Source organism: Pagrus major, chromosome 9 (assembly GCF_040436345.1).
Source record: "Pagrus major chromosome 9, Pma_NU_1.0".
Lineage (NCBI taxonomy): Eukaryota > Metazoa > Chordata > Actinopteri > Spariformes > Sparidae > Pagrus > Pagrus major.
In genome coordinates, this window is record NC_133223.1 from 7,342,833 (window position 1) to 7,414,921 (window position 72,089).

The 72,089-nt window shown below is 41.5% G+C and overlaps 2 protein-coding genes across 2 annotated transcripts; both read left to right on the plus strand.

Annotated features, from left to right (window-relative positions):
- The first annotated feature begins 4,690 nt into the window (after positions 1-4,690).
- LOC141002595 (C-type lectin domain family 4 member E-like) lies at positions 4,691-12,652 on the plus strand. Its single transcript, XM_073473952.1, has 6 exons — positions 4,691-4,760; positions 4,852-4,953; positions 5,419-5,586; positions 7,217-7,359; positions 12,248-12,351; positions 12,496-12,652. Exons 1-6 carry the CDS (start codon positions 4,691-4,693, stop codon positions 12,650-12,652), a joined length of 744 nt encoding a protein of 247 aa, XP_073330053.1.
- A 10,956-nt stretch (positions 12,653-23,608) lies between these two features.
- vtcn1 (V-set domain containing T cell activation inhibitor 1) lies at positions 23,609-30,844 on the plus strand. The gene is made up of 5 exons (XM_073473953.1): positions 23,609-23,640; positions 24,370-24,434; positions 28,200-28,559; positions 29,775-30,026; positions 30,732-30,844. Exons 1-5 carry the CDS (start codon positions 23,609-23,611, stop codon positions 30,842-30,844), a joined length of 822 nt encoding a protein of 273 aa, XP_073330054.1.
- The last annotated feature ends 41,245 nt before the right edge of the window (positions 30,845-72,089 follow it).

Below are 72,089 nucleotides of genomic sequence, written 5' to 3' on the forward strand. Positions count from 1 at the left end.
TAATCTTGTCATTTGTTTAATTTGCCATCTCATTTATTTACTCTGAACTATTTAGCCAAATAAATATATTTAACCGTATATTGTCTGTGGAGGTTTGCTTTAATGTGGAGAACCAATGGTAACTGTGTGTAGAAGTCACTACTTTAGTTATGAGATTGAAGAGATTTGAAATTGATTAGAATTGATTGATATTGATTGAAGTTAACCTTGTCTAGTCGAATTTGATTAATTTCCTCCGGATTAGTCAGAGATAAAAGAACAGAGGTGGTGCCCCTATTCACGAGTGCTTTATTAATCTCAAGTGATTAATAAATTAAATTATAAGTAGTGTTTCTCCTACATAATAATAATAATATTAATAATAATAAAGTTGTTTGATCTCATATCTGAAGGGTCTGCATGTCTTGTTAAAATTCTTGTTGCACAAACTAAATGCAGCAGCCAGTTTCAACGACACAGCCAAGTACTTTCAGCATAAGAACCCTAATGTATTTGTAATTGACATTTCAAGGTGATGATACTGTACACTTGATATCTGATGTGAAGGTTACCATGTCGTTCTCTATCAAATGGAAATCACCTGTATGTTCCTGAAAGAACTCACGTTACACTTATAAGGTACACAAAATAATAATGGGTTAACTCTGGTGACAAGACTACACAATTTGGTATTACCTAATTATGCTAATACTATAATTACCAAGTACTTTACAGTAATTCCTGGTAACTCTGCAACTACAACTTTTCATTATATCACTGATTTTAGTTTTTTCTAAGCAATTTTCCCGCATGACAACATATTTAGCAGGCTGTAAATTAAGGGGTTTCCAAATCTACTACTTTAAACTGGGAAAATGAACACAGAAAACTTGGATTTACAACATGTATTTGTCTACACTTGTAGAGTCATAGGCCATGACTACCAGAGCAGCCTTATTAGTGCCACAATTGTTGTACATATGTTATACAGAGTAAATATTAGCTACACAAAGTTTGACCTTCCAAATTTTATTTTTTGTTCAATCTAGACAACTTGTTGAATAAAGACATTTATGCTCACGTTCACTGCTTTTCAGACTCACCAATTTTCCAAACTATTATGACCCCTCTCTCAAATTACATCATAGTTACTATAACATTTCAAAGTCCATTTCAACAAACAGTGTATTTATGCCAGAGGCAGAGCTGATACTGCGAATTCTGAGCTGTAGTTTTCCTGGGAAACTCCCCGACCTCTTCAGCTGTTGTTGTGCCATTGTGCCACAATTAATATCACTAAAGGGGATGTCCGACATACAATCGTTTCCTCTTCATTTCAATTTCAAGGTTCAATTACATACTTAATCGAATAACCCACGTTTGAATTATAAAGTGTTTACGTGTGTTAAAAATGGTGGTTGCTAACAAGTGTCTAAATGAGACTACAGAGGTTGTTGGGGACATAAAATTTCATCACAGTGAACATGGAGACTAATCTACTCACTAGTCCGTCTTTACAGGCCGACTTTAGTTACAAACTACTCTAACTCTAACTTTAATACTCATAGATTAATCAATTTATAGTAACGTGAGTAACTTGGTGAACCCAGAGAGAAATCTAGGCGCTGTATCATAGGCACATGGACTTGTTTCAGTTTCTTGTAGACGTTTCACCTCTCATCCAAGAGGCTTCTTCAGTTCTAACTGAAGTTTCAGAGTCGTAAGGGGCCACTAGTGGGCAGTTGGTCAAACCAGCCTTCATTTGGGTTTCTAAGGCTAGCTGAGCCCAGGTGTGAATGGTTGTTAAGCTGTCTGGGGAGTAAACTCAGTACAGCATTGTAGGTGGGTGATAAGTAATGTCTTAGGCCACCTCCTCTGTTTAAAGACGGTTGTTTTAGTTTGACATAGATAGATTCTTTTACTCCTCTTTCAAACCATCTGTCTTCTCTGGCCAAGGTGTTTACATTGTTGTCCTCAGAGGAATGATTTTTCTCCTTCAGATGTAGGTGGACAGCAGAGTCTTGACCTGAGGAGTTGGCCCTCCTGTGTTGTGCCATTTGTTTATGGAGAGGTTGTTTTGTCTCCCCAATGTACAAATCTGTGCATTCCTGGCTGCATTGATCAGCATATACTACATTACTCTGTTTATGCCTGGGTGTTTGTCCTCAGGATTTACAGGTTTCTGCCTCAGTGTGCTGGTAGGTTTAAAGGGAACCGGGATATGATGTTTATTAAAGATCCTCCTGAGTTTCTCAGATGTTCCTGCGATATAGGGAATGATGATGTTGTTACGTTTTCTCATCTTCTCCTCTTTGTCTGCTCTGGATCCAGCTTGTGCTCCAGTGTTCGACTCTCATCGCGCACTGGAGCACAAGCTGGGGGTCATCAGAACCCTAAACTATCCGGCTTAGACCGTGCCCACTAAGTCAGAGGGGAAGGAGAAGGAACAGAAGCACATCAGGGGAACACTTAAAACCTGTGGCTACCTAAACCGAACCTTTGTCAAAACCAAATTCTGTTTCTTACTCAACTACTGTGCATTACCAAAAGGTGTTTAGGGGGAAACCATAATGCTGTTTGTTTTTTCTTATGCTTGTGTCTGCAAAATGTGTTTTTTTAAATGAACAAAGGAGACGAAGTCCACTAAAAGGCTCTTTGGTAGGTGAAAGGTTGTGACAACTTTGGTTCAGGCCTGACAAATAAAAAAGGAAGTGGTGAAATGCCACAGTGTCTGAATAGGACTGATATGAGTGTTACAGTTTTTCTCAGGTTGAGTTTTAATGCTTTTTTCACACGAGTTTTTAGGAACAGATATCTTTAATAGTGCACTGAGTTAGTCTTGGTGATTAAAAGTGATGACACAGCTTCACTTATGAACTGTACACGTTTTCAATAGTCTCAAGTCGGAAGTACCTTATTGTACAATAATAACAATACAATAACATTATGGTTTGTCATACATTTCAGTTATTATTATCATTTCAACACATTTACACTACAAATGGAAAGTCGACTCAAATCACAGTATACAATTCATAATTTCCTCATATTCTTTCCTTTACATGTTTCCCCAAATTTGAGTTCTTTTACTATACAGTTTTTAAGAAAATTAATGGGAGGGTCAGCTCAAATTACATTATTATAGTATTGTCAGGGTCATCTTGAACAGGATTCCAGGCATGTTTTGCCACATAAAGTCATAAAAAAGTACGGCTTCAAAGACATTTTAGCCTGGGCTAAGGAAAAACTGTCTGCCACATGCTTTCCTACATCTGGTGCTCTTGTCTTGTGAATGACTATATCTATTCTGAACAAACAGGCCTTTTTTCATTTTTCTTTTCTAATGACTTTATTAATTTTGTTGCACAAAATAGAAAATTTCACTCATCTTGACAGACTATGAAACCACTAAATTTTTGTGTTCTAATACCCGTTGATGAGAAGAAAATTCAGTGACCAAAAGATATGTTGACCCTCCCAGATAAACCTGCTTATACACCGATCAGCCACAACATTGAAACCACTGACAGGTGATGTGAATAACATTGATCATCTCATCACAATGCGATGTTCTGCTGGGAAACCTTGGGTGCTGGCATTCATGTGAATGCCACTTGACACGCACTACCCATCCAAACACTGTTGTGGACCAAGTACATCCCATCCATGATATTTTTCTCCCACAGGATCTGAGTGCAAGTCCACGGCTTCCTCTTGTAAATACCTGATCAACTCTGTTTGAGCACAGACTCTATTGGGGATTGACTGGGTCTGGTCTCTTTTTTTGCTAAGGAGGTCTGCCAGTTTCCTTTTCTTGTCTCTGTCTGTTGAGGCACTGGGTCTTGGCTGCACAGCTCCATTGTCCTGCTCATCTAAAGTCTCTCCCTCTTCATCGAGCTCAAAGCCAAACAGGAGAAGTAACACTGGGTTTCAGGACGAGATATGGATCGACCAGGTTGTAGCAAACAGGTGCAAAGCGCATCGTTCTGGGTGGCACGTTCTCCGATCAGAAAGTTAAACTGCCACTGCGTCACCATGAGGGAAAACTTTCAAACACACGGCGTGAAGAAAATAGGTTACACACAATTGTAATAATTACTATTTTTTCAAAAAATATAACTTTTACCAGCAAACATTGGAACACCCTAAAAGGCCTTAAAAAAACAAACAAATGAACAGCGGCGATAAGCTTGACTCTGCAGTGGGGGTGACGTGATTGTGTCACCGCGGTAACCGTGGCAGGCCTGCTACAAATACTTGTGGTAGAATAAATGTGAGAATACGATAAATATTATAATATGATGTAATCAATAAATATAAAGTTACATCATTGAGGTAAAGGGGTCTCTGATGGGTTCCGGTGGTTCCCCACACATTCATTCACTCCTGTTTTGAGGTAGTTTGAAGTCAGCGATCCAACATGAAATAATCCATTCATTCTTCCTGAAATAAAATCTCTATAATGCAACTATTTCAAAGTTTTAGAAAAGTGTCAATTGAAAAGGACCTCAAACTTATTTGTGCATGTTCATGTGACATTACACAAATGTGGAACTTAGAGATATTGAGTGGGTGGTGGATGTTTACCGTGCAAACTATTTTCATCACTTCTAAAAATGTGTGATTTCCTGAAACCCTGAGAGAAGTTGAAACCACCATCATCATTCACATGAGCCGACCGTTTAGGAGAGAGTTGGTCACCTTTTGAGCGATGGAGGACATCTATGCAAATATTGACTACAACAAGCCTGTCGACCCAACACCTTCAACGAATCAGACAGGTAAGAATGCTCACTCACACAGATGGGTTGTGCATATTGTTGTTGTATATCATCATCGGTTATGATTATGGTATGTCTTCTCTGTGTTCAGGTCCCAGGAGCTCAGAGAGGAGGTTTCATGGAGCCGTGGTTCTCTGTCTGGGGCTGCTCAGTGTTGTCCTGCTGGTTGGACTCATCAGCCTCGGTGTCACCTGTGAGTCTGTTTTTCATAAGTCAATTTCAGGGTGAACTTGTGATTTCAGGAGCATTATTCTGCTCTGAAACATGCACGTGTTCTACCAAAATGTCCATGTGCCATCATTTCATGTGATCTCTTCTTTTTCCCTTTATGAATATGATTTTCCAGCCGTGGTAAAAAGGGATGTATTCAAGCAGCTAGTGCAGCAAAATGACATAGATGAACATCTGTGGATGATCAAGAGCTGAACCATGATTGAATTCAGGTGCAGGTTGTTCAGTGTTTTGATATTTGCTGGGGAAAGATCAGAGGATATTATTATAAAGACTGTACAACACTGTTTGGATTTCAGGTTCATTTCAGCCTTTAGGTTGATATTTCATAGACTGCATAAGCAGAACGAACATCTTCCTCAATCTTAGGATTAGGATCATTTTGACTCAAATATAGAAAATTTAGTGAATCTTGATTTTATTTCAGACCGGGATTCAGCCACAGAACACTCCACTATCAAAGCCAACCTGACGGAGCGTCTCCAGGCCAGTAATGACAAGCTGTCCTCTGTGTCTGAAGAGAGAGACATGCTGAATGACAACCTCACTTCAGTGTCCAAAGAGCTGGACAGACTTCAGCGTTTGTCCAAACAGAGTGAGTGCTCGCCTGCCTGTGTCAGTTCTGCACAGCTGTCTCTTAACATGAAGGACATGATCTGCCACAGCCTCATTTATAGAACACCAGTATCCAGAGGACATGCTGATGGGACACTTATAGCCTACTCTCAGTTCTGTAAATTATATTTTTGGCCAGTTTGCCTTGTACCAATAACTTTATTTATTCTTTTAAATCATTCAAACAGGAATATATTTATGTTAAGGCACCTTTGTCACTTAGATATCTTAATAGTTTCCATATTATATGTTTTTTTAATGCTATGTCTTCAGTGTGGCCATTGACTCTGTGACAGGATCGTTCTTCTGTTCCACACTTGAAAGACTTTCACTTCCTTATAAGATTGTGATCCACCTGATGAAAGTGCAGCCTTTTTTAGGGTGGAATCCAATTTACAATATGTTTGCTCTCTGAAGATCTTTCCTTATTGCCTTACTTTTTGAGTTTATTGAGTTGGAAATAATGCTCAGGAAAGTATCTCGAGGGAACACAAAAGTATTGCTTCTATGGAAGATCTGAGAGGCACGTGAACAAAACAGTTAAGGAACTTCAAAAGATTAACAAGAGAGAAAACGATTCAGATCAGACTTTGAAAATGGATCGCCAGATTTTTTTGTTCTCACTTGCCTCTCAGGGCTTCTGTATAGAACATTGTCATACAGTATCTTAATAGTTAGTGCTGTCAAGAAATTAAAACAATAATCTAATCAATTACAGGCTTTGTGATTAATTAATCAAAATTAATCAAATATGCCAATATTTTCCGTAAGCATTTAAAAATATTTCATTGCAAATGTATTTTGGTAGATGACGAGTGAATCAATGAATAAGTGGACATTCTAAACTTTAAAAGGAGCTGATATTTTAACCTTCAGTCCTCTGATGGTACGAAAATTCATAACTGCACAAAACATTGCTCCTGTAAACAGTTCCATCTGGGCGTTTTTATGTAGCCCCACTCCAGTGTGTTTTGGTATTAATATCCATGCTAAAATCCATGCTATTGCTATCCATGCTAATGATGTTAACCGTTTGAAAGTTAGAAACACTGGCTGGAGTGGGACTTCTCCATTCAGTCTGCTCAGCAGCGTTTGGTTATCACCTCCATCATGTTTACAAAGCTGCTGTTAATCTGCAATAGTTTTTTAACAGGTCATTTTTTAATGTAATTTATTAATTGAAATGAACGTGTTATTTTTACAGCCTTATTAATGATCAAACACAACAGTGGCTTGGCCCTTCAAGAGAAAAACGTTTGGGCACCCTGCTTAAAGCCCCTTCAAAGGTGGTAGTTAAGGTTTTTACAGTTCAAACAGGGTTCAAAGAGGTTGGATCAACTCTTCAACACATCTTAATGATTTAAAAATATACACATCTTAAGTAGAGATCAATAGCCTCAATTCAAAACATTGTCATTTAAAAATATTCTGTTTTTGATAAGTTAATTTGTTCCATTCTGGTTTAAGTCCTCACTGTATAATAAATATCAATTGATATCAGTTAACAACATCTTCATCCAAAGAACATGCATTTAATCCACAACCTCTCAAACTGAACAACATGAATCTTGTCTGATCTTTAATGTCACTTTGTTTGATGCTTTTTCCAGAGAGAACTTGTCCTGCAGGATGGAACACGTTCAGTTGTAGCTGCTATTTCTTCTCCACTAAGACTGATTCTTGGGAAAAAGGCAAACAAGACTGCAGAGACAGAGGAGCAGAGCTGGTGATCATTGACACTTATGAAGAACAGGTAGTGTGGAGTTATATATAGATTGTAAAGTGACCTACAGGTGTGTAAAAAAAATTGACTCCTACATGCCTTCTTACCTTCCTAAATACTTTATGTGCACCTCAGTTTTTGCCAAGACTGTCATGATTCAGTGTCTTGTTCTTGTGTTTCCTGTTTTATTTTGATATTATGCCCTCATGTGTCACTTCTTGCTTTTCAGTTCCTCCTGTGTGTTTTTTCCCTCCCAGTGTTTTTCCGTTCATTCCCTCACCTGTCCTTTTCCATCCTCACTCCACCTGTTCCTGATCCTCTCGTTAGTGTGTCTGTGTATATATAGTCTTTGTTCTCCCTTATGTCAGTTCGGTCCATGTTGTTCCATGGTACTCCGTCTTGGTCCATGATCCTCCGTGTCCGTCTGCCTTCCCCAGTGTTGCCACCCTGCATTCTTCTCCAGTGTCTCCTCCAGTGTCTCCCCATTGGTATGTTTGGATTTCGATTCCTTGATTTTTCATTTGATTTGTACTTGGCTTTTGTTGGACTTTTAGTTTTATGTTGCTACTTTGTTTTTTGTCCTTGTTACTCATTTCTGTTTTTTCTAGTTCTCTCTGTTTTTGTATTTCAGCTTTATTTTATTATAGCTCGCTTTTTGTTCCCCTACTCCTGCCTCCCGTGTGGTCTCTGTTTGGGTCCTCATTTCGTTTCCCCTCAAAACGTAACAAAGTGTAACAAAGACCCTAAAAAAATTTATGGAACAAATTACTGAAAGACAGACAGATAACAAGGACATTAATCAGAAACAAAGCCCAGCGAACCTGGCGGGAGTTTAGCTGCTTGTCCGAACACAGTTAGGCGAGATTCTTATGGTCAGTCCACACGAGGAAAGGATGGGCAGCTCCCTCCAGCCAATGTCTCCATTCCTGGAGGGCGAGGACGATGGCCAGTAGCTCACGGTTGTCAACGTCATAGTTCTGTTCAGCTGGAGAGAGGCGGTGATCGCTGTGACAGGACGGCTCCTGCTCCGGTGTCAGAGGCGTCAACCTCCACCACGAACTGTAGACTGGGGTCAGGATGAGAGAGAACCGGAGCAGAGGAGAACAGCTTCTTTAGATGGACAAAAGCTTCTTCAGCTTCAGAGGACCAGAGAAAGGGGAGCTTGGTGGAGGTGAGCTGAGTCAGGGGGGCTGCCACACGGCTGCAGTTGCAGTTGAAACACAGATAGAAGTCGGCAAAACCTAGAAAATGCTGAAGTTGCTTACGGTTCTCAGGAGTCGGCCAATCAGTCACTGCCTGAACTTTGCTGGGGTTCGTCTTCACCGGCCCTCACTCAATGACGAAACCCAGTAAATCCACGGATGGAGAGTGGAAGTGACAAACTGGTTCAGCATGTTGCAGAGAACATCGTTGACCAAGGCCTGGAACACTGCAGGGCATTGGTGAGACCTAAAGGCATGACTTGGTACTCGAAATGGCAGAGAGGAGTGTTAAACGCGGTCTTCCACTCATCTCCTTCTCGAAAGTGTACCAGGTGATAAGCATTGCGCAGGTTGAGCGGCCTGGTGGAGAGGTCCACACGCTGAGTCACTGAGAGGGAGAGGGTATTTGTTTTTAATTGTTATGTCATTCAGACCTCTGTAGTCGATGCATGGCCTTAAAGATCCATCTTTTTTAGCAACAAAGAAAAATCCTGCCCCTACTGGTGAGGAAGAGGGGTGAATAAGTCCAATTGTAAGTGAGTTGGTGATATAGGTCTCCATGGCGTCTCGTTCAGGGCAGGTAAAGTTGTAGAGACAGTTTGTAGGAAGAGAGGCACCAGGAAGTAGGTCAATCAAACAGTCATGTGGTCTGTGGGGAGGTAGTGAGAGTGCACAGGCTTTGCTAAATACGTTGCTAAGGTCGTGATAGTCGGAGGGAACAGAGGAAAAGTCAATGTGCTCAGGGGTGGCAGGACTGGAGCAGTAGCAGGAGGGGGCAGCAGAGTGAAGGCAATGGGAATGACAAAATATACTCCACTTCTGAACGCTGACCAATCAATATGGGGGTTGTGAATCTTAAGCCACAGGAGACCTAATACGACTGGGGAGTGAGATGAAGGGATAAAAAAATTAATAGTCTCTCTATGATTACTGGAAAGAAGGACAGTGAGGAGAGCAGTACAATGAGTGATTTGAGCAAGTAATCTACCGTCAAGTACAAAAACGTCCTTGGAAGAAGGGAGAGTCTCAGAGGGAATGTTAGCTTGGGAGACAATGTCAGACTCAATGAAGTTATCATCAGCACCTGAGTCAATCAGTACCTGAAGTAGGAGAGTCTGTTGAGGCCACGAGAGAGTTCCTTGGAGCTGGAGGCGAGAGGGGGAAGAGGAGGTCGCAGTCGATCGGCTCATCAGCGCCCCCCTGTTGCATGATGAGCCTGGTCTTTTGGCAGCTGTGTGCAGAGGGAGATGGCATGTCCAGGTTGTCCACAGTAGAGACAGTCTTCCTCTGAATCTCTGCTGGCATTCTGCTAGGGTGAGACACATCCTGCCAAGTTGTATAGGCTCTTCAGAGGGTATAGATGGAGATGAGCATGTGGCATATATATGGGGATTCTAGGCTGAGGGTTGGTAGGCGCTAGTCTAGTGGCCATTTCCCTACATCTTCTCTTAACCTATTGTCTAAATGTATAGACATTGAAATGAGGTCCTGCAGGGAGGTGGTCTCATCAAATATAAGCCAATTCATCCTGAATATTATCAGCTAGATGCCGCTGAAAAATCACTTGTAAGGCAGCATCATCCCACCCAATTTCTGCAGCTAATATCCTGAAATTGATGGCACAGTCTGCAACTGAGCAAGCCCCTTGTCTGAGAGAAAGTAGATGTTTAGAAACCTCCTTACCCTGTACCGGGTGATCAGATATTTTTAGCATTTCTGCAGAAAATAAGGGATATGACTGGCAAAACAGGGAATGTAATTTAGACACTGCTACTGCCCACTGAGATGCCCTATCTGTTAACAAACTCTTTACAAAAGCAATCTTAGCCCAGTTGTTGGTCAAAGACTAAGGAGCATTGATGTAAAATTTGCCCAAAATTTCCTAATTCTCTGGAAAACCTTGCTGGTATGGGAATGAATGGCTCATGTGAGGTAGTGGAAGTAGTTACAGGTGTAGGTGGAGGAAAAGCAGGGGGTGGTGAGTTGAGGGATTCCAGCGAGATGGTTGAGAGCTGGGTCACCACTTGGTCCATGCGGCCTCTGAGCTGCAAAACGCTGGATGTCAAGCCTCGTAGCACGTCCATTAGAGAGTGTTTGCTCACGTTGTCCAACCATGGCTCCTTGAGAGGAGAAGACATGGCGCGAGTGTTCGGTCTCCGCTGGGTCCATGGGGCCAGATTGTTCTTTTAAGGTGGGGTTTTTCTTTGACCCAGAATGCAGAGGCTGGAGGCAGTAAAACAGTTCAAAGGTATTTATTTACAACAAAAGGCTGGAACGTTGAGAGAGAGGAGGGCAGGCAGGCAAGTCGAGTGGTCTGGAAGCAAGGAGGTGAAACACAGAGGTGAGCAGGTGGAGCTGCAGGCTGAGCGGTGAATCATTGAGGGTACTGCACACCAGGGAGGAAAAAACACGAGCATGAGACAAAATCCCACAGCAAAAACACTGAAGCATGAGCACACAAAAACGTAGCAACACTAGAAATACTTGGATAGCAAAAACTTGAGAGTTGAGCACGGGTATAGTCACCATATGGGATGGAACAATCTGGCACAGGAGTAGTCAAGGAAGAGTATTAGGGCCAGGGGTGAGAATTTTTTTTAATTATTTTGATTATGCACTTCAAGAAAAAAGTCGAAATGTCGAGAATAAAGTTGAAATACAATTTTGTAAATAAAGTCGAAATGTCGAGAATAAAGTTGACACTTCGAGATTAAAGTCGACCTTTAGAGACTACATCAAACAGCGCATATGACGGCCTCAACAAAATGCCTTGTGTAGATGAACCGGTGAAACTGCACTTCAGAATCGGCTTCAGTAAAAGAGAAATTATTTCTCTTGTAGCTCATAAACACAGTGTAGTTGTCAGTATTAGGACTTTGAAGAGATTGTGCCGAAAACTTTGTCTGTTCAGAAGGAAAACCCACACAAGCATGGAAGAGGTGGCCGCATTAGTGCAAGCTGAAATTGAAAGGATGTAGTAATGGCAGAGACCGGATGCTTGGGCAGCTCGCATACCTGTCAGTCGCTCCTAGGTCACTCCCCTAACTTGATTTGAGGGACCAGAAGATTCGACTTTATTCTCGACATTTCAACTTTATTCTCGACATTTCGACTTTTTTCTTGAGGTGCATAATGAAAAAAAAAACGTCCTCCTCTCATTTTTTTCCCTCATCCCTGGCCCTAATACTGTTCCGTAGTGAAGAGACCGGGTTGATATAGCAGGAGTTGATATATGAGTTGAGTTGAGTTTAATATCCAGACAACCTCTGTAGTCTCATTTAGACATTTGTTGGCAACCGACTTTCTAAGACACGTAAACATTTATAATTCAAATGTGGGTTATTCAATTAAATGATAATCTATCTGACATCACCATTAGTGATATTAATTGTGGCACAATGGCTAATCAGATTGTTCCCCCTTTGCCTCCTTCAGAATGATGTTTGCCTCACACACACACACTTTTTTTCCCCCTCATACAGAGAACACCAAGTGATTCATGCCCTCCCATCTTTTGTAATGAATTTATATCTATACTTGTATTTACTGTGTATTAGCTATGATGATCAGGTTACAGTAATAATATGTATTATATCCTGCTGTGCTCATAAAAGTTTGAAGTGAATGTTATTGTATTATTCAGATGAATCACTATTAAACTAATATGGTTCAGACTTAGCTAGAAATAATGGCTTTATTTCCTTTGCCTTGAACAGGAATTCATCTCTAAAACCATCAAGGAAGATACTTGGATTGGTTTGAATGACAGAGAAGAGGAGGGGACCTGGAAATGGACTGATGGAAATCCACCAACTGTGACGTAAGGCAAACAGTAGATGTTCAGCACCTTATTTGAATATAGACACATAGACAACTATTGTACATTACTTGAGTCATTTCTGTCTGATTGTTGGAATAATTGTTATCACAATCAGACTGACTTACTTCCTTAATAACCTCCTAGGTACTGGCTGAAAGGGCAGCCTGATAATGGTGGTCAAAGCCAAAAGTGGGGTGAAGAGGACTGTGTACACATCCAATCTGGTGGGAATGCCAAAGAAAGCTGGAATGATCTGCGGTGTGATAAGTCTCTGAAGTGGATCTGTGCAAAAATGCCTTAGTGTTAACATGAGTTTTGAAACAAAGCATTTATAAATACTTTGACAGTCTGGGAATTGAGATCTCAGTGTGATTTCTTCAGAAAAGCTGAAATTGAATTGCTTGTAATTACATGGGAGTTAGCTAATACTTAGGTTGTTATTGGGCATTTAGCATTTGTATCCCTTATTATATCATAAAGACAGGCTGTTAATAGGCAGATAATAATAATAAAGTTGTTTGATCTCATATCTGAAGGGTCTGCATGTCTTGTTAAAATTCTTGTTGCACAAAATAAATGCAGCAGCCAGTTTCCACGACACAGCCAAGTACTTTCAGCATAAGAACCCTAATGTATTTGTAATTGACATTTCAAGGTGATGATACTGTACACTTGATATCTGATGTGAAGGTTACCATGTCGTTCTCTATCAAATGGAAATCACCTGTATGTTCCGGAAAGAACTCACGTTACACTTATAAGGTACACAAAATAATAATGGGTTAACTCTGATGACAAGACTACACAACCTGGTATTACCTAACTATGCTAATACTATAATTACCAAGTACTTTACAGTAATTCCTGGTTATTCTGCCACTACAACTTTTCATTATATCACTGATTTCAATTATTTCCAAGCAATTTTCCTGCATGACAACATATTTAGCAGGCTGTAAATTAAGGGGTTTCCAAATCTACTACTTTAAACTGGGAAAATGAATACAGAAAACTTGGATTTACAACATGTATTTGTCTACATTTGTAGAGTCATAGGCCATGACTACCAGAGTAGCCTTATTATTACCACAGTTGTTGTACCTGTCTTATACAGAGTAAATATTAGCTACATAAAGTTTGACAATCAAAATTTTACTTTTTGTCCAATCAAGACAACTTGGTGAATAAACATTTATGCTCACGTTCACTGCTTTGACCACAATTAATGTCACTAAAGGTGATGTCAGACATAATTGTGTCCTCTTCATTTCAGTTTCAAGGTTCAATTACATACTTAATCAAATAACCCACGTTTGAATTATAAAGCGTTTATGTGTGTTTAAGTGATGGTTGCTAACAAGTGTCTAAATGGGACTACAGAGGTTGTCAGGGACATTAAATTTCATCACAGTGAACACGGAGACTCATCTACTCACTAGTCCGTCTTTACAGGCCGACTTTAGTCACAAACTATTCTAACTCTAACTTTAATACTTATAGATTGATCAATTTATAGTACGTGAGTAACTTCGTGAACCCAGAGAGAAACTTCTGTCAACATACCCACATTATATTTAGTTTGAAAGACACCGTATGTACACAGGTGTTTATCTGTGGGGCTTAAAAGCTTATTTAAACATATTCACATAAAAAATTGTATTATTGTAACCTAATCATTATAATCAAATATTACCTAGAAGAAGAAAAAATGAAGGACTGCATTAAAAAATTGATACGATCATGCATAATGTCTGTTGACACAAAGACATCTTGATGAACATGTTGTCCACAGGGAGACAGAGTAGTTGCTGTTGCAGGTTTCATCTTTACGTTTAGATATGTGCTCATTGATACAAACAATTTTCAGGAAACTGGCTAAAGCAATGTAGTGTTTCGTATGTGAAATATTTAGAGGGTCATGAATTTTAAAATGAACACATACAGTTGCAATCAAAATTATTCAACCCCTATTGCAATAAACAAATTACACAAGAGCTAAATAGTTAAATAAAACTAATATTACAAGGATTTTATCCAAATTCAACACTAAATCCTACTTTCAGTGAAAAATATTCAACCCCCTGAATAGAATTCCTCATAAGAGCACACATTCGCAAATCAGGTGTGGTCTCAAGCACACCTGATGCAACCAATCAAGGGCTCAAAGTCAAGAGAACTGTCCAAAACGTTCAGAGAAGAGATCATTGCCTTGCACAAACAAGGAAAAGGATACAAAAAGATAGCAAAGGCACTGAATTTTCCTAGAGATACAGTTGGAAGCATAGTTCGCTAGTTTAAAGTTAAAGGAACAGTGGCTACACTAACTGGACGTGGCAGAAAGAGGAAGCTATCAACGGCTGCCACCAGAGTCCTGAGGAGGCAGGTGGTCAAAACCCTCGACTGACTGCAAAAGACCTGCAGCAAGACTTGGTGGCAGCAGGCACTGAGGTTTCAGTTTCCACAGTAAGGCGCATACTAAACGCTGAAGGGCTCCATGCCCAAACTCCAAGACGTACACCACTACTGACCCAAAAGCACAAGAAAAGTCGGCTCCAATTAGCTCAAAACTATATAAATAAGCCAAAGAGGTTTTGGGATTCTGTTCTGTGGAGCGATGAAACAAAACTGGAACTTTTTGGGCCTATGGATCAGCAGTATGTCTGGAGGAGGAAGAATGAAGCATATGCTGAAAAGAACACCCTGCCTACAGTGAAGCATGGCAGTGGCTCAGTGATGCTCTAGGGCTGCTTCGCTTCCTCTGGCACTGAAAACCTGCAGCGTGTGGAGGGCAAGAGGAAGCTGAAGCTTGGGCATCATTGGACCTTCCAACACGACAATGATCCCAAGCATACCTCAGAGTCCACCAAGGTTTGGTTTCAGAAGAAGTCCTGGAAGATACTAGAGTGGCCATCACAGTGGCCTGACTTGAACCCCATTGAAAATTTCTGGTGGGACTTGAAAAAGGCGGTTGCAGCACGCAAACCCAAGAATATTAGTAAACTGAAGGCCTTTGCCCATGAGGAATGGGCTAAGATTCCTCAGGAACGCTGCCAGGAGCTGGTGTCTGGCTATGCATCACGTTTGCAGCAGTTCATAACAGCAAAAGGGTGCTCTACTAAGTACTAAAGATGCTTGTCATGAAGGGGTTGAATAATTTTGAGACTGCAGTAGTCATTAAAATCGGCATTTTGTGTTGAATTTGGAGAAGAGGTAACAGGACCAATTGAACATCATCCATCCTGCAGGACAGGTTTTCAAGATTTCAAGATTGTAAGATACAAAAAACAAGAGACATCACAGATTAACACTCATGTCAATGCATATGCAACATTAGGCTGTGAATTGAGATTTTCTGGGGTAACGTCAAATGGCCTACCTTCAACACCCCTGGACCCGTATATCCCCACCACAGATTAATAGAAAAAATACAAGGTATTGTATTGTCACAGTAAAAATAAACTAAGAAAAACATACAAAATGTACAAAAGTGATCAAACGTCAGTGTCTAAAAGTTATATTATAACGGGATGGTCTGCCATCAAGAGGAAATCTGAAATTGTATTTCGTTGTCCTCGGAATTTCTTTTTCATCCGATTATCACCAGGTAATCAGACTTGGTTACTGTAATCCCCTCCTCTTTGGCTTACCTACTTGGGGGTTAAAGATTTGCATGTCCAGAATTCAGCTGCAAGTGTTCTCCGCCACACTGGGTCCTTGGAGCACATCACACCTACCATTCAATGACTGCACTGGCTCCCAGTTAAGTTAATTTATTTATAATTTTACAACACTAAGGTTGCAAAGCAAAACAGTTTGAGTCCTTTTATGGTACATCACAGAAAAAACACAATATATTTCATTAAAAGTAGTGTTGATGATGAATTGAGGAGTCTCTGTAAGAGCTGAAGAAAGAAGCTGCTCTGTAGTCACCAGCTACAATGAAAATCCCATGCAGTTGTTTAGTCATGTTGCTTCTGATGACGTTATACAGTTCTTGTAGTGCCTTTTTTGAGTTTGCATCCGTGTCATCAAGTTTGGCATGGACTTCCCCGTTAACCTAGGGCTTCTGTAATGTAGTAGTGTAGTAACACGCAGAGAAAGTCCACAGTTTTGTCACTTGTCCATAATCATACATGGTGACTTAATCATTGATTTTCTGAGTAAAAAATGTCACACAAAAATAATACAAAGCAAGTAAATCTTAATACTACATGCAAGGACTCACTCTGTTTGGACAAATTCTGAAGCCTTTCAGAGTCTTGAATCAGCGAAGAGACCTTGTTGCCACTGGCCTGGAGACACTCAATCAAGTTGGCTTTGACAGTAGAGAGTTCTGCAGCTGAACGCTGAACGGAGTCATGGTCTGAAAGACACTTCTTAATATGATTTAGACTCAGAGTGGACACCAAAGCCAATGAGTCCAGTCAGCAGGACAACGCTGAGCAGCCCTAGACCGAGACCAGCAGCTCCATGAAACCTCCTCTCTGAGCTCCTGGGACCTGAACACAGAGAAGACCAGTGAGTTCACTCAATGATACAACTGCATTAATGACAGATGATAACACACATTCCTACAGAGTTCAGCCTGTCACTCAATATTCTCACCTCTCCGATTTCGTCATACTTTTGAGCCAACAGAGTTGTCATGTTCAACATTGACATAGATTTCCTCCATCGCTCATGGGAATCTCAAGTGTTCTGTGGAGGATCAGCTCTGCTGCACAAGTTGGTTCACACTGAAATGAGGAATCTCTTGTTGGGTTCTGTTTTTCTTAATTCATAAGAAAGTCACATCTCAGAGCTGCAAAAATTAGTTTCTGGGAGAATCGTCATGCTATCTCACTTGAAAAGGGAAGTAGAGTGAAATATAAAGATTATAAAGGAAAAACTAATTTTCAAGATTATTTAACTATATGGGCTCCTTACATTTGTTATACATTTAAGTCAACATTTTTTCTTATGAAACTTCTTAGAGTGGGTTTTTCATTTGCTGTTCATATGTAAAATGTTCATACTTACACCACAAATCAATTTAACAAGAAAATCTTTGACCAATGTCAAAAAAATCCTTCATTTGAAAGCAGTTGCCTCAACTACTGTGCCTTACTAAAAGGTGTTTTGAGGGACACCATAATGCTGTTTGTTTTTTCTTACGCTTGTGTCTGCAAATGTATTTTTCAACTGAACAAAGGAGACGGAGTGATAGAAGTATGATCAAGGTACAGGCCACTAAAAGGCTCTTTGGTAGGTGAAAGGTTGTGACAACTTTGGTTCAGGCCTGACAAATAAAAAAGGAAGTGGTGAAATGTCACAGTGTCTGAATAGGACTGATATGAGTGGTACAGTTTTTCTCAGGTTGAGTTTTAACGCTTTTAACACATATCTTTAGTAGTGCACTGAATTAGTCTTGGTGATTAAAAGTGATGACACAGTTTCACTTATGAATGTCACAACCTAGCTCAAAAGCAGTGATAAAAGGAACCACGGAGTGCCAAAATGCCAATAAAATAAATAATTTATTAACACAAAAGTTTAAAGTTGCAACAGACAAAATGGATGAGGTGTGTTAGTCTGTATTGTCAGTTGTGTAAATGTGGGTGAGTGGCTACAGTGTGTGGGTGTCATGTTGGATGTAAAACCAAAAGACAAGAAACCAAATGTGCATCTGCAGGCAGGGAGGAGAGAGAGTGAGAGCCACGCTGGGGACTGGGTTTTAAAGCCTCTGGAAGCACCGGGCCCAGGTGCGCCTGATCAGCCTTGTCATCCAAACCAGGGCAGAAGCACCTCTGCAGGGGAAGACAGGTTAAAGGCCAGTAGGGCCGTGCCCCCCCCCCATAAAGTCGGTGTCCCAAAGGAGACCGCCGACTTCCTGGCACAAACAAAACACTGTCTTTACTATGAACAACAAAAATACAATCAAAACACTACCTACTAAAACAGCCAGATGGTGCTATGATTCTTTTAATCAGGCTTCTATCTCCCGTCATCAGTCTGGAGACAGTGATCTTGACAAATTGAGATACTTGGGACAACCTTTAGTGGAATCTTAAACATATACAGTATATCTGGGCAAGCAGAGCTTAAGAGATGTCACTGAACAAAATAGCATAACCCAATCTATTTCTGACCATACCCTGACTGACACACATTGATAAAATCCAAATGCACAGCAGTTTCAAAACACCCCGATAGGTCACATTTTCAGTAAAGCGTTGACAGCTTAGCTGGAGTGTCACAAGTTTGGTTATGTTCAACGCTCCTTTAAAAGCTCCATTTGAAAAAACAGATTTAGCTTCTCTGGTACTTGTGTGCACATATTAAAGGGGCTCTATGTCACAATTTATTACTATTTATTATAGATTAATCACTTTTTAGTGCCCATATGTGACATGAAAAACTGGATTTTTGGGGCTGATGCTGACAGAACTGACATCAAGGGTAAAAAAACGTCAATAAAATTAAAAATCTATACCAGTAAAGGCCAATATTCTTATATAGAATAAACACAAACAAACATTTTTTTTGTAGTGACTACATTTATATATATATATGTATGTATGTATGTATGTATGTTTATACACACACACCAACACACACACACACTATGGTGAGTGTATGAGTATGAGAGAATATGTTGTTGACCAGCATGTGTAACAGACTGTATTCATGTTTGTTGACCTGTTAGGTACTGGAAGAAAACACAGCCTGATAATGGTGGTGGACATGCAACACTTGGGAACGAGGACTGTGCCCATATCATAGGTAAGGTGTAAAACCAGTCTGAGATGGATCTGTGAGAAAATGGTTTAGCACTGGTGCAGATTAGTACCTTCTAATCATGGCTCAGTTGTTAATAAGGAAAATCATTTATTATTAAATCAATCAAACTAACAAAAGATGGTTGTTTCTTCTTCATGAAACTTCCTCATGAGTCCATCCTACCCAATGAAAGTTCCTGTGTTAACATCTATTTTCCAGCATGTGAATCCTCTTATGTTACATGTAGGGGAAATCCCAGGCTGAAATTTTCTGCCAGGCTTCCAAAACTCTTTCGTTGACACTGTCGATGCATTGCATGCACGCGCATTAGAAATTGAGATTCATCATCACTACCTCAAAACAATCAGTGCTTTCAAGTCACGTAGCAGATATTTCAGCGTGACTCCACAGACATATGTTCTTTGTGTTGTCTTCCATACCACTCTGCTAGTAGCATCATGGATTCTGCTCTGCCGCGACGAATCGCCTCCATGACTCTGGATTTGATTGTGTTGTTGTGTATCGCGTTTCAAGTGACAAACAGACATTCTGAAATCGGTTTACGAGCGGCCAAAATGTCCAGATTGAGTCGTATCTGTAGAACCTGATTTGAATCTCAATTCAAACCACCTCTGAATGTTGTTTGAAATGTGATTTGATACGATGTGATTTGATTGAAATTAATCTGGATACAATCTGGGTAAAAAAATGATTTGGTTTGGTTGTCAGAACAAAGTTTAGCTAATTGACCGCATTTGTTTTGTGACCACGATGTAGTTCTTTAACAGCCTAACATGGGGATTTTTTTTTTACTTGTAAAGATTTCATTTACATTTCAAAAATGATAAAAGTGGTGTTCATCTGTGAAGATTATTTTGCTGAACAAAATGTGTAACTATTGTAAACCTGTGTTTGCCACAGATCTTATTTTCTGCAATAATCTAATAATAGTCACACTGAAATACCCCACAGGGTAACTTCCTGGTTAGCCTACAATAATCTATCATCCCTGCAGAAGCTCTTAACAGTAATAGTAGATTGAAGTACGGTGGAGGGAAACTTCGCTTTTCGATGCTAATACAACGAGTAGTCTTGTTCATCTCAACTCATCTTTTTATTTGATTTTATTGCATCTTATGCAGTTTCATGGTCAGTTGGTCAAGGCTGTTAAATCTCTTCAGTTTACCAGCTCTTAGCAGATAGAGCAGAAGGTGGATTTTGGACCCTGTTTCATTCATATATGCAAGAATAGTTAACTGCTAATAAATGCTTAATAAAGAAACACAAACACTGAGTGAAGGTTTAACAATGACATCATAGGTAAGTAAGTTAAATATATTTTGCATATGTCACTAGATAATATACTTGGAAAAGTGTATGGTAATATGCGCAATAACTTGTATATGTGACAATATATTGCATTATAGTACATCTATATTGCAATACTGTAGCCTGTGTCAGTTCTTGATTTCAGTGTAATGTTCAATTACAAGGTGAAAATATTGTCATAACAGTTTAAATGACACAAATGATACAGTCTATGAATGAACACATCTGGAATGTTATTATATTAGATCTACATATGTGGAAAATATATTAACACAATGTAGCAGAACATCCTGACATTGTTTGGCATGCTGCATTTAACATACTATGTATTGAGACATACTAAATCTTTTTCTGGCATACTAACACTGTTTAGAGATCTCGCTTTTTATGTTTATGGGATTCCAGTGAACAAATTCCTTTCTTTGTGACTTGGTGCCAGATTCATGTGTGTGTGTCTACTACTAAATGTTTATTCACACCGCACCTCTTAATTTTTCTTCTGATGTTTATTGAAATTTTAATTTCATTGTGGGAGAAACCTGAGCACCAGGAGAAAACCCACACAGACACAGCTGTCTACCTGGTACTCCTGCAGAGGCTACATGATATTGGATGTGATCTAAATGCTTGTAAATGGTTAAGGAACTACGCTGTTTAAAACATGTTATTAATAAAATGAACATTATAGTATGTGTTTTTATCAACTTTCTAGCAAATATAGTATGTATATATATATATATATATATATATATAGACTTGAGGTTGGCAGAATTTTTAAGTGGTCATGGTTTTTGTCTCGTTTCCCTACTGGTACATTATCACTATCAGTGTAGTTGTAGTCAAAGCAGATCCTGAACTCTTTTTCCACATGACATTTAATGAATCAAGTTTTTTTTATGAAGATCACAAATATGAAATCATACTCTGTCTTTATTTTCATTTACCATAACATCTCTGGGTGACATAAAACTACAGGTCTAATCTAAGGGGATCTAATACAACAGGGTTACAGCTAATGACCAGCTATTGTCCAGTGAATGCCATCAGTCTGTAGATCAGGGCAGCCCAAAGTTGGGCCCACCATAAGGTTAGATTTGGACTGTCAGATGTTTCTAGTGAAAAAAAATATGTTTTTGCTCTTTTAATTTCTGAAACGTTTGCACACCTGTGGATTAAGGTGTTTAGGAGAAGACCAAAGGCCGACAAACTAAGAAAAAAAACTCCTGCACACCGTTCACCTCATTTGAGAACATGAATACATTTCATAACAACGTTTCAGTACAAAAATGAATTTCTAAGATGTAATACTTTGCACAGGAAGTTAGTGTCTTAATATCATTTTGCATCTTGAGTAAGTGCTTTTGCACTTCCTGTTCCCTTGCTTTTTTGCATGGGTTTTTGGTTAAATGCCTTGAATACAGTCTGTGGTTAACACAGGTTATGTTTGCTCTAAAATACTTATTATTAGAATTATTATATAGCATTTACATGACTTTACAAAGGCAGTTGCTAACAAGTGGTTAAATGAGACAGAGACATTAAACATCATCACACTGAACATTCATCTTTCCAGGCAGACTTTATTCTCTTATTCTACAAATTGTAGATTTATTGGTTTGTAGTGTGTATACTATCTTGTAGTAGGAAGCTGGTGGTGGTGACGAAGTTGTGCGACTGCAATGGAGTTCGTTCATAGCCTCACATTTATTTAGTCTCCAAAAATCACAAAGTGGTGTTCATCTGTGAAGATTATCTTCCTGAACAAAATGTGTAAGTCTGATAAAGTTGTGTTTGCCACAGAGCTTAATTTCTGCAATAATTCAACAGCCACTGGAATAATCCCATAGGCCTCTTGAGGGAACAAGGATGATGCTAGCTTCCAGGTTAGCCCACAAAAATACATCATCCCTGCAGCACTACACATTGCAGTACAATAGTTGCCCACCATTAGGTTTCAGTTTTGGCCATCCAAGAGAAGTTTGGGCACTTCTGCAATAGAACCAAAAACTCATCATGCACAGGGTCTGTCTGCCTGCCACAGGCAGTCGGATGTTTCATACTTGTAAAGTTTTCCTGCCAACTTTAAATTTTCTTAAATTTTTTAATGGATATTAAGTTGTTTTAACTTAATCTATATTCTTGGGAGTTTATTGTGGTCCTTGGTATTTATATGAAGGTATTCCATGTCTTGTTTGATCAATACTGTGACTCAAACATTGATTGTAAAAATATTTGATTACTGTTAACAATAAGTATACCGATACAAGTAACATACATACAAATTGTATCCTAAAGTTCAAGAGGTTTTTGAGTAATGACATTAAAACCAAACTCCCAGCCTCCCTTACAATACAAGTTTGATTTTGGCCCATGAATCACCATTAAGTGTCAGTTTTACCCCTTAAAGGGAGGAAGTTTGGGTACCCCTGCTCTAGATTATCCATGGCCATCAGACAACCGAATGAGAAAACAGACATGATTTCTTTGTTTTACATCTTTTATCTAGTTGCACAACTTTCTGTAACTGTTTAATATATGTTTTTTTAAATTTTCTTGTGTCATTGGATATATACTGTATGTGGTGGGACATTTTCCACAAAAATCTGCTAGCTTTGAAAGTGAAGAGTGCCAAATGCATGCTTTTTCTGATGTTTCTGAGGCTTTTTTTCACCTTCAAAATTTACTCCACCTTTAGTAAATTTGTGGAGAAAAAGCCTATGGTACTGTAATTAGTATGCCTTTCCTATAATGTAAGCAGACTGTAAATCCATTAAACTTCAATTATCACATTTTTTACAGTGTAATGTCCTTCTGGGAACAAACTGCTGAATAAGAGCCAGTTGGTCCTGTTAAAAAGTAGCATGTACCTTTATTTTGATAACATGAATGAGCTATTAGTAACAACATGTCGGCAAGTATGAGCACACGCCTTAAAGGTAATATTTACTCATGGTGTGTTTTAAGTGCTGCGAGGGAAACCAAATACATAGGCAAAACAGCAGAGTGTCACTGTGGGGAAGTAGAAGTCTGTGTGGCAGCAGAGTATGTGTATGAGGGATCTTTAGCTGAATGTTGGATATTTACATTAAGAGGAATGGCATGACTGGACCTTTGATTTAAGCCACAGGATCCAATTGTTTGTTCTTCTCAGGAGGTTTTGTCAGCAGCCATGGCTTCCCTCGGGCAGATCATCTTTTGCAGGTATGACCATATGGTTTGAATGTTCTCTACTGATGCTGATTCAATGCTTAAAAAAGCATATCAGTGTCTTTAGTGGTTGGTCGTAGCAAAGGACATTTACTTATGTAGCAATTTCCTATTACTTTGTACTTACTTTGAGTTTTTCTGTCTTATGCTTATGTATACTTATACTACACTACATGTCAGAGAAAAATCTTGTACTTTTTGACAGCAGCAGTTGCTGGTACTTTCAGACTTCAGATTGTAAAATACAGTACTATATTAAATGTTAAACCAGGAGTTCTCAACTTTTTTTGGTAAGTGGCCCCAACAAAGCAGTGTCCAATAGGGGCTCTTTGTCACATTTCATATGTCTATAAACTGCTACAGACTAGATCCATCTAGACCAGCTACAGTAATAAAATCCTACTTTTGCTTTGATGCGCTAAGAATCTGACAATAATTAATACATAATAACAACACATTGGTCACTGTAGAATGAAGACTTTTTCTTTTGATGCTTTGAGCACATTTAGCTGACCTTTAATGCAGAACTTTTACTGCCACAGGAGCATTTTTTAGATTGTTGTCTTGATATTTTCATTTGAGTCAATGATATGCTTCCATTCCTGGGTGCTTAGAATTCTACATCAAGAGCAGCTTCTTGTCTTGGTTGCTGTGAAGTTAATCTACAAGTTGATGTTGGCAGTGTGTCTGTTCCCTAACACTTTCCTGTGTCTGTGTCTGCAGCATGATTACCCTCATCATCTTATTCTCTGCCCTCATCATCCTCATCCTATCCTTGGCCTTGACAGGTAAGACCTGTTGATCCTTGTGAGATACTGTGATCATTAGGGAAGACACTGTCAGGCCTGAGGGGAAACATGGGTGTGTTCCACACAAGCTGTTTGTCCTTACTAAAAAGTAGCTAATTCCTGTGGTTGACAACACACCACACAAAAGAAAACATCTGGATGTGTCTGGTTTTGCTGTATGCATGTTGTTCTAAATGCATTTCAATGTGTATTTTCTATCTAAGATTAAAACAAAATTGTAGGAATTTACATGCAAGGAGGATAAAAAAAAAAAAAAAAACCTGCCCACTGCTTGTTCCTTCACCATTCTTCTTTTTATTCAGTGTTGACATTAAGTTTTGGTTACAGATGTATGTTAGGTTCAAGGTTCAGGTAGAGTTAGGAGGGTTGGGATGCTCCACCTGCAGCAAAGAATTCTAGGATATGTGTCTGAGTCTTGGGGAACAAGATGAAGTGCAGTATGCAGCATTTTCCCTAGAGTGCTGTAGGGATGACGTATTTTTGTAGGCTAACCCGGAAGTAATCATCACCCTGGTTCCCTCCACAAAAATCCTATGGGATTTTTTTATTGGATTTTTGAATATTGCCAGAAATAATCTCTGTGATAAACACAAGTTTATGATACTTATATGTTTTGTTCAGCAAGATAATCTGCACAGATGAACACCACTTTTGTGATATTTGAAGCGTAAATTAAATCTCCAGACATAAAAAACTAATGTTAGCCTATAAACAGACTACATCATGGTCACATGACTTAACATAAAGTTAGAGTTAGAATAGTTTGTAACTAAAGTTGGCCTGTAAAGACGGACTAGATGAGTCTCCGTGTTCGCTGTGAGGAAGTTTTTTTTTTTTTTTAAACTCTTTATTTATTTTGCTTTTTTGTTTTACATAAACAAGAGTCATTGCACAACAATGCAATTCACCAAAATGATAGAAGATGAAGAAAAAGAAAAAGAAAAAAAAAAACAAACAAAAAAAAAACAAAAAAAAACAGAGTAAAGTAAAAAAGTAACAAGTGGATGTGGGGCACACCCCTCTGGTTGCAGCTTTCATCGCTGTCCATTACATCTGCTGCATATTAGGTTCTTCTTTTTTCGTATACACAAACCATTTCTGCCACCTTTGGTCCAAGGTCCCTGCTTTCATTCTTAGACAGTAAGTCAGTCTTTCCATCAAGTAAATCTCCTCAACAATATCCAGCCACTGCCCTGGACTTGGAGGGTCACTTTTCAACCAGTTTCTTGTTATGGCCTTCTTACATGCCAAGATCAATATTTTGAAAAGATACAGGTCCTTCTTTTGAATAGTATCTTCTGGAGACAAACCCAGATACAGAGTTCGGGGGTCTCTGGGTATCCTGTAAGAAAAAATCTTTTCCAGAATCTGAACCACTCTGTCCCAGAACCCCTGCAGTTTTACACAAGACCAAAAAACATGTGTGTGATCGGCACTCAACTGCCCACATTTCCTCCAACATTGCTGCTGTTCACCTATTTGTTTATTTTTGATGTGTGGTGTGATGAAAAAGCGAATTAAATTTTTCCATCCAAACTCCCTCCATCTTTTAGAGCTGGTGGAGGTTTGTTGAGTTCTGCACATAGAATGCCAATCAGTGTCAGACAGTTTAATGTTCAATTCTCGTTCCCATTTAGATTTCACATATAGTGAGTTCCTTCCATTTTGTGTCTGTAGACCTCTATATAGCTTAGAAACAATCTTAACAGGCGTACATTTATATGCATTAGTGAATACTTCAATCACTTTGTTTTCTTCTGTAGAAACTCCTCTTTTGATTACTGTCTCATAGAAATGTCTTAGCTGTAAATATCTAAACAGGTCACCATTTTCTAAACCAAATTCTCTTTTGAGTTTTTCAAAAGTTTTGAAAGTTTTTCCCTCTAGGAGTGTACACCTCGCTGTAATCCCCTTATCTCTCCACCTTGCAAATGTGATGTCAGTTACAGCGGGACTAAACAGAGATGTTTGTGAAGGCCAAATTAAAAGTTTACTGTCTCCTTCTAGTTTATACTTTTTAACTATCTCATACCAATTTTTAAAAGCATTCTCCAAGATTAGATTTCCTCCCTTGTGGTCTGTGTGTTGTTTTCCACCTAATCTGGTTTGCGGTGGAGAATCAACCAAGTTCAGTTCAATGTGCTTCCACCTAGCTTGGTACTCGGGAGAGCACCAATAGACAAAATATCTCATCTGGGCAGAATAATAGTATTCCTTTAGGTTTGGTACTGCAAGGCCGCCATGTTCTTTGTCAATTTGAAGTGTTTTAAATCTTACCCTTGGTCTTGCTCCAGCCCAGATAAACCTTGATAACTGTTTGTCCCACATTAAAAACTGTGAGTCTGGGATTCTGACAGGTAAAGATAAAAAGAGGTACAGTAACCTTGGCAACAGGTTCATTTTCACTGCCTCGATCCTTGAACTAAAGTCTAACCCTAGTGTGGACCATTTTTTAATGTCTTCTTGTATCTTGTCATTTATTATTTTGTAGTTTATTTCGTATATATTATCAAGTTTCTGACTAATTAACACACCCAAGTATTTTATTGATGTTGCTTCCCACTTCACTTTATATTTCAGCCTAATATCTTTACTTGGTGTGTAATTAAAAGAGAGAATTTGTGTCTTAGCTATGTTCAATTTATAACCAGACTTTTGACCATACTCATCCAGAGTCCCCATGAGTTTAGGGAGTGTTGAGTTAGGATTTTGAAGATAGATAATAATGGCTGTGAGGAAGTTTAATGTCCCGACAACCTCTGTAGTCTCATTTAGACACTTGTTAGCAACAACCACTTTTAAGACACATAAGAGCTTTATAATTAAACTGCGAGAAATGTAATGATGTATTTTATGTTGTAGAACAAAACGTGTAAATATGATCAGCCTGTGGTAACCGCACACCTTATTTCAGGCTTTTAACCGCAAACCAATTAAAAAATCTCACTGACTTTGAGACGAGGGAACGGAAGTGCAAAAATATTAACTGGTTTCCGGGTTTTAGGACTACAAACGACACCACTCTGCTAGAAATCATTTCAAGCACATACTTTGACTATGGCTGCACAGTCCTCTAAAAAATATTTTTAATTTGTATCTGACTCCAGATCAACATCAGAATATTGAAAGTGTAATGGTTGATGAGATATAGTAAAAATATTCAAAAGTGTTGATGTTAAAGGTTCTCATTCTATCAAGTTTATTAAATACAATACTCACTTGTTGATATGTACATTGAAGGAGTTATTGGTCACTGTAATAACTACTTCTATTTTTCATGTTAGCCATGAAGGGACCCTTCCTAATGTGAATCCAATAAAAGATATCAGGGACAAAGTTCAAAGTTGTCACTAAGAGCAAATAATCATTCCATAGAACATCTGAAGTTGATGTGAGATTTCAGCAGTCAAATCAAACACATATCTGACGGACTTATGGGGTTTTAGATCAACAGTGTTTCCTTGTTGAGCCGCTAGAGAGGGACAGTAATGAAAGCAGGGAATTTTGTTCTTTTTTGATTGTAACTTTGAAAAAACTAATTTGATTTGACTAACTCAGACTGATGGCCTGTTATCTTCCTTTCGCAACTTAATAATGGATTTTCACACAGAACTTGGATTTGGGTTTTGTCCCCCACCTCTTGTAAAGCTCTTCTAATCACTTTGGAAGGGGACCTCTTCATGGGCAGATATATTGTGAGTCTGTGCTTGTGTCCTTGTCCCACAGGCCCCGCAGCCTTCCCAGGCTCTACGCCCTCGGTGATGAGCAGCAACAAAAAGCCCATTGCCAACCTCGGCCAGGATGGGCTTCTCAGATGCTATCTTAACACAGCAGGAGAAAATCCCATAATCAACCGGGTGTCAGTCACCTGGGAGAAGAAGGGGCTGACGGGACTTGTTTACAAGTATGTGGATGGAGCTGTGGATCTTAAGGACCAGAACCCACAGTTCAAAGGGAGGACCCAGGGCTTCCCTGGTTCTTTAGTCAGAGGGAACGGCTCTCTGCTGTTGAGGGTTGTGAGAAGTAGTGACGAGGGGGAGTACACCTGCAGCATCAGCTCATCGGAAGGCAGAGGATCGGTCAACATACAACTCAGAACAGCAGGTAGGATGACTGGTCTCTCAGGTTTCACTGTGTTTGCTTTGAAAATTAATCTCTCTAAGAACATTGGTAACACTTAAGTTCCAGTATGTAGGATTTAGGGGGATATGTTGACAGAAATGGAAAAATACTATTCATAATTATTATTCATACTCTTCATTAGTGCATGATAATGTTGTCAAAACAGCTGGCATGTCTAACTTTGATACAATACCTTGACAGTGTATATCGATATTTGATATGCTTAATAACAAATTGACACAACATTGAGGGCATAGAATTTTAGATATTTTTTAAAAGATAAATATAACAAGGCTTGTGTACTGTGTGTTAAATTGGGATGAGGCGGGCCATGTTTGCACTGGAGGGTTGTCAATTCGCTGTCAGAGAGTAGAGGTAGCGAGATAGTGCAGCTGGTACTGGTGTGTCAAAATTGTGGAAACTAAGTATTGAAACCACTTCAAATATTTGAATTGGTATGTATTGAATATATTTTGACAAAAGTAGTGAATACTTTTGTTAACTTAGAATGAGCTTTTTAGATCTAACAAGGAAAATCTGGATACACCGTAGAAGGCAGAGAATCAAACCAATGTTTTTTGTACCTAAACCTAACCAGACCATGAACATGTTGTCACAACATAAAATTGAAAACTGAACCTTAAAAAAAATGTAAAGTTGCAACCCTCAGGAATGTAAAGTTGTTCCAACATTTATTTTGGCGACTGGGTTGTGAGGCGAGGGGTGATCAGTTGGTTGCTATCTGCAGCCACTCCACTAGATGCCACTAAGTCCTACACTGGGCCTTTAACCATCCATATTTAGCATTTATAAACATTTGATAGATTATTCACATTATTATGTATCAATAAGCAGACATAAGTGCATTTTTACTGTTAATTAATGTACAGTAATTATTAGTTAACATCTATGATTTTTTCCATGAAGATATATTTCATATTCATGCTATGCGGGGTCGAGGTGAGGTGAAACGTCTCCAAGAAACTGAAACAAGTCCAGTTGCCTATGATACAGCACTTAGAATTTCTTTCCTGCTGTTCTCCTAAAATGTGTTGTAATAAATTCAATTATTTTCTTTTGGACTTTACAGTCTTGTTTTAGATTAAAAGTAGTCAAACACAATGTGACTACTGACTGAAGTTGGCCAGTGGCCAGCATGTATTTGTGATTTTAACTAACCACTTTTTATTGTCTCAGCCTTTTCAGCCCCCACATTTAAATTCTCCAATGGCACCCTGTTTGCTGAGGCACGCAGGTGGTTCCCCGAACCGAACGTAACATGGTCAGACCATGATGGGCACATCCTGCAGGGAAGCACGAACTTCACACAAAACTCTGCAGGGATATTCAGTGTGGTCAGCGTGCTGCGGTCAGCAAACATCAGCGACACTTACACCTACAGGATTGAAAATAACCTGGTCATTGCCCTCTCTAGGGCAACTATATCAGGTATTATGGTATTATTATTTTATATCATTTTGTTTTAAGGAGATCTGTGAATTTCAAACTCTCTGTCATGAATTGGCATGAAGATAACTGGCACAGTCCAAACCAGGATATGCTGGTTTTACACAGGAAGTTCAGTTTACTCAACACAAGTACTCAGTCAGCTGTTTAGTGTCTCTTGTGGCTCAGTGGGAGCTTTAGAAAGTCTGAGAAAATAACTGATGATGTCAGCAAGGTTATTTTTTCAGTTCTGTTATTAGTTTGTTATCTCAGATTGGGTCACAAAGACAGTTTGACAAACTGGAGTGTGGAGTTTGACAGACAGGTAAGTTTATCAGGCAAGAAGGATAAAATGTAAGACACTGTTGAGGGGCATCATAGGTAATATAGGATTTATCCTGCAACAAAAAATATCTTGTATGACCATATTCAGGACTAAAAGTTAGAATATTCAACCTCTGCTGCTTTGACTTTACCTGAATGCTCAACTTCATGGCAGTGCAATAGTGAATAACTGGAATGCTCCTTTAATTTCACCGACATCTAGCAGGCATTTCTTCTTTTTTCATATTGTACAGCAGAGTTTGAAATCCAAACAGAAAACTTAGACAAAAATACAAAATAAAATATATATTAAAGAACAAAACAAAAAAGATTGTATCATATTCAGCAAAAACTGAGATTTGAATGTCCTTTCATGTTTTCCAGGTTCTGAAGTATCAGCGAACACATACTTCATCTACAACGCCGCATCATCCCTGCTGGCATCAACTTACCTGGGCATTATGACAAGTGTCCTCTGCATCTATTATCTGACCTAATTACACACACACTCTCCGTGTGTGTGTGTGTGCGCGCATGTGTTATATTCAGTGTCAGGATTTTTCCAAATTTGACAGAAGCAATGAGTCAAAGTACATAAAAGCAGTTATTTCTGACGATTACGTTATTCATTTTTTTATTCATTCGGTGGGTGTTGTTGCTATGTAACAGCATTTAACTCTGTGGTGCATTTTCTCCGTTAGCTTTTTTTGTTAACATTTTCTTTGTACTTTCTCAGATGTATGTGTCATGTTTTATGTGAAGACTCAATCTGGATTATTTGTCAGTAAAGATTTTAAAATTCCAATAAATTCATGTTTTTTTTATTTGACTGTCTGTATAGCATAAAGGACCAACCACCATCCCTGTGGAGAAACTGAAGAAAAATATGGATATCATAGTGAAATTAAACAAGAGTATTCATTTTTATTTGCATATAATGATCAAGACCCATAGAGAGGATTTATCTGATCAGATTTGCACTCTAACCTTCATTACAAATTAATAAATACATTTAATTGTAGTTGTTCTGTGTATTTCTAAAGCGATAATGCAGCCATAAAAAACTAAAAAAAGACAAAAAAACATGTGGCAATTAATACTAATCGCCACAAAGGTTGCAGTGTTAATGTTTACTCTGAAGTTCACATTTATTATTAAATAAAAATGAAATTCTTTAGTATAAAACTCGGAGATTATTTCTGTCATTAGAACAAGTTTGTCAAGCAAGACAAGCAGTCACACCTCCTCTACCTTACTGCTCAACACCGGAGCCCCCCAGGGCTGTGTGCTCAGCCCCCTCCTGTTTACACTGTACACCATGACTACACTCAAAGACATTAAGAAAACTCTATTGTGGAGTATGAGGAAGACACCACCACACACCCGTCTACATCAGTGGAGCTGAGGTGGAGCAGGTGAACAGTTATAGCTTCCTGGGAATCACTGACAACCTATCTTGATCATTACACATCACCACCCTCGTTAAAAAAGCACAAAAAAGGTTCTACTGCCTACAGACAGTTAGGAAGGCTAAACGCACTGGATGCTGTGCAGCACTGCTGAGTGGCGTTTCTTCCTCGCTTTTCATTTCGGTGTCCATGTTAACAGGTTTGACCGTCACACTAGATGCCTTAGTTATGCTTTTATGTGTGTGTCAAGAGAAGCTGCTGCGTCTCTTCATATAGAGATTCATAATCTGTCCTACCTTTACCATGACGCGCACGTTTCTCAGCAAAAATTGACCTGAAAACAACCTGTAAACCAGGGCTGCGCAACTGGCGGGGTGCATGCGGCCCTCGTCCTCACTCAATGCGGCCCGCGAGTCAATTTCCAAATATCAATAAATTGTTGGTTTAACAGGCGTTGTGATCAAGCGGCCTATTTGACCACATTTGAACCAGATCCCAATTGTAATTATACTGTCCACCGTTAGAGGGTGCTCACTCGAAATGCAAGAGGCTCGTTGCCAAAGCAATGTGGTCTCATCTGGTCTTGCCCACCAAACATCATCCGAGACGACACTGGACAAAGAGAAACATGAGCAGCCAAAAAAGAAAACTGGACCAAGAGAATCATGTCTTCCAGGCAAGATGGGAAACAGACTATCTTTTTACGGAATTCAAGGCAAACCTATGTGCTTAGTGTGCCTGGAAACAAAATCAGCCATGAAGGATTTCAACTTGAGTCGGCACTACAACACCACACACAAAGACAAATACGACAAGTACACCGGCGCGGCCAGAGCCGCCATCATCACGGACCTCAAAGGAAAAAATCAACGACAGCAGAGGCTTTTTACCAAAGCTACGACCACACAGGAGTCCTTTCTCAAAGCATCTTATGCTGTTTCCCTTGAGCTTGCTAAAGCAAAGGAGCCGTGATGGTGAAACAGTGAAGCGATGTGCAGTAGAGATGGCTAAAGCTTTTGGAGATGATAACATGGTTAAAAACTATGAAACAGTCTCCCTGTCCCGTTGCACAATGACGCAAAGGATTTTTGATACTCAAAATCATGTTGAGGGAAAGCTAAAACAAGTCATGCATGACTGCAAGTAGCCAGCTTCTCATTTTCACAAGAGCCATTGACAGTTCATTTGAAGTGCACAAGGAGTTATTGAAACTGGTATCTTTGCATGATACTACCAAGGGTTAGGGTTAGGGTTAAGGATGTTTTCGACGCCGTTAATAGTGTTGTAAGTGAGTATGGCTGCTTTGACAAGCTTTCAGCGGTTGTTACCGACGGCGCGCCATCAATGCAGGGAAGATGCATCGGATTTGCCGGACTCCTCCGACAGAGCGGCACTGACTGTCCGATACTTCACTGCATCATACATTAGGTGGGTAATGTTATCACTAGCTAACTATTAATATATCAGAAAAACCTTTATTGATCCCCGTAGGGAAATTGCTGTGTTACAACTGCTCAACACAAGGTAAGAAAAAAGGGAGTAAATAAGTAAAAAGGTAAAAACTACTATAAAATAAAATAGCAATAATAATCAATACACAGTAAGTAAATAGAAAAATGCAAATGTGCAAAAAATAATGTGTGAAGTAGAATTGCAGTATGGTGAGTAAGTGCAAAAATTGAAACTTGCTTAAGATTATTGCACTAGATTAACAGTAAATTAACCGTAATGTGCATAGGTAAACTGAATGAAAAGTGTAATGTGGGTCAACAGTAAGTTACCAGCAGTTTAACAGCAGACTACTAATGGAGATGTGGCAGTAGATTGTGGAAAAAATATGGTTATGAATGTGGGTATTCTTTGTGAGAATTCTTATCATAGGCTAAAATCCTATTTCACTTTGTTATTACAGGAAGCCCTCTGTGCCAAGACAATAAACTTCAGCCATGTCAATTACTCCTATCACAAAGTCTCAGCTGCCTGATCTTGTGATGGAGCACTACTACCTCCCTATGTCGAAGATTCAGATCTCTGGTCTTCTGATAGAGCTCAAGACTTCTATGAGGATGCACCAGAGCTTCTGGGTCATCTGATGAAGGATTTATTTATCTCACATGTAATAAAGATCTAGCTTTCTGGTATTTTAATGGATAATTACCTCCATGTTCCCATGATGAAGATTCAGCCAGATCTTCTGATGGAATTATTCCAGCAAACTTCACTGCTGCAGCCTCAGCCTCCTCTGGCCGCACTAGAAAGTTGATGAAGAGGATTCGCAGACTCTTCAGCTCTTTTTGTTGCTGGCATACAATGGGAATGTGTAAACTCTGCATTTACAATCAATTGACCCTGCAGTGTAGACAGGTTTTTATCACCTCGTCTCAGCTTTGATCTAAACATAAGACCCGGGTGAAGACGCTAAATTCTGCAGCGCGAAGTGATGACGCGTTATCAACATCTGTTGGTGGTGCATAAATAAGGAAGGAATTTTGGATGCGGTCTATTCAAGGATGTTTTATTGCTGGACACAGAGCCCTGGTCATTCCTATGAAAGCTGCTCAATGGTGATTTAAAGCCAAAAAGAATTTATCCTCATCTGTAATGTAACTTGTAAAGAGTAGTAGCAAAAAAAAGTGTAAATCTTGCCTCTGAAATGTGCTGGAATCAAAATATGAAGTAGCATAAAATGGAAAAACTCCAGTAGACTAACTCCTTGGTGTAAAATACTTTATTACATGAGTAAATGTCTTAGCTGCCTTTAAATCTCACTGAACTTACAATACAGAAATATAGAGTTTAAAGTAAAAGTAGTCATCATGCAGATGAAATATTTAAAGTGTCATATTACTATAAACATGTAATATTGGAGTATTATTATTGATGTATTATCATGTAAGCAGAATTTTAATATTGTATTTGGTCCATGTGAAGCCAATTATAAAAACTAAATATGCAACAAATTGTCAGTCTTTTCTTAACCAGTCATATATTTTGTCCACATCTGCTGTCATATAAATGCAGCACAAGTAGAATACCTAAGTGAATATAATATATGTTAGTCGAGGTAAAAGTGTCTCAAAAGCAGCTTCCTTTCAATGTGTGTGACAGGAGTCCAGTAACCACCAGACAGAATTACTACTAAGTCTTTCTTCTGGATGAGTTCCCAAGGACCAGAAACTCCACTGACAATCATCCCTGCTGCCGAGATGGAGCAGGTGATTGCAGACGTGGACCATATCTTGTCAGGGATGGATTCGGAGGAGATTTCTTCCCTTCTCCAGGACAGGCGTCGCAGCCGTGGGGGACACTTTTCCTGGTGAGAGGGTTCAACACCCACACTTTTTCTGCAGTTTTTCCGCAGTTTTGCACAAACGCCTTACTACAGTTGCTCAGTTTCTCTGGCCGCTCTCTGTCTGCTCTCGCTGCGGATGCCTCCTCTCCCCCTCTCTCTCCTGTTGTTGCTTCAAACATGACACCGGCTTTGAGTGTGACCGGCTGATGATTGGCTGTTCTGTCTTAAGTCCCTCCTCTCTTGCTGTGTTAGATTTAGGAAAATAGGAAAATATATAAATCATATATAGAGTATCAATGTAATTCATATAGATAGAAAGATAGATAGATAGATAGATAGATAGATAGAGAGATAGAGAGAGAGAGAGAGAGAGAGAGAGAGAGAGATTGTTCTTTAGGGAAATCCTGCTTACCCAGCCTTTAAGAAAGTATATGGAGTGATTGGTTGTGTTTAGCCAATCAAGGGCCATTTGAAAGAGTGGCTGTTCCAAGGCTGTTCTACCCAGGCAGATGCACATTCACATCAAAACAGCAGGAAATGTACCTATTCCAGCATTAACAGCACATATAGCAAAGCAAAGCAAAAAGTTCCACAACAGATTAAAAAAGAGTGACAACCATGAGTGACTAGAACAAAGCCTGGATAACAAATGGGGAGGGGAAGGAAGTGGAAATGCCTCTACACGCTCTCATCTTGCTTTTCAGACTTGCATAACAAAGCAGAGAGAGAATAAAAATCTAAATGTGTCCTTGTGTAACACAAGAACATGACACCCCCCCGCCCCAAACCATATTTACACATGTACAAAGTTGCTCATGAAAGTTTTATATGAGCTAAAACCCCTGAAAGAGGGCTGTTTTGCAGAGCTTCTTTCTCGTGCTCCCTTTCTGCAGGACAAGAGAGGTGAGTTTGGCAATGTGGTGCAGCCTTATCTTAAGAAACACAGACACAACCAATGACAACAAGTTGGAATGATGGTTGTCGATGCCCAACTGTGTCTCCTCAATGCGTTCCCCAAGCAGAAAAACATCCTCCGTTCCAATCTCCTCCCGGACGATGTGCGTGACTGTCGACACCTTTGGAGCTTGCTTTGTTGAGGCTCGGTGAATCACCCTCTCTGCAGCTCTCAGCACCTTCACTGTGCCTTGTGATGGAATCACTAGGCCACTGTTGTTTTTCAGCGCTAGAAGGTGGTGGCTCTCGTCAAATGATGATGGTACAGCATCTCTGACCAAGCTTGCACGCTACACATCACAGGACAGCTTTCGCAGAAGCTGCCGGACTACAAATACGGCTATGTAGACCAGAGCATTTTCCACCAGACCACCAAACCGAATGGGAAGATAGCTGTGGTCACACACAATGGCCGAAATGTTGGCGAATAGAGATGGGTGCTCTTCAGCAGTTTCAGCAGAGGACATCTCTACAGCAGACAGGGACACAGTGTCATCTTCGGCTGCCACATTGCCTGTCTCACTAGGTGAGACACCACACCGAACCATCACACGGCGGAATATGGCCTGGAACTGGCGTGCAGATGGATTGTTATTCCAGCCACCTTATATGGAAAACAGGCACACAGTACATACTGAGGAAAAAGATATTGTATTTTAAACTTTTAGACTATTACTATTAGTATTACTACTACATAGTAACGTATTCCATTGCATAAATCTCCCAATTCAAATAGGCAATTGTAATGAAATTATAGGCAAGAAAGGAAAATATCTATTGTTACGCAGAACAATCTAAATATGTTAGGTAATGTCATCTAGTGCTAGTTAATAGTCAAATGGAGTAAGGGGGAAAAGTTAATGTTACTGTCCTTAGCAACAGCTAAGAAGCACTGCTAAGATGCTTCACATTGTTAGAGAATAGTTATTGATGGATGAAAAACTAGTTATTTATTGTTAATTTAGCGTTTCTTTTTCAGCTGAATCATAATGTTGATGACAGCATATAAAGAGTTTGTCATGACTCTGTCTGTTTTGGTTTTATATTGTCATGATTCAGTGTTTTGTTCATTATTGTCATGATTCTGTGTCTGTTTGGTTTAGTTCCTGTTTTATTTTGAAATTGTTCCCTTGTGTGTCACAGTCTACTTGTCACTTCCCCCTGTGTTGTTTCCACTGATTCCCTCACCTGTCCGTGCTGCTCCACCTGTACCTCGTCTCGTCATTAGTGTCTGTGTATATAGCCTTTGTTCTCCCTCATGTCTTTGTCTGATCGTTCCGTTCCTTTCCTTTTCGTTCCCCTCCATGATCCATGTGCTCCATGCCTAGTAAGTCGATGTCCCGCTCCTGTTCATGTGCCTTTGTTAAGTTAGCCTTCGTGTTTGTTTGTAGCTTGTGTTAGCCTGTTAGTCTTCCCTCGTGTTTGCCTCCCAACTTGGTCCTCAGTGTTTCCTCGTGTCTCCAGGTCCTCATGTTCCCAGTCTTGGTATGTTTTGTAGCTTTGTTTCTGTTTATTTTGTACTTTGCTTTTGTTTAAACTTTGCTTAGCCTTTTGTTTTGTCTAGTGAGTTCCCCGTGTTTTTCTCTGTTGGTTTTTTGCATTCAGCTTATATTAAAGAAGCTCGCTTTTTGTTTCCCCTATTCTGCCTCCTGTGTGTGTCTGCATCTGGGTCCTCTCCCCTTTAATATATATCCCGTTAAAAAACCCTGACAGAACGATCAGACCAGTATGGACCCAGCAGACATTGCTGCACTTGAAGGCATCATCGACTCATGGTCTGCTTATCTTGCTGGCAGGGTAGAGCTTGAGGATGCGCTTCAGGTTCTTTTAGATTTTGAGGAAGAACTGTTAGATAGGCCCTCATTTTGGGAGATTCAGGGGACAGTAGGAGTATTAGCTGAGGCTAAGAGACTGAAGGGGCTTATGGAGGAGTGGCAGGGCAGTGACCCCTATTTAGTCGCCTGCCAGCTGCCTGTGAGCATCTCTCCAGCCCCGGGGCTAGCTAGCCGTCAGCCAGCTAGCCTCCTGTCTACTGCAGGATCTGGCGGTGGTTCTCAGTCGGCGGCCCTGCCGGCGCCTGACCCTGTCCCTCGGCCGGAGGTCCGACCGAGTCCTGTCCCTGCCTCAGCCTCAACCCCAGACAAGCCCCCAGTGGACCCATTCTGGGGAACCCGCCTGGCATACAAGATGCCTCCCCGGAGAAGGCGACGTTCTCAGCAGCGTCGTGGCTCCCAGTCGGCGGCCCGGTCGACACCAGCCAGTGGCTCCCAGTCGGCGGCCCGGTCGACACCAGCCAGTGGCTCCCAGTCGGCGGCCCGGTCGACACCAGCTCCTGGCTCCCAGTCGGCGGCCCGGCCGACACCAGCTCCTGGCTCCCAGTCGGCGGCCCGGCCGACACCTGCTCCTGGCTCCCAGTCGGCGGCCCGGCCGACACCTGCTCCTGGCTCCCAGTCGGCGGCCCGGCCGACACCTGCTCCTGGCTCCCAGTCGGCGGCCCGGCCGACACCTGCTCCTGGCTCCCAGTCGGCGGCCCGGCCGACACCTGCTCCTGGCTCCCAGTCGGCGGCCCGGCCGACACCTGCTCCTGGCTCCCAGTCGGCGGCCCGGCCGACACCTGCTCCTGGCTCCCAGTCGGCGGCCCGGCCGACTCCTGCTCCACGGTCGGCGGCCCGGCCGACTCCTGCTCCACGGTCGGCGGCCCGGCCGACTCCTGCTCCACGGTCGGCGGCCCGGCCGACTCCTGCTCCACGGTCGGCGGCCCGGCCGACTCCTGCTCCACGGTCGGCTCCCAAGCCGACTCCTGCTCCACGGTCGGCTCCCAGGCCGACTCCTGACCCTGCTCCACGGTCGGCTCCCAGGCCGACGCCTGACCCTGCTCCACGGTCGGCTCCCAGGCCGACTCCTGACCCTGCTCCACGGTCGGCTCCCAGGCCGACGCCTGACCCTGCTCCACGGTCGGCTCCCAGGCCGACGCCTGACCCTGCTCCACGGTCGGCTCCCAGGCCGACTCCTGACCCTGCTCCACGGTCGGCTCCCAAGCCGACTCCTGCTCCTCGGTCGGCTCCCAGGCCGACTCCCGACCCTGCTCCTCCGTCGGCTCCCAGGCCGACAGCAGCCAGTGATCCTCCGCCGGCTCCCAGGCCGACAGCAACCTGTGATCCTCCGCTGGTGGTCCTACCGACATCCAGGAGTGTTTCCCAGACGGTGCTTCGGCTTCCAGTGGGTCACAGCCTTCGCCTCCGCCGCCGGCTTCCAGTGGGTCACAGCCTTCGCCTCCGCCGCCAGCCTCCGGAGGGTCACAGCCCACGCCTTCGCCTCCGCCGCCGGCCTCCGGAGGGTCACAGCCCCCGCCTTCGCCTCCGCCGCCGGCCTCCGGAGGGTCACCGCCCACGCCTTCGCCTCCGCCGCCGGCCTCCGGAGGGTCACAGCCCACGCCTTCGCCTCCGCCGCCGGCCTCCGGAGGGTCACCGCCCACGCCTTCGCCTCCGCCGCCGGCCTCCGGAGGGTCACAGCCCACGCCTTCGCCTCCGCCGCCGGCCTCCGGAGGGTCACAGCCCACGCCTTCGCCTCCGCCGACGGCCTCCGGAGGGTCACAGCCCACGCCTTCGCCTCCGCCGACGGCCTCCGGAGGGTCACAGCCCACGCCTTCGCCGTCGGTCCCCTGAGGGCTTTTGCCGTCTTCAACGTCCCCCAGAAGGGTCCTGCATTTGCCGCGGGCCTTCTGATCGGCCCCTGCCCCATACCTTGACCTCCTGGTCTCCCCCTACCCTGACTTTGGCCCCCCCTCCGGACCCCCCTCCACCCTCCCGGCTTCATTTGAACTTTAGCCCTCCTCCAGACCCCCCTCCGCCCGCCCGGCTTCTTTTGGACTCTCTTTTTTTTTTTGGTTGTTTGGGGCATCTGGAATCTGCCCCTTGAGAAGGGGGTACTGTCATGACTCTGTCTGTTTTGGTTTTATATTGTCATGATTCAGTGTTTTGTTCATTATTGTCATGATTCTGTGTCTGTTTGGTTTAGTTCCTGTTTTATTTTGAAATTGTTCCCTTGTGTGTCACAGTCTACTTGTCACTTCCCCCTGTGTTGTTTCCACTGATTCCCTCACCTGTCCGTGCTGCTCCACCTGTACCTCGTCTCGTCATTAGTGTCTGTGTATATAGCCTTTGTTCTCCCTCATGTCTTTGTCTGATCGTTCCGTTCCTTTCCTTTTCGTTCCCCTCCATGATCCATGTGCTCCATGCCTAGTAAGTCGATGTCCCGCTCCTGTTCATGTGCCTTTGTTAAGTTAGCCTTCGTGTTTGTTTGTAGCTTGTGTTAGCCTGTTAGTCTTCCCTCGTGTTTGCCTCCCAACTTGGTCCTCAGTGTTTCCTCGTGTCTCCAGGTCCTCATGTTCCCAGTCTTGGTATGTTTTGTAGCTTTGTTTCTGTTTATTTTGTACTTTGCTTTTGTTTAAACTTTGCTTAGCCTTTTGTTTTGTCTAGTGAGTTCCCCGTGTTTTTCTCTGTTGGTTTTTTGCATTCAGCTTATATTAAAGAAGCTCGCTTTTTGTTTCCCCTATTCTGCCTCCTGTGTGTGTCTGCATCTGGGTCCTCTCCCCTTTAATATATATCCCGTTAAAAAACCCTGACAGAGTTGTCAAACTCTTGTATTGGAGGATCCAGCCCTGGCCACAAAAACGATGGTGGCTCCCTGGGAGTTTGTGTTTCCCAGATATTGATCAATAACGTAGCTGCCATTGAATTTTTATGTGATACTGTGTTGTGAAAGCCTATTAAGGTGACCTTTCACACTAACGTTATGACGTTAACATCGCTGATTGCGGACACCCAGAGCTGTATAATACAACACTCCATTCGTGCCAAGACAGGACAAAGAAGGAGCTTGAGTGGAGGAAAGTGAGCAAGGAAGTCGGACTTCCTGGTGAAGTCTCTGTACTTGTTTACAGCAATATGTTGGACCAGTTCTGTTAGGAGCAAAGGAGGTGAAGGTCGTGGAGACCTATAAATATCTTGGGCTGTGGCTGGACAACAAGCTGGACTGGACGAGCAACACAAAGCAGCTGTACAAAAAGGCTCAGAGCAGGATGTACTTCCTGAGGAGGCTACGATCCTTCAACATCTGCAGGAAGCTCCTGTGGATGTATATATATATATTTCTATCCCTATAGTGTTATTTTATATTTATTTATTTATTTATATGTATACTTATTTTACTGTATATGTGTATAACAGTGCTGTGTGTGACATGGAGCTTCAATTTCCCTGAGGGAACCTCCCAAAAGGATTAATAAAGTTGTCTGAGTCTAAGACTCGAATCTGAAACAAGTTAGCACTAGCATTCACCAGCGTTAGCAATAACTGTATTGTTTTGTGTGTTTCTTGTCAGATGGAGTTTGTCGCAAAAAGTGGAAGAGCATCAGGGATACGTACAGATGCGGATTAATGCACAGGCTTCCCTAGGCTGCAGCCTAGGGGCCCCACGTGTGGAGGGGCCGTGGCGTCACAGCCGTGGGGGACTTTTAAAACAAGGTGATTTCATCCCCCCGACTTTCTCCTAAGGTATTAAACCGTTTGCCCGCCCTCGCGGTGTACCAGCGTACTAAAATGGAGCGCACCTCAGTCCCCCATACATGAAAACCCATTGGCCAAGTTAGATTGATTGACAGCCATCAAGCCAATCACAGCCATTTGACCAAACCCACTAGTCCCGCCCCCCGGGAAAGTAAACCCTTACAGGTAACACGGAGCTGCCGTCAGACAGCGAACAGAGCAGAGGTATGAAACGGTTATTTAACTAGTTAATAATGTAGGATTGTGTCTGTAAATAACTAAACTATGTCTTGCTTTGTGGCATGTCCGCGAATATTAAGCAAGCCAGGTGGCAAACAAAGTTAATGCAAGCCAGGTAAAGTTAATGGTAACTGACAGATAGTTTTCTACAGACATCCACTGATTTTGATATTATTCAACATTATCATTATTCTTTTTGTTAGGAATGCCAAACAGGAAGAGGCAGCAGAAGATTGACTTCTTTTTCAAGTCAAGTTGTCATTTAATTGGAGTTATGTGACAGGAGGGAAACAGAAAGCTAGCTTTCAATCCATAAATGCACTAATTCAGTTTTATGGTAGTACATTCATATTCTTGCATTGATGCCATGTAGGTGTTCATTTACGTAACTTAAAGCTATTTGTTGGAGTTTAAAACCTTCTTTTCAACAAAGAAAATCTCCTACATCAACTCATCCCTGTTACTGCTCTCAGAAACTAGAAAAGAATAGAAATGAAGACAATGAAATGCAATAAAACTATTAAAATCTTAAATAATAAGAGGAATAAAATAATATAGAGTACAATAAAGGCTAGGATGAAAGATTAGTTAAAACAGATTAGAACAACAAAATATATGTAAAATAATTAATAAAAAGCAGATAAAAGAACAACAAAAGAATTGAATGTTTCCGAATCAAAATCAAGGCTGTTTGTTCTAAGTTTACATAAAATATTTCAACACTTCCATGTTCAGGAATATTAACACTGAGTTCTTTATGTAGGATGTTTCTGAGGAAGGGAAGTTCAGGAGGCAGGACAAAGGAGAGCATGGAGAAGATGAGGGAGAGAACAGGAGAGAAGTTGGAGAGAAGACAAGAGGGGGAGAACACAGGAGAAGAGAGGGAGAACACAAAAGAAGGAGAAGGGGAGAACATGAGAGAAGGAGAGGGAGATAACACAAGAGGGAGGAACACAGTGTTCTTGCCAATTTCACTCACTCACACTTGTTCTTTAATAAGACAATACATTAATGTCTTAATACCATGGTATGTGATTGCTTGTGAATATATAATATGTTAGGTTAAAGAGCGTTGTGCTATAATGTACATTTTGAATGCAATATTATTGGCATATCCTAGTGAAGAAAATCTAGAAATGCATCGCATTAGTTTTGGAGACTGAAACAGGGGCCAAAGGTGGTTGCGGTGCTCATGTGCTACCCCAGAACCCCCCCACATTTAAAATTGCTGCTCCACCCCTGTGGAGGGGTCCTTGAATTGGTCAGATTATTTTTTAGAAATTTAAATACACTTGTATAATTATGGTACTTGTACAATAATGGAAAAATTCATTGACCTCTATTGGTCCATGGGGTAATAAACAAACAAAACAGCACTGATTGGGCAGACACGGGTCACCTCATCCAATCAAGCTCATTGATTCGATTTGACCTACCTGTGTGCTAACTGGAGTGTGTGTGGATCATGTTTGCCAAATATTCTCCTGCACTGTTACACATGGTGCAAAATTACATTTTTTCTGGGAGAGCATGATGCACAAGGGGGGGCCCACATAAAAAATAGCCTAGGGGCCCATGACTACCTTAATCCTCCTCTGGATACGTGCTTGAAGAAGGAGACAGAGAAGAAGTGGTTCAGCAGCAGGGACAGGGAAAAAGCGGAGATACTCTGCGGTCCTGTCTGTCCTTGACCCCTTCATCACGCCAACAGAGACTAGTTGTAACATGGTGTGTGGGGCTGACGAAGACAGGACCGCAGAGTACATGGATTCATGAGTTCAAGAAAGGTCAGTATCTCGTGAACACCTGTACACAATCACACATTAAAAAGGGCCAACCAGGACCGGTCCCATAGCAGAGGACAGAGCAGGTACGTGGGGACACCCAGAGAACCCAGACAGGACCCGGTGGCCAGCGTCCCACCCTCCACTGACCCTGATTTCAGCCTTAAAACCCGTATTGTCTACAGAATCATAAAGGCTGCACATCACTTGAACAATATAACTGCACCTGAACCCTCTATCACAATAGCTAAAATTACTCATAATTTGGCTACTGCTATCAAGCCAGCAGCTCCAAATCCCACAACACTGTCATTAATAGACAGCAATGCCAGGTATTGGGCACACACCACCACAATTATTCTCCGGGACCATTACGAGGATTGTATGCAAAATGACATTCAGATCTTAATCCAGCTGTCGGTGACTGAATGGCACCAGAACTTTAACATAGCTTCGGCTTGGGCCAGACGGCACTTTGGTCGCCGATTAAAACAATCGCCGCCGTCCTGCCAGTCGAGATGCGTCGATCCCCGAGTGCGACGTAACATGGAGCTTTCCACCTTTACTCTGCTCCATGTGTAGAGACCCTGGTGATACTACGAGCAAAGTTTCATGTTGTGTCGAGTCTTCTTAGTGTTTTAAAAAATAAAAATACATTTTGATGCTACCATACAGTTGCCCCTAGCACACCATTAAAAATGATTTTGACCCGAAAATGAAAATACGGTATATCTTAAAAGTGGCTTTTTCGTTGTAATTATGCTTTTACACAAAGGTTTGACTCAGGTACATTGACAAAAAAAGCCTAGGTTGCATTTAGGCGAGAGTTACACTTTAAAGGGGCAGTTACCCCATGATGACAGGGTGGACAGCAATTTCAGGGACACATGCAAAATGTTCAATATGATTATGAAAATAGAATAAACATGATCAAAATGACTCGTTTTATCAAATAACTTACTGTGGACAATAAAACCATGTAAAACATTTTTTGATTTAGTATCATTGAACCACTTATTACAGACACTATAGTGAGCAGAGCAGTGTGTGGGACATGCCAAAATCACATACATCCAATTGAAAAAAAAAACTTAAAATGAATAAGGAAACACATTTCAAGGGACTTATCATTGTACTGATGTGTGTGTAAATGTTTGGCCATTTGTAATAAGACCTCAGAGTTTCATTATTCTGCTACATTTTCATGATGACTGAGTGATTCTGATGAGGACACCAAAGGCACTTCATAGTGATATTGACCCATATACTGTAGATGAGTGGTGGAAGAAGTACTGAGATCCTTCATATGTGTACAAATACATACAACTATGTAACACTTTTTTATAAGTGCTTTATTCAAAACTTTAAGTAAAGGTATAATCTGCTGAAGGTTCTTAAAGTATTAAAGCTTTACAACAAACTTTAAATTTTCAAGAACAACTGACAAACATCACCTTTTAAATTTTTTAACCTTTTTAAGGCTCTAATTTTTTATTTGGTTTCATTTCATGCGTTTTGTTATGCCCAGACTTAATGATATAATGATATATTATTAGTTATTATTAATAAATATTATTTTTGTTGCTGATGGTGGTTACGGTGGGCCTTGCGGACCCACATCAAGAACAGGTACCCAGCCCCAAGCTCTCTAAGAAGACGAGGAACAACTCCCCCATGAAATTCAGAACAACCATTTTAGGACACGGGAAGAAACCTCGGGAAAGGCAATTCAGAGAGAGATCCCCTCTCCTCGGACGGCTGGGTGTGTATGCGCATTTGTTCTTAGTCTATCTGTGAGCACTTCACTTTTTTTGTAATTAAAGAATTTCTTCTTTAATTAAAATTGGTTAACCGGAGCACCCCGGAGAAAACCACAGTGGATCAGGCCACTAGAAGAGCTTTCTGTACCATTTCTTCTTTTTCTTTTTCTTCTTGCTCATGAGCTCTTCCAGCTGGGACTTTGTGGAGATTTCTTTCTCCTCCCACTCCAGCGTCTTTTCCTGCAGCGTCCTCTTGAGACTCCTTGTGGCCTGACTGAGGGATGTCTTATCCTCCTGCCACTTCACCTGACAACTCCCCAGCTCCTGCTCATTGTATCATCTGACCTTATTATTATTTTTTTTTAATTAAAGAATTTCTTCTTTAATTTAATTGGTTAACCGGAGCACCCCGGAGAAAACCACTGGTAGCACAGGGTTAGTGTGTTTGACTCAGTCTCCTGTCAGTTCCTGAGTGTGGATCAGGCCACTAGAAGAGCTTTCTGTACCATTTCCTCTTTTTCTTTTTCTTCTTGCTCATGAGCTCTTCCAGCTGGGACTTTGTGGAGATTTCTTTATCCTCCCACTCCAGCGTCTTTTCCTGCAGCGTCCTCTTGAGACTCCTTGTGGCCTGACTGAGGGATGTCTTATCCTCCTGCCACTTCACCTGACAACTCCCCAGCTCCTGCTCATTGTATCATCTGACCTTATTATATATTTTTTTTAATTAAAGAATTTCTTCTTTAATTTAATTGGTTAACCGGAGCACCCCGGAGAAAACCACTGGTAGCACAGGGTTAGTGTGTTTGACTCAGTCTCCTGTCAGTTCCTGAGCGTGGATCAGGCCACTAGAAGAGCTTTCTATACCATTTCTTCTTTTTCTTCTTCTTGCTCATGAGCTCTTCCAGCTGGGACTTTGTGGAGATTTCTTTCTCCTCCCACTCCAGCGTCTTTTCCTGCAGTGTCCTCTTGAGACTCCTTGTGGCCTGACTGAGGGATGTCTTATCCTCCTGCCACTTCACCTGACAACTCCCTAGCTCCTGCTCATTGTATTATCTGACCTTATTATTATTTTTTTTTAATTAAAGAATTTCTTCTTTAATTTAATTGGTTAACCGGAGCACCCCGGAGAAAACCACTGGTAGCACAGGGTTAGTGTGTTTGACTCAGTCTCCTGTCAGTTCCTGAGCGTGGATCAGGCCACTAGAAGAGCTTTCTGTACCATTTCCTCTTTTTCTTTTTCTTCTTGCTCATGAGCTCTTCCAGCTGGGACTTTGTGGAGATTTCTTTATCCTCCCACTCCAGCGTCTTTTCCTGCAGCGTCCTCTTGAGACTCCTTGTGGCCTGACTGAGGGATGTCTTATCCTCCTGCCACTTCACCTGACAACTCCCCAGCTCCTGCTCATTGTATCATCTGACCTTATTATTATTTTTTTTTAATTAAAGAATTTATTCTTTAATTTAATTGGTTAACCGGAGCACCCCGGAGAAAACCACTGGTAGCACAGGGTTAGTGTGTTTGACTCAGTCTCCTGTCAGTTCCTGAGCGTGGATCAGGCCACTAGAAGAGCTTTCTGTACCATTTCCTCTTTTTCTTTTTCTTCTTGCTGATGAGCTTTTCCACCTGGGACTTTGTGGAGATTTCTTTCTCCTCCCACTCCAGCGTCTTTTCCTGCAGCGTCCTCTTGAGACTCCTTATGGTCTGACTGAGGGATGTCTTATCCTCCTGCCACTTCACCTGACAACTCCCCAGCTCCTGCTCAGCCTTCGTCAGAGCAGCCGTGAGGGTGCTGTTCTTGTGTTTCTGCTCGTCCAGCGTGGTCTTGAACTCCTGCCACTGCAGGAGATGTTTGTCCAACTGCTGCTTGATTTCATTCAGAGCAGCCATAACAGTGTTGTTCTCGTTTTTCTGCATGTCCAGCTTAGCCTTATAGCGACTTCTGGATTTCTCCATCTCCTCCAGCAGGGAGGTTTGCTTCTTCTGCCAGCAGAGGCGCTCAGTCTCCAGCAGATCCTCTGCCTCTTTAAGGGCAGATGCGATCCTCCTGGTCTCTGCTTTGTGTTCCCTAATCTGGAGTTGATGGGAAGCCTGGGATCTTTCCACAGCGTCATTTACTCCCTGTTGCAGATCCTGCACAGTCTTTTTGAAGCCTTCTGAGGCTTGAATGAGGGATGTCGTTTCCTCCTGCCACTCCACCTGATGACTCTCCAGCTTCTGCTTAACATCGCTCAGAGCAGCCACGAGGGTGCTGTTCTCATGTTTCTGCTCATCCAGCTGAGCCACATAGAGAGCCCTGGATTTCTCCATCTCCTCCAGCAGGGAGGTTTGCTTCTGCTGCCAGCAGAGGCGCTCAGTCTCCAGCAGATCCTCTGCCTCTTTAAGGGCAAATGCGATCCTCCTGGTCTCTGCTTTGTGTTCCCTAATCTGGAGTTGATGGGAAGCCTGGGATGTTTCCACAGGGTCATTTACTCGCTGTTGCAGATCCTGCACAGTCTTTTTGAAGCCTTCTGAGGCTTGAATGAGGGATGTCTTTTCCTCCTGCCACTCCACCTGATGACTCTCCAGCTTCTTCTTAACATCGCTCAGAGCAGCCACGAGGGTGCTGTTCTCATGTTTCTGCTCATCCAGCTGAGCCACATAGAGAGCCCTGGATTTCTCCATCTCCTCCAGCAGGGAGGTTTGCTTCTTCTGCCAGCAGAGGCGCTCAGTCTCCAGCAGATCCTCTGTCTCTTTAAGGGCAGATGCGATCCTCCTGGTCTCTGCTTTGTGTTCCCTAATCTGGAGTTGATGGGAAGCCTGGGATGTTTCCACAGGGTCATTTACTCCCTGTTGCAGATCCTGCACAGTCTTTTTGAAGCCTTCTGAGGCTTGAATGAGGGATGTCTTTTCCTCCTGCCACTCCACCTGATGACTCTCCGGCTTCTGCTTAACATCGCTCGGAGCAGCCACGAGGGTGCTGTTCTCATGTTTCTGCTCATCCAGCTGAGCCACATAAAGAGACCTGGATTTCTCCATCTTCTCCAGCAGGGAGGTTTGCTTCTTCTGCCAGCAGAGGCGCTCAGTCTCCAGCAGATCCTCTGCTTCTTTAAGGGCACATTCGATCTTCCTGGTCTCTGCTTTGTGTTCCCTAATCTGGAGTCGATGGGAAGCCTCAGTTTCATTTACTACCTGTTGCAGATCCTGCACCTTCTTTTTGAAGCCTTCTGCGACCTGAATGAGGGATGTCTTTTCCTCTTGCCACTTCACCTGATTACTCTCCAGTTTCTGCTTAACATCGCTCAGAGTATCTGTGAGGGTGCTGTACTCATGTTTCTGCTTGTCCTGCTGAGCCACATAGAGAGCCCTGGATTTCTCCATCTCCTCCAGCAGGGAGGTTTGCTTCTGCTGCCAGCAGAGGCGCTCATCCTCCAGCAGATCCTCTGCTTCTTTAAGGGCACATTCGATCTTCCTGGTCTCTGCTTTGTGTTCCCTAATCTGGAGTCGATGGAAAGCCTCAGTGTCATTTACTCCCTTTTCCAGATCCTGCACCTTCTTTTTGAAGCCTTCTGCGACCTGAATGAGGGATGTCTTTTCCTCTTGCCACTTCACCTGATTACTCTCCAGTTCCTGCTTAACATTGTTCAGAGTAGCTGTGAGGGTGCTGTACTCATGTTTCTGCTTGTCCTGCTGAGCCACATAGAGAGCCCTGGATTTCTCCATCTCCTCCAGCAGGGAGGTTTGCTTCTGCTGCCAGCAGAGGCGCTCATCCTCCAGCAGATCCTCTGCTTCTTTAAGGGCAACTGTGATCTCCCTGTTCTCTGCTTTGTGTTGTTTAATCTGGAGTTGATGGGAATCCTGGGATCTTTCTAGAGTCTTCTTAGCCTCTTCGTCATACTTGGCCTGTTCCTGCAGCCTCCGAACTTTAGACTTCTCAGATATAAGTTCGGCCCTCGCTTTCTCCAATTTCATCTGAACGTCCTTGCTGTTGGAAATCTGCTGCTCAAGGTCAGTCTGAGTCTCGGAGACCATTTGGAGCTGTGATTTCAGATCCCTGATCTCTGTCTGTGAAGAGCGGATTTTAGCCCCCTCAGATGCAAGTTCGGCCCTCGCTTTCTCCAATTTGATCTGAACGTCCTTGTTGTTGGAAATCTGCTGCTCAAGGTCAGTCTGAGTCTGGGAGACCGTTTGGAGCTGTGATTTCAGATCCTCGATCTCTGTCTGTGAAGAGCGGACTTTAGCCCTCTCAGATACAAGTTCAGCCTTCACTTTCTCCAATTTGATCTGAACGTTCTTGCTGTTGGAAATCTGCTGCTCAAGGTCAGTCTGAGTCTCTGAGACCGTTTGGAGCTGTGATTTCAGATTCTCGATCTCTTTCTGTGAAGAGCGGACATCAGCCTGACTCTTATCTAGCTGGGCTTTCAGGTCAGAAATCTCCCTCTCCTTCTGCTCACTCTCGCTCGAAGCAACTGAGGGTTCAGCCTTCTCTGAGTTGTCTTCAGGCTTTGTCCTCTGCTGGACCCCTGTTTTTTGTCTCCTCTCACTTCTTTCTCCTCTCCTATCCTCTGAACTATCGCTATTCTCACTTCTTTCTCCTCTCCTATCCTCTGAACTATCGCTCTTCTCACTTCTTTCTCCTCTCCTATCCTCTGAACTATCGCTATTCTCACTTCTTTCTCCTCTCCTATCCTCTGAACTATCGCTATTCTCACTTATTTCTTCTCTCCTATCCTCTGAACTATCGCTATTCTCACTTCTTTCTCCTCTCCTATCCTCTGAACTATCGCTATTCTCACTTATTTCTCCTCTCCTATCCTCTGAACTATCGCTATTCTCACTTCTTTCTCCTCTCCTATCCTCTGAACTATCGCTATTCTCACTTATTTCTTCTCTCCTATCCTCTGAACTATCGCTATTCTCACTTCTTTCTCCTCTCCTATCCTCTGAACTATCGCTCCTCTCACTTCTTTCTCCTCTCCTATCCTCTGAACTATCGCTCCTCTCACTTCTTTCTCCTCTCCTATCCTCTGAACTATCGCTCCTCTCACTTCTTTCTCCTCTCCTATCCTCTGAACTATCGCTCCTCTCACTTATTTCTCCTCTCCTATCCTCTGAACTATCGCTCCTCTCACTTCTTTCTCCTCTCCTATCATCTGAACTATCGCTCCTCTCACTTCTTTCTCCTCTCCTATCATCTGAACTATCACTCCTCTCACTTCTTTCTCCTCTCCTATCCTCTGAACTATCGCTATTCTCACTTCTTTCTCCTCTCCTATCATCTGAACTATCGCTCCTCTCACTTCTTTCTCCTCTCCTATCCTCTGAACTATCGCTATTCTCACTTATTTCTCCTCTCCTATCCTCTGAACTATCGCTATTCTCACTTCTTTCTCCTCTCCTATCCTCTGAACTATCGCTCCTCTCACTTCTTTCTCCTCTCCTATCCTCTGAACTATCGCTCCTCTCACTTCTTTCTCCTCTCCTATCCTCTGAACTATCGCTCCTCTCACTTCTTTCTCCTCTCCTATCCTCTGAACTATCGCTCCTCTCACTTCTTTCTCCTCTCCTATCCTCTGAACTATCGCTCCTCTCACTTCTTTCTCCTCTCCTATCCTCTGAACTATCGCTCCTCTCACTTCTTTCTCCTGAACAGTCCTCTGGGATATCTTCCATCTCGCCTTTTCTACTTTCTCTAACTTGTCTGTTATTCTGTGTACGCTCCATTGCGACTTAGAAATGTGTGTCTGAAAGTCAGGTCTACTATATATAACATTTCAACATTCTAAAATGGCTTTATGACATCACCGGGGCTTTGATACATTCTGCTTTGATCTTCTCATCAAAGCAGGTGTGGCATGTGGGCCAGGAGGATATTGTTGCTATGTTGTTGCTATGGCAACAATATAGAATGTTTCTTGTTTTACAAGAACTTAATGGCCTTTTTTGATTATATGTTATTCCAAAGTGTATATACAGCTCTGGAAAAAAATAAGAGACCACTGCAAAATTGTTTCTCTGATGTCACTATTTAAAGGTATGTGTTTGAGTAAAATGAACAGTTTTGTTTTATTCTATCAACTACTGGCAACATTTCTCCCAAATTCCAAATAAAAATATTATCATTTAGAGCATTTATTTGCAGAAAATGACAAATGGTCAAAATAACAAAAAAGATGCAGTGTTTTCAGACCTCAAATGTAAGAAAGAAAAGTTCATATTCACTTATAAACAACACTATACTAATGTTTTAACTTGGGAAGAGTTCAGAAATCAATATTTGGTGGAATAACCCTGATTGTCAATCACAGCTTTCATGCGTCTTGGCATGCTCTCCACCAGTCTTTCACATTGCTGTTGGGTGACTTTATGCCACTCCTGGCACAAAAATTCAAGCAGCTCAGCTTTGTTTGATGGCTTGTGACCATCCATCTTCCTCTTGATCACATTCCAGAGGTTTTCAATGGAGTTTAGGTCTGGAGATTGCGCTGGCCATGACAGGGTCTTGATCTGGTGGTCCTTCATCCACACCTTGATTGACTTAGCTGTGTGGCATGGTGCATTGTGTAATGTAATAGACTTGAGCCTTAGAGGTACCCGTAGCTACGCGAGATCTGCTACGTGATACGTGATACGGAAGTAATAGAGTCGTGTTCATGAAGCTACTCTGTGTTATGGCTGTTGTACAGACGTACAGTAAAGTTTGATAAAACTAAGTCGGTTGTCAAGCCTCCTAAATCTAACATGGTGTCAGAAGTGAAGGCGGAAGAAGAGTGACGGTATGGCGCAGTTTCAACCACCAACGAGTTTGTGTTTGCAAGGCAATCTTGCCGAAAATTGGAGGAACTGGAGTCAGCGTTTTGAGCTCTTCTGTACTGCCAGCGGGATCGCGGAGAAATCCGAGAAGGTGCAGTGTGCAACGTTTCTTCACGTCGCGGGAGAAGAGGCAATTAAAGTGTGCAATACGTTTGTCTTCGCGGACGGCGAGAAAGACAAAATTGACGTGCTGAAGAAAAAGTTTCAGGACTATTGTGAGCCAAGAAAAAACTTACCTTACATACGGCTGTAGGAGATACACTAATAATAAACACTCGTTAATGGGGCACCACCTCCGTTATTTTGTCTATTTGAATAATCCGGAGGTAATTAATCAAATTCGACTGGACAAGTTTAACTTGTATCAATTCTAATCAATTTCAGATCAATTTATTCATCTCATATATGAAGCAGTGAGATTCTACACATATCCATCGGTTCTCCACATTAAAAACAAACCTGCACAGACAATGACATGCGGTTAAATATGTTTATTGACTAAATAATTCAGGTTAAATAAATGAAATGGCAATTTAAATGAATAACACAGGTAACAGGAAATGTGAAATAACTAAGTAATGGGTTATTAGTGGAATATAGGCTGATGGTGAGATCATGGGTTAGGTTGAAGCATTTAAATATTACGGTAGTAATTTTTAATACTAACGAGACCCTAACCGAATTTCTCTTAAGCTAAAAGATCAGAACCAGAGCCATAAACCATCTCATGTATCATGTGTGAATCCAGCTGTTGTGAGTGATGGAGAGCCTACTTTCTCAGCCGAGTTGCGGGGCCGCGGCAGCGGATTCCCTCGGGTGATTTGCGACTCTAGCTGGCGGTCCGATGGCCGGGGTCAGCTCGTCCGGTATCAGTCGGTTGGGCACCTCGGTCCTTTGTCTTAGGAAGAGGGCAGCTGGTCCCGTACCGATCCGGTGCAGATCTTGGCTCAATGCCCAGCGGGATGGTACCGCTAGCGAGCGCTGGGGGCTTGTCACAGAGTCTGTCTTTCGTTGGAAACCGTTTGCACGGTCTCGGACACAGCAAGTTGCTGTGTCGTGATGATGATTGTGATAAAGATGTTCTTCTTCGTTTCTTCGAGTGGTTTTCAGGCTCTGACTTTATAAACTAAATTTAACTTCTTGAATAAAATAACTGAGGACGATACGTTGATCAGGCGGATCTTCCGTTGTTAGTTAATGCAAGATAATCTAAATTAAGTTCACTTCTTCAAAAGCGGGTTACGATACTTAACGGTATAAAACAAATTAAAACAGAACTTCGTTCTGGTACAAACTTAATAAAAGAAGCTAATCAATACTGCGAAAAATATAAAATGAGAAAAATCAACGCGTGAGCACTTCTGTTGAGATCGCTGTCTTGGAGCGTGTTTCAAAGTAAAGTAAAGAGCTTCAAAATAAGTTACAAAAGAAAAACTTAAACAAAACTTTTAAAAACAAAACAAAAACAAAACTAAACCTAAACCTGTAAACAAAACTAAAAAAAACACAAACAAAACTAAACAAAACCTGTAAACAAAACTAAACAAAACTAAAACAAAAACTGAACCGAGAGACGTGATCTCTCCGTTTTATTACTTGCAAATCGAGGCGTGTCTAGGCGGGGCTTACCGGCTTTTATCTCCAAGATTTAGTGGAGGTGTTAAGATTCACAGAAACTCACTGAACTAAACCGTGCTTCACCTTCTCAGTTTCTCACCATGGCTCAATAGATGTACTTTGTCTATCATGACAAGGATTATGACGTGATTAAACATTAATTATACATATTCAGCTTAATACTTGTTAAAACAAAGACATATCAGAGTCATTTACTGGTTATAACCATGAACATATTAAACAGAATATTTCTCGTCCAACTGTATCAGGACTCACCATCAGGAGGTGCTGTGGTTCCACCGAACACAGTACAGATTAAACATTAAAATTTGATTTCAGTCAATCTTAATCGTAGAGAAACGGGAGAAAGATCAATTTTATGAGCTTCTCTTACTGTTTCTTAATATGTAAGAAATAAGATTGTGAGATACTGACTTAATGGTTAATTAGAAATGGTCTGAAATCTGGAAGAATACAGAGACCATTTGGTTTGGAATGCGAGCAGATAGCATCCAGATGTGTCATAAATTTAAAGAAGACAGAGTAACAGCATAGAAAAACACGTCAGAAGGTGTCCGATGTCCACTCTGTGAATGTTTGTGGATCAGAAGTCATAGAGACAGAGAGAGAAATAGGTAGAAAGTGATCAGGCGTGTTACTTAATCTGCAAATGTAAAGACATTGTATTAACACATTCTGAAGACATTCGTTCGTCCTTCCTGGTGAACTGACACAGGTAACTTCATGACCTGTGTGAGGAGGTTCTGGTCAAAGGGAAAAGAGAGTTCAGAAATGGGAGTTTAGTTGTAAATTAATTAAAACTGTCCTCATTTGAAGTCTTTATGGTCCAGGAAACACTATCCTCTCTGCCAGGAGATAAGATGGCACCCCTGTAGCCTGTAAATCGTCTTCATCCAGATGAAAGGGTTAACAAGAAACAACAGGCCTCAATATAATGCAGAGGCGATGGACAGAGGTTCCTACATATCCCCCACTTCGATCTGAATGACCGTAGTAGCGGGAACTTTGGATCGATGAAGTCATGATGTCCATCGTCGAGGAGCACAGGTGGCACACTTTATGATCAGAGATGGTGTCTGACTTTGGCATGTGCTAAGGTCTAATCATATAGTAAAGAAAAAATAAGGGAAAACAGTACTGATGATACTAACTTGGTTAGTGGAAAGTTCTACTCTTAATCTTATAGAATTAAGGAGCCTGTTATAGAACTGTCAATAGTAACTGTTATCAACTAACTGTGAGAGTCGCTATCAATAACTGATCACTGCACTTGAGTAAGAGTGTTTTGCTCTAACTCAAGTGTGTGTTTGTCGAAAAATTTAGATTTCTTGATTTCATATTGGTTTGTGTCCAAATGATGGAGCTAAATTTTCAATGTATAGGATAACGTTCTCTGGTAATGGTGGATAAAATTTACTTCACCAGAAACAGTGGGATAAGATGCAGAAGAATCTTATTTATGGCTGAGCTGTTCACTGAGGATCCAATGTCTCTCAGCGTGTCTGCCATAACGAACTGACAGGTTGTGTGTGAGCATAATCAACTGACATGACTGAAAGGAGAATGATTACTCACGTAAATATTTATTACACTGTTCATATAGATGTACATTCCTGCTTATTTTCTAAGACTGACTGGGAGCAGCTGTAACACAAGCAATATCCCTTCAGGGATCACTAAAGTATTTCTGATTCTAATTCTGATTATAGCAAGGAGAGTTTTATTCAGAACTTCACTGTGGGTTTTGACCACCAAAATGATGCTCTACAATGATTGGCTTATGTTTGTAGCACCTGCTGTTGTTGGTTGATCTGCGCTCTGATGTCTGGGATTTCAGCTTGAAATTCACATTCATGGCGATTTTACTGTGAATAAACTGACAGCATGAACTGTAGAGAGTCCAAGATTTAAACAAATAAAATATTCTTACAAGCTTTATAGCTGATAGCTTTATCAAGGATTTACCAATTAATTGTTTAGGTCTGCAACTAAATTACTCAGTTCTGATTGAGTGACAGTGAGCTTCTGCAACTGCTGTAACCTGTAAGTCGAGTCTGTCATTCTGATAAACACTTTCTTTGTGTGTAGACGACAGCTGGTGATCAACAGTCTGGGATGTTCCTTGCGAACAATCTCAGAGTTTGGTTTTAATTCTACTTTTCAATTTATTATACACTTTGGACCAAAGGGCAAACGTGTTAGATTAACCCCCACTTTGAATCAATTAGTTTTGGGTGAATCAAAGGACTGTATTTAGTTAAGCAGTTTAAATTAGCAGGTTAATTTACAAAGCCTGTTTCTCAATTCAACTTTGTAAATGACGCGAACAACAGTGACCTTTGTTGACAAAAAAAATAAAATAAAATTCTACTCGCGATTGGCACTTTTAGGTGCTTTAAAGGTTTTATCCTTATTTATGACCTATCAGACAAGTTTGCATCCCTGTCGAGTCCCATGGGGTTTTTGTGTGGTTTCATCTGGTTGCGAGAGTCTGCTCTTTCTGGCCTTTGTTTACTTTGATCTTTTGGGGCAGAAGCTTGCGGGCAAGCCTTCTGGTGTTTTGGTTGGCCTTTCTAGTCAGGGGAGCAGAGGTGTAGTACCAAATCTTGTCCCCCACTTTGACTTTGTCATGGGACACTTTTGGTCATAGTAGGCTCTGTGGCCCCTTCGTGGGAAGGGAGCTCTGTGAAGCAGGTTTGACAGTTGGGCCTGACAGCAAATTGAGCAGTCTTTGATGTAGTTTGCTACATCTTCCTGCATGTGTGGCCAATAGGCTACTTGTTGGAGTGCCTGGTATGTTGCTTTGGCTTTTCTATGTCCTGCGCATGGAGAGTTATGGGCCTGCATTAGCATCACCCCCCTGTGGCTCTGAGGCACCACGAATGCAGGTGAAGTGAGAGCGTCGGAGACATGTACAAGGAGGCCCTCAACAATGCGCAAGGCAGTGCATGCGTCATGCAAGTATTTCAAGTCAGGACCGGAGCGTCTCGGTTCTGAAGAGTTGTCAGGAGCATTGGCTACTACCTGAGCTTGAGCGGCAATGCCGATCATTTGGGTGGGAGGGTTGGGAAAAAATTCAGGGTCAAATTGCCTGTGAGTTTCATTAAAGGCACCAGGTTTGGGTTCGAAATGGGTTATGTTTCGAGCCATTTTATCTAGGTCCCTGTCGGAGGGGCCTCGCAAATATTGCGCGCTTGGAGGAGGGAGAGGCTGAGAGGAGGGAGACCTTTTATCTCGGTCACGCAGGTCCCTGTCAGTCCGAGACTGGACAACAGGATCTATGGGTGACATAGATCGTGGCGGGGACATGTCTAATTGAGCGTTCCTGTGGAATCTGCTCTTTTTGTTTTCCTCATGAGAGTTTGCACCTGTAGGCGCTTTTGGGAATGAACTATACTCAAAGGAGTGCTTTAATTCCCTTTTAACCTCTTCGAGCTCTGCCTCTTGTTCCATCTGTTCAAGATGGGATTCGTTAACTTGGTCCCTGGCTTCTTTTAGTGCCTGTTGCATGTCATGTAGACATTTCCTTTCTCTTTCTCTGGCCCTGTCCCAAACTTTGAGCTTACTTTTTAGCTCCTTATTTTCCTTGGTTGCTTTTCCAAGGTCTTTGTTAGCATCTTCAAGATGTTTAGTTACTTTTTCAAGTTCATATTCTGTTTTATCTAGCTCTAGTCCTTGGGCGTGAAGGACTTGTTTGAGCTCTGAGTTTCCTTCCTGCATTTCAGCCTGTTCCTCTTTTTGTGCTTTCACCTGAGACTCAAGTCGGTTAATGCAGTCTTCTGCTTTAGTTAAGGACTCTTTAGTTTTCTCGTGTTGCTTTTTAGGGGTTATTTCAGCTAAAGCATTCTCTAGCAGTTGGTCTCTGCGTTTTTGTTGTGCAGACATCACGATAATCATCTTCCCTAACATTTTCTCTCTGGCTTTTCCTTTCATTTCTTCAGTCAGGGACTGGCATACTAACGCGGACATTATTTCATGTAGCTCACTAGGGTCGGTCTTCTGGATTTTATCTGCATAATCTGGTAGCAACTCTGTGGTGAGATCCAGTATTACTGAATCTAGATTGTCTAAGGGATTCACTAGGCTCACGGTGTCAGAATCACCGGGCCCTGCCATTGTTTTTAGAAGAAAAGAAATTCAATTCAAAATTCTATTTACTTTGTTTTATTTATTTATTTTATTTGAGCTTTTTAAATTCTAATTGTTTTCAATTAGAGGTTGGGTTTGCTTGGTTAATTAACTCAATTTGTGAAGCTCAAAAACAGCAGACGTTTTGGATTTCAAAGGATTTGACAGCTAATGTGTTAACAACAATGACTAAAGTATTTGATCTAAATGTGGCTTTCGATTAAAAGTACTTGGATGTGTAGTTAACAGCTTAATTCTTTGACTTGCATGCGCGTAGCATATATCAAGATCAAATTCCAAGTAATACAACAAAAATTTCAATTGAATTTGGAATAAAGTTGTCAAATCTGGTTAAAGTTGTCAAATTCGTAATTTACAACTTAATTATTCGATTTACCTGAATAATGAGACACATTAATTCACTATAGTAGTTATTGCAGTATCACAGGTTTCCAATAATACAATTTAGCAAGTACCTGTGTGGGATTTCAGTCTATTAAAGCTGAAAGACAAAATTCAATTAATCAAGTTAGCCAGCAGAATATGCTATTCAAATGTATTTGTTGTTAACAGAATCAGCCACCAGGGGTGTTGTTACAAATTTAATATTCACAGAGTTGGTCATTAGAAGAAGTTATCACAAAATAAAAATCTTTTACCGAATCGTCCTACAGAGGGCGCTATCGCAACTTCGGAGGTTTTACAGAGTTGGCCACCAGGGGCGCTATCGCAGAATTTAATTTTAACAAGGCTACACGAAGAAGAGTCTAGAGGAGGGACTTTTAGCTCCGCCCACTGATATACCCCCCTTGTTTTTCAAGGTTTGGGTCAGTGACGGTTTGGGCTCTGGAGGGTTAATTTCTCAGCAAACAAAGTTACAGCAGTTGAGTTCACTGGTCACACGCAGTGAATCCTGCCACTTTAATTTTAGCACCAACAAGTTTTCAGCACTTCAGAAAACATTCAACCAGCAACTAGCATTGCATTCATTTACTTGTGTTTTCACCATTTCAACTGATAGAGGTTTTCTGTCCTCCTTTACACAGTCAAATATACTGTCTTCTGAACGAGATTGTTGCCATAGCAACCAATCTTGATACTACACGGGGTAGATCAAATAAACCTCTCACTGTTTACACAGCTGTTTTCTGTTTAGGTAGCTAATCTAAATCAGAACACACGAGGGTCTGAGCAAGTTACAAATATCTCCGGAACATCGCGGTAGATATAGACTTCATCTCAGAATGAATCTCTAAGCTTTGGCACAGCGCAACAGCTTATGATTCATCAAACCGGTTAATTTAAGAAGTGTGCAGCGACACTTATGCATGCAAATAAATCACAGACCTGGTACAACGCAGGATCTGTTCACGAAACATTAACGCACGGCGGCGCTGAACAATTTTAACTCACAGATCTGGTGATTACAGCGCAGAATCTGTACATGAAGCATTAACGCACGGCGGCGTTTAACAACTCTTTAAATCATGGATCTGGTACAACGCAGCATCTACACATTAATTTCCAACATGCAGCGATGTTGAACGCTCTTTATCACACACGGATCTGGTTACAACGCAGCATCCATACACATTAATTTCATATTAAGCAGCGAAATCAAATCTCAGCGAAGTTTTATGCTCACACACAATTCAAGGTATATGCAGTAGAGAATATAAGGTTAAGTATCGCACTAATCACTCGGTGGACAGCCAAACAACATTAAGACAGCTTTGGGTTTTTTTGATTATTAAAACCGATGTTTGTCTGTAGGCTTCAATTTAATGCAGAGAACTGTGGTTTTAGGTGGCCTCGCACGGACGGCACCATAATAATATGTAGGAGATACACTAATAATAAACACTCGTTAATGGGGCACCACCTCCGTTATTTTGTCTATTTGAATAATCCGGAGGTAATTAATCAAATTCGACTGGACAAGTTTAACTTGTATCAATTCTAATCAATTTCAGATCAATTTATTCATCTCATATATGAAGCAGTGAGATTCTACACATATCCATCGGTTCTCCACATTAAAAACAAACCTGCACAGACAATGACATGCGGTTAAATATGTTTATTGACTAAATAATTCAGGTTAAATAAATGAAATGGCAATTTAAATGAATAACACAGGTAACAGGAAATGTGAAATAACTAAGTAATGGGTTATTAGTGGAATATAGGCTGATGGTGAGATCATGGGTTAGGTTGAAGCATTTAAATATTACGGTAGTAATTTTTAATACTAACGAGACCCTAACCGAATTTCTCTTAAGCTAAAAGATCAGAACCAGAGCCATAAACCATCTCATGTATCATGTGTGAATCCAGCTGTTGTGAGTGATGGAGAGCCTACTTTCTCAGCCGAGTTGCGGGGCCGCGGCAGCGGATTCCCTCGGGTGATTTGCGACTCTAGCTGGCGGTCCGATGGCCGGGGTCAGCTCGTCCGGTATCAGTCGGTTGGGCACCTCGGTCCTTTGTCTTAGGAAGAGGGCAGCTGGTCCCGTACCGATCCGGTGCAGATCTTGGCTCAATGCCCAGCGGGATGGTACCGCTAGCGAGCGCTGGGGGCTTGTCACAGAGTCTGTCTTTCGTTGGAAACCATTTGCACGGTCTCGGACACAGCAAGTTGCTGTGTCGTGATGATGATTGTGATAAAGATGTTCTTCTTCGTTTCTTCGAGTGGTTTTCAGGCTCTGACTTTATAAACTAAATTTAACTTCTTGAATAAAATAACTGAGGACGATACGTTGATCAGGCGGATCTTCCGTTGTTAGTTAATGCAAGATAATCTAAATTAAGTTCACTTCTTCAAAAGCGGGTTACGATACTTAACGGTATAAAACAAATTAAAACAGAACTTCGTTCTGGTACAAACTTAATAAAAGAAGCTAATCAATACTGCGAAAAATATAAAATGAGAAAAATCAACGCGTGAGCACTTCTGTTGAGATCGCTGTCTTGGAGCGTGTTTCAAAGTAAAGTAAAGAGCTTCAAAATAAGTTACAAAAGAAAAACTTAAACAAAACTTTTAAAAACAAAACAAAAACAAAACTAAACCTAAACCTGTAAACAAAACTAAAAAAAACACAAACAAAACTAAACAAAACCTGTAAACAAAACTAAACAAAACTAAAACAAAAACTGAACCGAGAGACGTGATCTCTCCGTTTTATTACTTGCAAATCGAGGCGTGTCTAGGCGGGGCTTACCGGCTTTTATCTCCAAGATTTAGTGGAGGTGTTAAGATTCACAGAAACTCACTGAACTAAACCGTGCTTCACCTTCTCAGTTTCTCACCATGGCTCAATAGATGTACTTTGTCTATCATGACAAGGATTATGACGTGATTAAACATTAATTATACATATTCAGCTTAATACTTGTTAAAACAAAGACATATCAGAGTCATTTACTGGTTATAACCATGAACATATTAAACAGAATATTTCTCGTCCAACTGTATCAGGACTCACCATCAGGAGGTGCTGTGGTTCCACCGAACACAGTACAGATTAAACATTAAAATTTGATTTCAGTCAATCTTAATCGTAGAGAAACGGGAGAAAGATCAATTTTATGAGCTTCTCTTACTGTTTCTTAATATGTAAGAAATAAGATTGTGAGATACTGACTTAATGGTTAATTAGAAATGGTCTGAAATCTGGAAGAATACAGAGACCATTTGGTTTGGAATGCGAGCAGATAGCATCCAGATGTGTCATAAATTTAAAGAAGACAGAGTAACAGCATAGAAAAACACGTCAGAAGGTGTCCGATGTCCACTCTGTGAATGTTTGTGGATCAGAAGTCATAGAGACAGAGAGAGAAATAGGTAGAAAGTGATCAGGCGTGTTACTTAATCTGCAAATGTAAAGACATTGTATTAACACATTCTGAAGACATTCGTTCGTCCTTCCTGGTGAACTGACACAGGTAACTTCATGACCTGTGTGAGGAGGTTCTGGTCAAAGGGAAAAGAGAGTTCAGAAATGGGAGTTTAGTTGTAAATTAATTAAAACTGTCCTCATTTGAAGTCTTTATGGTCCAGGAAACACTATCCTCTCTGCCAGGAGATAAGATGGCACCCCTGTAGCCTGTAAATCGTCTTCATCCAGATGAAAGGGTTAACAAGAAACAACAGGCCTCAATATAATGCAGAGGCGATGGACAGAGGTTCCTACACGGCACATGTTCTTCACACGAGCCCAGAAACAGTCAGAGTCCATTGATTCGTATGTAACGGATTTGAAAAATAAGGCCAAGGACTGTGAATTTGGACAGTTGCACGACTCCCTGGTACGTGACAGAATTGTTTGTGGTATTATTGACGACCAAGTGAGAGGGAGACTGTTAAGAGAAGTAGATCTGACCCTAGAAAAAGCCATTGATATATGTCGTGCAAGTGAAATAACGACCAGTCAAGTCAAAGCACTCACAGAAGAAATAGAAATGAACAGAGTACGGACTGTCAGACAAAAAGATAAAATGAAAGCAAACACAGAACAAAATGAGTCAAGTTGCAGCAGATGTGGTTACAAGCATGGAACAAAAAAATGTCCAGCTATTGGCCAAACATGTAAAACATGCAACAGGAAAAATCACTTTGCCAAGATGTGCAGATCACAGAGTCGACAGCACCAACAGAGAAAGAATGTACATGCAATAGAACAAAGTGAGGAAGAACATGACATGTTTATTGGCACAGTCAGACAGGAGCATGAGAAACACGTGAAAGTGATGGAGTCTGCACAAACAGAGGAAGAAAAATGGACTGAAAGACTGACAATTAACAAGAAAATTGTGACTTTTAAACTGGATACAGGTGCAGACTGCAATGCAATGTCAGTTAAAACCTTAAATGCGCTGGATGTCAGAGGAAAGCTCAGTGTTAGTAATACTAAACTTGTTGCCTTCTTTGGCCAGAAGATAGCACCACTGGGCAAAAGAGCAATAACGTGTCAATACAAAGGCCAAAAGCACAAGATTGAGTTTGAAATCACACAAGAAGATGTTCCGGCTATACTGGGAGGAGCCACATGTGTGAAACTTGGCTTAGTGAAGAGGATGCATGATGTTGGAAAAGAAAATGACATCCTTAAGGACTATGAGGATCTTTTCACCGGACTAGGTTGCTTACCTGGTCAGCATCATATACAGATTGATCACACTGTTACACCTGTTGTGCACGCTCCCAGAAGGATTCCTGTAGCACTCAGAGACAGAGTAATTGAAGAACTACAGCGTATGGAGAAATTGGGAGTAATAACCAGGCAGACGGAACCGACAGAGTGGGTTAACAGTATGGTAACAGTGGTCACACCCAAGAAAATTCGTATCTGCATGGACCCAAAAGACTTAAACCAAGCAATCAAACGGGAGCATTATCCATTGCTCACAGTGGAAGAAGTTGTTTCCCGTATGCCGAACGCTAAGTACTTCTCAGTACTAGACGCCAATCAGGGTTTTTGGCAGATAAAACTTGATGATGAAAGCTCGAAACTCTGCACATTTAATACCCCTGTTGGAAGATACAGATTCCTGCGTTTACCGTTTGGGATCTCTTCGGCGCCAGAGGTGTTTCAGAGAGCTATTGCGCAGATGATTGAAGGGCTAGATGGGGTCGTGAACATCATTGATGACTTGCTTGTCTGGGGCGACACTGTGGCAGAGCACGACCGCAGGTTGAAGTTGTTGCTGGAGAGAGCAAAAGAGAATAATCTAAAACTCAACAAAAACAAGTGCTTTATCAGGACAAAAGAAATTAAATACATCGGACACACACTCACCACCAGTGGACTGAAACCGGATGAGGAAAAAGTGAGAGCAGTGACACAGCTCCCAGACCCACAGAATAAGCAGGAACTGCTGAGGTTCATGGGGATGATTCAGTACCTCGCAAAGTTCATCCCAAATTTGTCAGACATCAGTGCACCTTTAAGAAAGCTGCTTGAAGGAGACACGGAGTGGCACTGGGAGGAAACACAAAAGAGGAGTTTTGAGAAACTTAAACAGCTGGTCACCAACGCTCCAACCTTAAAGTTTTATGATGTTAACAAACCACTGACGCTGTCAGTAGATGCAAGCTCAGAAGGCATCGGTGCAGTCATATTGCAGGATGGACAGCCAGTAGCTTACGGGTCGAGGGCTCTCACTGACTGTCAGCGCAGGTATGCGCAAATAGAAAAAGAACTACTTGCTATTGTCTATGGGTGTGAGAAATTCCACCAGTATGTGTATGGAAAAGACATTCAGGTTGAGAGTGACCACAAGCCGCTGGAGAGTATTTTCAAAAAACCCTTGCACCAAGCTCCTATGAGGCTTCAGAGGATGCTGCTTAGGCTGCAAAGATACAGCCTTAAAGTCACCTACAGACCGGGCAAGGAATTGCATATTGCAGATGCGTTGAGTCGAGCATTCCTCAAGGAGCAGAATGAAGAGTTGCTGGAGAAAGACCTGGAGGTAAACATGATCACACATCATTTACCCATGTCAGAGGAAAAACTGCACAAGTTCAGGGCAGCAACAACAAACGACCCTGAAATGAAGTTACTGAAAGACATTACATTAAGAGGTTGGCCGAATGAAAGAAGTGCGGTACCAAAAGAAATGCAGCCCTATTGGACATTTAGAGATGAAATCACACACACATCTGGGCTGATGTTCAAAGGAGCAAAGCTCATCGTTCCACATCAGCTGAGACAAGAAATGCTTAACAAAATCCATGAATCACACTTAGGAATTGTTAAGTGCAAAGAGAGAGCCAGGGATGTGTTGTATTGGCCGCTAATGTATACACACATTGAAGAGATGGTGTCACAGTGTCCAACTTGTAATGAGAACCGCAACAGCAACCCAAGAGAGCCGCTACTCTCTCACCCTGTACCAGACAGACCATGGGAGAAAGTAGGGACTGATCTCTTTCACTTCAAAGGATCTGAGTATCTGCTTTGTGTGGATTATTTCTCTAAGTTCCCGGAAATATCAAAGTTGAGAGACACCACCAGTGGTAGTGTCATCGTCGCACTGAAATCAGTGTTTGCCAGGCATGGCATTCCTGATGTTGTCATCTCGGATAATGGTCCTCAGTATGCCAGTGCTGAGTTCAAGGACTTTGCAGAACAGTGGGAATTCACACACACCACGTCCAGTCCTGGTCATGCTCAGTCAAACGGCCAAGCCGAAAGGACAGTACAGACAATTAAGAATCTGCTGAAAAAATCAGAAGTTAATGGTGACCCCTACATTTCACTACTGGAGTATCGCAACACACCGCTGGAGGGAGTAGGATTATCACCAGCCCAGCTACTAATGGGACGGCGGCTAAAAGGGAAACTGCCAACTTCAGCATCACTCCTTACTCCAGAAAGTGCTGTCCAAGTACGCAGTCAGCTGAAAGAAAAGCAGGTGAAACAAAAACTATATTTTGACAGACAAACCAAGACACTGTCTGACCTGCAGGCAGGAGAAAATGTCAGGGTGCAAAAAGGAGGGACCTGGCAGCCAGCAGTAGTCTTGCACAAACATGACCAACCGCGATCTTTTGTAGTTTGTACACCTGATGGGAGACGGTACAGAAGAAACAGAAAGTATCTGCGGAAAACTGATGAGAAAACCTTTCATGTCACAGATGCACAAGACCTCAACATGAACACAGACTCAGGGATGAAACCCTGTGACACAAATGACGGACATGCAAAACACACAGGTTCAGATGAACACACTGTGGTTGCAGAAAATACAGAGACACGGAATGAACAATCTGAAACACTCTCATGTCGAACCAGATCCGGTAGACAAGTGAGACTACCTGTTAGATACAGAGAGTAGATTAAGTATATGCACAAGTTAGTGAATGTTTATTGTTATATTTGGTATGGTTTCAGAGATGTTGAAGTACATGGTTGTATAATTGCAAGCTAAATGTCAGTACAGTTTGAAACATTTGCATAGTGTAAAATGTTTAGTCACATTTCATGTTGGTAAAGTGTTCATATTTAATAAGACATGTTTACACAGGTTAAGTCAACAAAAGAACAGACTCTCATTCATGTTAACTTAAAAATGCATAAAAAAGGGGATGTAATGTAATAGACTTGAGCCTTAGAGGTACCCGTAGCTACGCGAGATCTGCTACGTGATACGTGATACGTGATACGGAAGTAATAGAGTCGTGTTCATGAAGCTACTCTGTGTTATGGCTGTTGTACAGACGTACAGTAAAGTTTGATAAAACTAAGTCGGTTGTCAAGCCTCCTAAATCTAACACATTGTCCTGCTGGAAAAACAAATCCTCAGAGTTAGGGAACATTGTCAGAGCAAAAGGAAGCAAGTTTTCTTCCAGGATAACCTTGTACGTGGCTTGATTCATGCGTCCTTCGCAAACACAAAGCTGCCCGATTCCAGCCTTGCTGAAGCACCCCCAGATCATCACCGATCCTCCACCAAATTTCACAGTGGGTGTGAGACACTGTGGCTTGTAGGCCTCTCCAGGTCTCCATCTAACCGTTAGACAACCAGGTGTTGGTCAAAGCTGAAAATTGGACTCATCAGAGAAGATGACCTTACTCCAGTTCTCTATGCTCCAATCCTTATGGTCTTCTGCAAACCTCAGCCTGGCTCTTCTTTGCTTCTCATTGATGAAGGGCTTATTTCTAGCTTTACATGACTTGAGCCCTGCCCCAAGGAGCCTGTTTCAAACTGTTCTCGCCGTGTACTTCACCCCAGCTGCCATTTGCCATTCTTTTTGTAGGTCACTTGATGTCATCCTGCGGTTGCTGAGTGACATTCAAATGAGTTGACGGTCATCACGGTCAGTGGAGAGTCGTTTTCGCCCTCTGCCGGTCTGTAGCTTTGTTGTCCCCAATGTCTGCTGCTTGACCTTGTTCTTATGAACCGCCGTCTTAGAAATTTTAAGGATGTAAGCAACCTGATGCTCACTGTATCCCTCTGCCAGTCAAGCCAGAATTGAACCCTTCTTTTCCTCACTCAAAACTTTTGTTTTCAACTCTTTTGGCATGGTCAATAGTTATTTTTTTATTCCAATTACTTTTGAGGGACTACTAGCACTGTTTTTGCCATCCAGCTGGTCCTATTGCAAGAGGATAGTGATGACCACAGCAATGGTTTTTATACTTTTCCTCGTTAAATAAGATTTGCGTACAGGTGATCACCTAATCAGTACCTTGTTAAGTAGAATGAGGTGTGCTTGTGTTGGAATTCAACAGACACTGGAATGGAATGGCTGTCATACATGTAGAGATGCTGATTTAGAAAATTTTGCAGTGGTCTCTTAATGTTTTCCAGAGCTGTATTTAAATCATCTAAAATGCATGTCTGCTGCTGTCATTTCTCATTAATCACAACAATATCACTAATTTTAGGTTTGAGACCTAAAGTAATAAACTTTAGACGTCAGAAAGTTCACACCATCGAGTTTAACTACAAATCTTTAAATGTTAAGGTAACGGCTGAAAATGACAGCAGAAATAAACAAGTTTTGCTGATTTCACATATCTCAACAATGCAAATCAACTGAAAGTCAACCAGAAGTGACAACATGTCATCAGGCCTGTTGGATACCAGTTGTTTGAATATATGAATGAAATGATTCTGAAACTAAATGAACTAAAGTATCAGGAGTCATTTTCTGGCAATAAATGTACCTAAGTAATTGATTGTATACTGTATACTATGGGTCGACTGATTATTGGATCGGATATTAAAGGAGTATTTTGTAGTTTTGGGGCAGAAATGTTAATGAAAGAGAAAATCATCATTCACTGATTTTTTTTCTCTGCCTAAATAAACTAAATAAACAAACTGACCTTAAAGAACAACACAATACTGTGTTCATATTGTTTCATCTCGTTTATATAATCCATGCGGTGCTCTTAATTTATGCCATAAATTCGCAAAGCTGGAATTTGCATTTACCGCCTGTCAAATAAGAAGAGCTGTTTTCACTCAAAAACAGGGCAGGCATGACGCAAGAGCAAACTACCCGGATGGGTTGCTCTCATCTATACCAGAATAAGAACTGGTGCAGGAGGACATGTCTTCACTGCTGTGGAGGTGGATCTGGCTATGCGAGACTACTGAAATAACAACAATGACTTCACATCACCCTTTTTTTTTTTCTTTTACTTGGTGCATGATGAAAACTTGACTGTTCCTATAATGCTTTGACTTCAAAATGACCACAGTCCTAATTCTCCGTAAAGGATGGACAAACTGTGAAACCGCCAGTTGAATCTACAGGGTTTGAGTGTTACAGCTCTGTGTGATCCAGTCCATCTTCAGGAACTTGATGTGATCAGGATGGAGCTGGATAGTCTTCCTCTGCTCATATTGACTCCCCCTCTCTTGTTTTCACCATCTGCATCGAGGCTACTTCATTTCCTGACTCCCTATTCATTATTTATTTGTGTACCAGTCTCAATCTGTGCTGGCGTTTGATGTCATTTGTTGTTCTTTTTCCAGATTCTTTTTTGTCTCTGTCGTATTATTCCCCCCCCCCCATTCTCTTTTGTGGAGAGATCTGAGCATTATTTTCTTTTTTCTTTCACTGAGTTTACGCTTCTTTTTTTATTTCTCTGTGCGTTTCATCATGCGGAAAACTAAATAAACTAGCAGTCAATTTTCTGACTTATCTTGATGACCCTTCTTTGTCTCTCTACCCTCTGCTGACTGTAAACTCACAGCACCAGGCAAGGTTGTCCATACAATATCTAGTACATTAGTCCTGCAGCATGCATACTGTTAGTATTTGATATGCTGGAGGTATATGGACTTTTTTTGATGGAAGATTTTATTTGCATGTCTCCAGAGTGTCTGAAGCAGTGTGTTTGGTAACTGCAGTGTGATCTGTAGATGTAGGTGTGAAGTAGGTCATTCGGAAATTTTCCTTTTCCTGCAGGTTGTGTGGATTTCGGCAACAACACACATTGTATTGCCCTCTGGATTTCTCCCTCTGTGTAAGCTGTGACTTTGCGCCGTCCGAGACAAAAAGTTCTCAGTCGGATCGCCCTGGAGGTGGAATGGTTAAAGCTCATGTCACAGGGTTTGCAAACACCACTGGTTCAATTCCAGCTGGTGAATTTTGTTGAATGTCGTACCCTCGTCTGCTTCTGTTTCTGTCCAGTAAAGGCAAAAATATATTCTGAAAAGTTATCTCTTTTTGGTTGTTGATCCAAAATGGTGGCCCTAAACCCAAAAGTTAAACATGATCACCTACTGACGATTTTCATCTCTGGAGATCCAAGACAGGCTGCATCAGAAATTTAGGACCAAAGTTTCCACATTGTCATCGGCCTCTATGATTGGTTTAAAACTAACCAATCTGAAATGAGATGATGGTGAATGCAGTGACAAGTGTGATGTTGTCAGCAGTGTTTTAATGTAGTTAACAGAGGAAATAAAATGTCCCAGCTTTATGGCTAGTGTTTCTTGTTTTTCTGAAGTTTTAAATGATATTAGTGGTGCAGATGGAAGATGGAAATAGATGAAATTTCTTTACTTGCTTATTTCGAGACTCACCACTTTGTGTCAGACTGAAATATCTCAACAACTATTAGATGGATTGCCATTAAATGTGGTACAGACGTTCATGGTCCCCAGAGAATGAAAACAAATGACTTTGGTAATCCGTTGACTTTTCATCTATACCATGAGGTTGGCACTTGTAGTTTTTACAAAAAAAAAGAGGAATAAAAAGTCAGAAACTCACCATGGGGAGATGGGACACAGAAACACAGCAGCAGACTGAGGGGAACTAAACAGAAGGACTGACAAAGAGAACAGAGAGCACACAGACTATATACTGTAGATGAGTGGTGGAAGAAGTGCTTAGATCCTTCATATGTGTACAAATACATACAACTATGTAACACTTTTTACAAGTCCTTTATTCAAAAGTTTAAGTAAAGGTATAATCTGCTGAAGGTACTTAAAGTATTAAAGCTTTACAACAAACTTTAAATTCTCAAGAACAACTGACAAACATTACTTTTTTTTTTTTTTTTTTTAACCTTTTTGAGGTTCTAATTTTTTATTTCATTTCATGCTGTTTTTTGTTATGCCCAGACTTAATGATGGTATTATTTTTGTTGCTGATGGTGGTTACGCTGGGCCTTGTGGACCCACATCAAGAACAGGTACCCAGCCCCAAGCTCTCTAAGAAGACGAGGAACAACTCCCCCATGAAATTCAGAACAACCTTGTAAGGACACGGGGAGAAACCTCGGGAAAGGCAATTCAGAGAGAGATCCCCTCTCCTCGGACGGCTGGGTGTGTATGCGCATTTGTTCTTAGTCTAAATATTTAAAATATTTAAAACTAAATGAAAAGTTATCTGTAAACTGAAAAAAATATGATTAAAATAAATGGGACAATGCTCTGAACTGAAAACTGCTGTTAGTACGTTGGCTGTTGGTTGTCTTAGCCAAATACACTGGGCCTCTGCTATTAACTGCAGCTAACTGACGTCGGCACTCCTTTCATAACTCCTTCACGTGCTAGTCAGTTAACTTGGTTAGCGATAGCGGTTATGCTAGCAATGTTCTCACAGCTCATTTGAATTAATAATGGATTAATTGATGTGACACAGCAGCCTTCAGTGTTGATATGACATGACTCATGTAACCAATCAGATAATGGTTGTGGGTCAGTCAGAGCAAGGCTTCAGAGTAGTGTCTACAGAGAGACAGCTACATATCATAGTAGTAAATGGAGATTTCTTTCTCCTCCCACTCCAGCATCTTTTCCTGCAGCGTCCTCTTGAGACTCCTTGTGGCCTGACTGAGGGATGTCTTATCCTCCTGCCACTTCACCTGACAACTCCCCAGCTCCTGCTCATTGTATCATCTGACCTTATTTTTTTTTTTTTTTAATTAAAGAATTTCTTCTTTAATTTAATTGGTTAACCGGAGCACCCCGGAGAAAACCACTGGTAGCACAGGGTTAGTGTGTTTGACTCAGTCTCCTGTCAGTTCCTGAGCGTGGATCAGGCCACTAGAAGAGCTTTCTGTACCATTTCTTCTTTTTCTTTTTCTTCTTGCTCATGAGCTCTTCCAGCTGGGACTTTGTGGAGATTTCTTTCTCCTCCCACTCCAGCGTCTTTTCCTGCAGCGTCCTCTTGAGACTCCTTGTGGCCTGACTGAGGGATGTCTTATCCTCCTGCCACTTCACCTGACAACTCCCCAGCTCCTGCTCATTGTATCATCTGACCTTATTATTATTTTTTTTTAATTAAAGAATTTCTTCTTTAATTTAATTGGTTAACCGGAGCACCCCGGAGAAAACCACTGGTAGCACAGGGTTAGTGTGTTTGACTCAGTCTCCTGTCAGTTCCTGAGCGTGGATCAGGCCACTAGAAGAGCTTTCTGTACCATTTCTTCTTTTTCTTTTTCTTCTTGCTCATGAGCTCTTCCAGCTGGGACTTTGTGGAGATTTCTTTCTCCTCCCACTCCAGCGTCTTTTCCTGCAGCGTCCTCTTGAGACTCCTTGTGGCCTGACTGAGGGATGTCTTATCCTCCTGCCACTTCACCTGGCAACTCCCCAGCTCCTGCTCATTGTATCATCTGACCTTATTATTATTTTTTTTTAATTAAAGAATTTCTTCTTTAATTTAATTGGTTAACCGGAGCACCCCGGAGAAAACCACTGGTAGCACAGGGTTAGTGTGTTTGACTCAGTCTCCTGTCAGTTCCTGAGCGTGGATCAGGCCACTAGAAGAGCTTTCTGTACCATTTCCTCTTTTTCTTTTTCTTCTTGCTCATGAGCTCTTCCAGCTGGGACTTTGTGGAGATTTCTTTATCCTCCCACTCCAGCGTCTTTTCCTGCAGCGTCCTCTTGAGACTCCTTGTGGCCTGACTGAGGGATGTCTTATCCTCCTGCCACTTCACCTGGCAACTCCCCAGCTCCTGCTCATTGTATCATCTGACCTTATTATTATTTTTTTTTAATTAAAGAATTTCTTCTTTAATTTAATTGGTTAACCGGAGCACCCCGGAGAAAACCACTGGTAGCACAGGGTTAGTGTGTTTGACTCAGTCTCCTGTCAGTTCCTGAGCGTGGATCAGGCCACTAGAAGAGCTTTCTGTACCATTTCCTCTTTTTCTTTTTCTTCTTGCTCATGAGCTCTTCCAGCTGGGACTTTGTGGAGATTTCTTTCTCCTCCCACTCCAGCGTCTTTTCCT

Bases quoted from the DNA above. Each gene is read 5' to 3' on its own strand.
- LOC141002595 (XM_073473952.1), top strand. From the start codon at position 4,691: ATGGAGGACATCTATGCAAATATTGACTACAACAAGCCTGTCGACCCA. The intron at 4,954-5,418 runs GTGAGTCTGTTT...ATTTTATTTCAG, and splicing joins CATCAGCCTCGGTGTCACCT to ACCGGGATTCAGCCACAGAA. The intron at 7,360-12,247 runs GTAGTGTGGAGT...TGCCTTGAACAG, and splicing joins TTGACACTTATGAAGAACAG to GAATTCATCTCTAAAACCAT.
- vtcn1 (XM_073473953.1), top strand. From the start codon at position 23,609: ATGGCTTCCCTCGGGCAGATCATCTTTTGCAG. The intron at 23,641-24,369 runs GTATGACCATAT...CTGTGTCTGCAG, and splicing joins GGGCAGATCATCTTTTGCAG to CATGATTACCCTCATCATCT. The intron at 24,435-28,199 runs GTAAGACCTGTT...CAGCCTTCCCAG, and splicing joins CCTATCCTTGGCCTTGACAG to GCTCTACGCCCTCGGTGATG.